A 72,089-nucleotide genomic window follows, 5' to 3' on the forward strand; every position below is an offset into this window, starting at 1 on the left:
TTCTGTACCAACACGATCGGGCTCCCACAGGGCGATGAACTCGGACGGATGTGACCTTTCTGCAGGAGCTCCTGAATCTGCCTCTTGATTTCATCGTTCTCCAGAACGGAGCGCCGATAAATTGGTCCATTGGGTAGCGGCGCACCTGGGGTCAGATCGATGGAGTGCTTGACTTGACAGTGCAGAGGAACCCCTGCCGGGGAGGTGAAGATGTCCTCGTACTCCTCCACAATCTTGTCCATCTGTAGTTGTCGTGCAGAGGGGCCCCGTTTGGAGGCCGCGGCCACTGTCTTCTTCTTTCCTTGAGGGCGTATCATCAGGAAAACAAATTTCCTGGTTTTGGAAATGATCTTACTGCATTGTTTTGCAGTAATCAAAGAGAGGGCGGCAGGTGGTGCTACCTCTGGTATCCTGAACAACTTATTTCCCAATGTAATAATAACAGCACGGGGCCTTGATTCATACACAGCATGTCGCTTCCACAAGTATGGTTGTCCTAGTAATACATCACAAACTTCAAGGGGAGCAATGTCACACAATACCTCATCCGTGAAGGGCTTGATGTTGTATGGAAGGCGACACTGCTGGCTCACGCGAAGATCTCGTCCTTGGTGAAGCCACCCAATGGTGTATGGTTGTGGATGTGCTGTGGTCGGTAAGCCCAACCGCTTCACGACCTCTGCCGAAATGAGGTTCTTTTGACTCCCGCTATCAACAATGAACTGTATCGGGGAGCCCTTTACCCACATCTGGGAGTGGAAGAGACGCTCCTCCTCCTCTGGATCTTCGGGTTCATTTTTCTGGATCTTTGCGGTAGCAACAGTGGCGCTGGGGTCCGCATCAATGATCTGCTTCCCTTTTTCATACCCCTTATCGGGTTCTGACTCAGAGTCGGAACATGCATCTGATTCTGAAACCTTTAGCTCAGCCACCAGTGACTGCTTGGCCCGACACTCACTTGTGTTGTGAGTGGAGCTCTTATGGAACTCGCACCATTTTCCAGTGTCCTTTCTCGGCTTCGCGGCGCTGTTCTTTGCTTGCAGCTTCGGCTGGTTGTCTTGGGCTGTCCCGCCTTGGATTTGTCCTTTGTTCTGTGGTTTAGGGGCACCTTTCCCCTGCTTTGGATTCGCAGATCCAAAGTCTCGCTTCTTTTGTTTAAACTTCTGCTCGACCTTGACGGCATACCGGTATGCTGCGCCGAGCGAGGGGATGTTTAGGAATTGTATTTCTTCCTGGATGTACTTGTGCAGGCAGCCACGGTATTTGAGTATCAAATGTTGCTCCGAATCCTTGATACCCAACTTTGTGCGAAGGGTATGGAAAAGATTGGTGAACTCCGGCACGTCTTGGTCCCTTCCCTGCCGCAGCGTGGTCCACTTTATGTATTCATCCTCATAGCTCCCGACAGGGTAGTACTGCTCCTTGATAGCATCCCGGAACGAATCCCAGGTGGGTGCGGCTGAAAATAGTGAGCCAGTACTTTCATCCTTCTGCTCGCAGTAGGTTTCCCACCAGTCCTTGACGTGGGGGGCTGCTTTGAGGAGAGCAAAAACAATCTTTTCCCGACTCGAAAATTCATGAACAGAAAAATAACCCTCTAGCAGATTTAACCATTTATCTACGGCATCTGCGTCTATCTGACCTTCGAATATGGGGATTTCAAAATTAACTTGTACCTTAAAGGGTGTGGCGTTTCCAGAGTAGCTGCTGGAAGCCGATGCGTTGCTTCTCGGTAGCCGCTGAAGGATCTGGGAAAAACTGTCCATCATCGCGTTCCGTTGTCGCTCGAGGGCTTCTTCGAGCAAGATTTTGATGGGATCTCCTGCCCCCTCGTCTTTCTTCTCGTCCGCCATGGGAGGCCGTCGGGATTTGCGAGGCTGGTCTTGCAAAGGTTCAACCAGTTCAAGCCCTAACTCCTTATATCCCGACCTTGTTGGGGACATGCAAAGAAAAACAGAGAAAAAGCACACCGCTCTGATACCACTGATCCGGATTTAAACAGGAACGCAACAAATTACAGAGATAATCATATACACAAAGATGCAGTGGAAATAATACTTCATTTCATTAATGGAAAATACTCAAATATGCTTACAACAGAAATGGAAATAAACTAGCTAGGGCGATGGTAGCTTATCTCTGAGAAGAGATGTGATGGCTACATGCCTCTGAACTGTCTTACAATGAGGCTTGGAGGCCTATTTATTGTTGAGAAACAATAGAAAACCCTTCACATTCCAAAACCTAACCCTAGAAGATGAAACGCCAAATTGTGGGCCCCGTTTTTGGGTAAGTTGGTACATCAACTTCCCGAGGTCGCGAATTGGTCATACTATCTCCGTTTGACGTGCATGATAGCCCGTTGGAAAGATCTCTCCGAGGACTATGACGGAAAAGACGATTTTTATCAGAAAAATCGCTGACGGTAGATTTCCCAAAAAACGTCGTTTAGGGCCTCAAAACGGCTCCGGAAGTTCAGGACCCGAAAAACTGCTAAAAATAGTAAGTTGTGCTACAATTAAGGAAACTGAAAATGCTGAGAAAGACAATGGTGGGGGTCCAGGTGGACTTGGTAGGTGGCCACCAATATCCACCTGGATCAGTGATAGAATTAAGAATAAATCATGCTGTAATAATTGCTTATGGATAAACTGTAACAAAGCTCTACGCTTTAAATAATTCTATGTAAAAGCATTCTTTTGTAAAGGATAATGGTCGAGAAGGCTTTATCTATTGATTATAAATAAAATGACAGGAGGCTCATAGTTAGGGTGGTGCCCGGAAGTATTATCCTTTGAAGAAACCTCTCTCTGTGTATCTACATTGATAGTTCTCTGTTAATTGATAATTATATGTGTGTATCAGTTCAAGTGCTTCTTCTGAGTTTGAATATGGATGAATTGGTCTTATTTTTCCATGAATGTTTAGTCTGGAGCCTTTAAGATTGTTTTTCCTTCATATCGGCGAGTTCAGGCTCTTAAATCGTTACATAGAGTTCCGCGAGCAAACTCTGTTTTACACAGAGAAATCGTGATATTTCCTTAGGCGAAACATAGTTATGGACTTGAATTTCTATGAGATTTGTTTCATAACCATATCGGGTCCGAACCCTTTATCGCATCGCATAATCGCAAGAGGAGCGGAAAGTGTTGTGGAATTGCGAAGTCCAAAACCCCAATAAGCTTGGACCAAAAACATTATAGGGAAGAGTGGAAAGGGTTGTCGAGTCTGCGAGGAATATCGCATCACAGAGCATCAAGTGGAGCGGAAGACCTTTGGGGACAGTGGAGTTGCGATTGCGATCTCCGATAACACCACGTGTTGTCGCATCGGAGAAGGAGCATTGAAAGGGGCCGATAATGCATATTGTAAGTAATGCGGGACTTTGAATATTACCACACCGATAGTGTAATTCCTTTGGAATTAACACTCAGACTGTTTATAAGCTGCGATAGTGGTTTGCGTAATTCCTTGGGAATTAAAGTCCTGATAAAGGATAAGGCTCTGTGTGAGAAATGTCACCGATAATAAGGGTTGGGGTGATAAGAGGAGAATCCATGAGGCTATCATTAAATGACTGATATGCCAATACAAATATGTGGAGAAATTTGGCCTGATATTGAAGAAATTTCAGACAGATTTGTGAGATTGTCCATATTGCCTGCACCTAGGCCACCACTAGTGGTATCAGAGCAGCTAGCTGACATTGGATTGAATCTTAGAAGGAGGACAAGGAAAGTTACTATGGCTTTCAGATTTGGAAGAGGACAAGGACGAGGACGTGGTGGAAGAGGACGACCTATTGTAAACGTTGAAGTAATGGAAGCTGTGCAACATATGCAAGCTAGATTGGATGCATTAACAACAGACAGGGACATAGATGATGGAGATGTCAGTGAACCAAAGATTGAAGCTACGGAGGAGGAAGCTGTAGCAGTTACTCCTGAGATGAGATTCTTTTCGTCATTTTTGAGATCCACGTCCAGGCCAAAGACCGGGTTCCAATATATGAAGGAGGATTGAATCCTGAAGAATTAATAGACTGGATTGATGGCATGGAGAAATTTTTTGATTATGAAGAAATAGAAGGTGAGAAGAAAGTGAAGTTTGTTGTCACCAAGCTAAAAGGCCATGTAGCGCTTTGGTGGGATGGTGTGAAGGTAGAAAGGAAGAGACTTGGAAAGCAACCAATCAAGAATTGGAGCAGGATTGTAGCAAAGCTAAGAGGTAAGTTTCTACCAAGTAATTATCAGCAATCTTTGTTTACACAAATGCAAAATCTTAGACGGAGATCTTTGATAGTGAAATAATATACATATGAGTTCTATAAGTTAAGCATAAGAGCTGGAGAAGCCCAAGATATAGATGAGAAGGTAGCTAGATATATGAATGGCCTTAGGATGGACATTCAAGATGAAATAAGTCTATTGTCTCCTAAAGCGGTAGAGGAAGCTTATTAGATAACACTGAAAGCTGAAGAAAAACTCATGAGGAAGCAATTTGCCAGAGGGAGAGGCACTTTCTGAGGAAGGGGATGTCAAGGTGGTAGAGGGAGATCTACAGCACCTAAAGATGGAGCTAATAGAAGCTCAACCAAACATGCACCCATAGGAGGTGATGCAAGAGGTAGAGGGAGTTTTTCTAGAGGAAGAGGAGGCAGAGGAAGAGGTAGAGAAATAAGATGTTACAGATGTAACAAACTGGGACACAGAGCTGTTGAATGCCCAGAGAATGCAAAAACAAATCAAAGGAATGCCATCGTTGCTCAAGCTGAGGGAGAAGAAACAACAACAGTAGTGACAAAAGAATAAAATATACCAGAGAGGGGAGAATCTTTGGTATTTAATAAAGTTCTTCTCAATCCAACAAAGGAGGTGGTTGAACCATCACAAAGAAAGACTCTATTCAGGACAGTGTGTAAAGTCCAAGGGAAATGTTGCCAAATGATCATTGAGAGTGGTAGCACTGATAATTTGGTCTCTACAGAAGTGGTGTAGAAATTGAAGCTAAAGATAATGAAACATCCAACACCTTACAAGGTGTCATGGTTGCAAAAGGGACACCAACTGTTGGTAAATGAACAGTGTGAAGTGGACTTTCAAGTGGGCAAGTATAAAGATAAAATCGTATGTGATGTGATGCCAATGGATGTGTGTCACATATTGCTTGGAAGACCTTGGCAATATGACAGAGGAGCCATGCATGATGGGAAAAGAAACTCCTACAAGTTTGGAAAGGATGGTGTCAATCATACATTGCTGCCTCTACAAGAAGAAGATGTACCAGGAAAGAAGACTGATCCAAAAACTCTGTTACTTGGAGGAAAGGAATACTTGAAGTAGATTGAAGAAAATGAGGTAAATTTTGTTGTATTTTGCAAGCCTAAGGTAATAATGAATTCTACTAAAGTTTCTTATTTACCCATTGAAATTCAAGAAATGTTGGAGAAATATTGCGATATTATTGTTGATGATTTGCCTAATGAATTACCACCCATTAGAAGAATCAGCCATCATATAGATTTGATTCCTGGAGAAATTCTACCTAACAAAGTAGCTTATGGAATGACCTCTACAGAAAATGAAGAGGTTAGAAAGTGGGTGCAAGAATTGCTTGACAAAGGGCTAATCAGAGAAAGCTTGAGTCCTTGTGTAGTGCCAACAGTGGTGAGTCCAAAGAAAGATGGAGGCTGGAGAATGTGTACAGATTCAAGAGCCATCAATAAAATCACAATCAGGTACAGATTTCCTTTTCCGAGAATTGAAGATTTAATGGATTTCTTGAGTGGAACAAAGTATTTTTCAAAACTACATCTTAAAAGTGGGTATCATCAGATAAGGATAAGGGAAGGGGATGAGTGGAAAACTGCTTTTAAGACAAATGAGGGATTGTATGAGTGGAGAGTAATGCCTTTTGGGTTGTCAAATGCACCAAGTACATTTATGAGACTCATGAATGAAGTTCTTAAAGAGTTCATTGGTAAGTTTGTAATAGTATATCTGGACGATATATTAGTTTACAATAGGTCTAAGGAGGAGCACGTGAGACATCTAAATTATGTCTTACAAAGGCTGCAGCAGGAGAAATTATTGCTGAATTTGAAGAAGTGTTCATTCATGAAAGAAGAGCTAGTGTACTTGGGTTTTGTTATTTCTGCTGAAGGGCTGAAGATGGATCCAAAGAAGATCAAGGCAATTATGGAGTGGCCTTCACCCAAGAGTGTTTTTGAGGTAAGAAGTTTTCATGGTCTTGCTAGCTTTTATAGAAAATTCATCAAGAATTTTAGTAAGATTAATGCACCTATTATTGAGACCATAAAGAAGGATAAACAACCATTTAGATGGACTACTGAAGCAGAAAAGAATTTTCAGCTGTTAAAGAAGAAAATTACTAAAAAGCCTATTTTGGTTCTACCTGATTTTAACAAACCTTTTCAAGTGAAGTGTGATGCCAATGGAGAAGAAATTGGAGGTGTTTTAAGTCAAGAAGACCAACCAATAGCTTATTTTAGTGAAAAGTTGAATGATTCAAAAAGAAAGTATTCTTCTTATGACAAGGAGTTCTATGCAGTTGTGCAGTGATTGAAGAAATGGAGACATTATCTAATGTCAAAGGAGTTGATCCTTTATTCAGATAACCACGCACTACAGTTTATAATGCAGTAGCCAAAGCTCAGCCAGAAAGATGGTAAATGGGTAGAGTATCTTCAAGGTTTCCATATTTTTTTGAAGCATATAAATGGGCAGTCAAACAAAGTTGCAAATGCCTTAAGTAGGAGGAATTTATTATTTCAAGAGAGTCAAATCCAAGTGTTGGGTTTTGATTTTCTTAAAGAATTATATGAAACAGATTCATATTTTAAAGAGGCATTTGAAGCTTGTAAAAATCCTATTTTGACAGATAGGAGTAGATGGTTGGATTACTTCTTACAAGATGGACTATTGTTTAAGAAAAATGAGTTGTGCATACCAAACTGTTCAATGAGGGAGAATTTAATCAAAGAAAAACATAGTGGAGGACTTGCAGGACATTTTAGCATAGAGAAGACTGATGAACAGCTAAAGAGATTTTATTTCTGGCTGAAAATGAAATCTGAAGTGGAGAAGTATGTGAGAACTTGCAAAGTCTGTCAATATGCAAAGGGAAGGAGCCAAAACACAGGTTTGTATATCCCATTACCAATTCCGAATAGGCCTTGGGATATGGTGAGTATCGATTTCATTTTGGGCTTACCAAAAACTCAAAGAGGTAATGATTCAATTTTTGTTGTAGTGGACAGATTTTCAAAAATGGCACACTTTATTCCATGTTATAAGACTAGTGATGCTTCTCACATTGCTAATTTGTTTCTTAAGGAGGTTGTAATATTGGATGGATTGCCCAAAAATATTGTCTCTGTCAGAGATTCCAAATTTGTTCGACATTTCTGGAGGACATTATGGAGGAAGTTGGGAACTAAATTGAGTTTCACTTCTGCCTATCATCCACAAACTGATGGACAAACTGAAGTGGTGAACAGGAGTTTAGGCAATATTTTAAGGAGCCTTACTGCAGAACATCCAAAGCAATGGGATCAAGTGTTAGCACAAGCTGAATATGCATATAATAACTCACCTAAAATGAGTATAGGACAAGGTCCATTCCATATTGTTTATGGAATGCATCCAAGAGGAGTAGCCGAGTTAAGAAACTTGGGAAAAGAAGAGATGAGAAATGTAGAGGGTGAAGATTTTGCTTCATAAATGCAAGCAATACATGAACAAGTGAAACAATAGCTATAGGACAGCAACATTAAGTACAAAGCTAGAGTAGATATGAGGATAAGATAGGTAAACTTTGAAGTTGGATAACTAGTATTAGCACATCTCAAAAAGGAGAGGTTTCCAAAGATGGAGTATAATAAATTGAAGTTCAAGAAAATTGGACCGTGCAAAGTATTGAGGAAATTCTCTACAAAGGCCTATGAGATTGAGTTACCCCGTGATATTGCAATATCACCAATTTTTAATGTTGCAGACCTGTACAAGTATGAACGTGAACTTGCAGATGATACAACACAAGATCAAGAGACGCAAGAGATTGACTGGGTAAAATAGTTACCCACAGCAAAGAATTTTCAGCTAGAAAGAATTCTGGACAGGAAGGTGTATAAGAAGATAAGGGGATGAGATTACTTCCAGTATTTGGTAAAATGGAAGGGACAGCCAACCGCTGAAGCTACTTGGGTCATAGAGGACATGCTATAGAAACTGGGCAGATCTGTAGATGAACCCATGGACAAGAGCCCATGAAGAATTTTGTCCTTAGGAGTCTGATGCATGAGCATGAGATTTGGTGGAAAAATCTTCAAACTTATTCAAAAAATAAAAAAAAATCTATAGGCAAAGGAATGAGGTCCTTTAGCCAGCAGTTTCCATGCTTTTCTAGTTTAAGATAGGGATAGAATTAAGAATAAATCATGTTGTAATAATTTCTTATGGATAAACTGTAACAAAGCTTTACGCTTTAAATCATTCTATGTAAAAGCATGCTTTTTTAAAGGATAATGGCTGAGAAGGTTTTATATATTGATTATAAATAAAATGACGGGAGGCTCAGAGTTAGGGTGGTGCCTGGAAGTATTATCCTTTGAAGAAACATCTCTCTATGTATCTACATTGATAGTTCTCTGTTAATTGATAATTATATGCATGTATCAGTTCATGTGATTCTTCTGAGTTTGAATATGGATGAATTGGTCTTATTTTTCCATTAATGTTTAGTCTAGAGCCTTTAAGATTGTTTTTCCTTCATATCGGTGAGCGCAGGCTCTTAAATCATTGCATAGAGTTTCATGGGCAAACTCTATTTTACACAGAGAAATCGTGATATTTCCTTAAGCGGAACATAGTTCCTGACTTGAATTTCTATGAGATTTGGTTCATAACTTTATCAGGTCCGAACCCTTTATCGCATCGAATAATCGCAAGAGGAGCTGAAAAGATTGTGGAATTACGAAGTCCGAAACCTCGATAAGCTTGGACCCAAAACATTATAGGGAAGAGTGGAAAGGGTTGTCGGGTCCGCGAGGAATATCACATTGCAAAGCATCAAGTGGAGCTGAAGACCTTTGGGGACAGCGGAGTTGCGATTACAATATTTGATAACACCACGTGTTATCGCATCGAAGAAGGAGCGTTGAAAGGGGCCGACAGTGTATATTGTATGTAACGCGGGACTTTGAATATTACCGCGCCGATAGTGTAATTCCTTTGGAATTAACACTAACACTATTTATAAGCCACGATAGTGGTTTGCGTAATTCCTTGGGAATTACAGTCCCGATAAAGGATAAGGCTCTATGTGAGAAATACCACTGATAACAAGGGTTAGGGCGATCAGACGAGAATCCATGAGGCTGTCAGTAAATGACTAATACGCCAATACAAACAGGTGGAGAAAATTGGCCTAATATTAAAGAAATTTCAGACAGATTTGCGAGATTGTCTATATCGCCTGCACACAAGCCACCACTTTGAACTGGTTGCCCCGCCCTAGTTCGACCTCAGTAAGGAATATCTTCTCAAGCTAAGGCACCTGAGTGTGCTAGCCCACCCAAGATAGCACGTTGTTACACCCTTAAACTAACAAGCCACCCAACACCATAGGCCCAAAATAATGAGAGGAAATTGGGGTAAGAATTTCCCCAAATCTCATTCGAATTTCCATGCAGCACCTCCAGTGCCAACTTGAATGTTCCCAGCAATAGACCACAATTCAATCAAGACACCAAAGGAGGGTGGTCGGTGGTATGGGTTACGAAAGCTCATGTGATCAACAAGGTGGCACAAAGAAAGCCAGAAGATATACAGGAACAGAGGACTTACGACTCCCTCCTGCAGCTAGAAACCACCTCCGACATCATCCAAGGAGCAACAAGTTGCCTTATCCCCCCTCCAAAATTTATCATCATGGCATCACTCTGATTCGCACGCTATGAACTGTCATTGCCAAAGTATCATAACAATTCCCATCGAATTCTATAGACTGCCCATTTTCGGTGGACCTCCATTTAAATGTACACGAGTACGACTAGCTGGGTTTACATGGACCAATTGTTGTGTACCTACCACACATACCTCATGCATGTCATGGCCATGGGAAGTCTGTAGGGAAACTAGGCTCAACCTCCACTATCCTTGATTTTAGCACCCCATCTAGATATTTAATTGTAAAATGATATTATTAAAAATGATATTAAATTATTATGTTTAATGATTTTTGAAAAAGTTTTTATCTTTTACAATTGACTTTTTCTTTTTCTATTAATAAAAATTAAATTAAAACTTCATAGAAAAATAAATTTCTACTTGTAAATAAAATTAATATACATTTATATAAAAAAAATTATAAATTAATAAATAAAAAATATTATAATTAAGAAAACCATGTTGATTAGAATTTAAATACTTTATTTCAAACCCTTCCTTATGTAATTTATGTTATTACTCCCTGCCATAGGCCCGGCTGGGACTATAGTAATCAATATGGTCGATGTTAGTATTAATTGAGTTGTTTGTACGTTCGACAGTTCAGGTATAATCAAAGTTTTTAAGCACATATTAATTTACCATCTTATTTAGCCTCTTCCCGAGGTGGGGAGGTGAAATCATAGATTATTTTTAATTTGTTTCACATTTTCAAACTACTCGTAAATGCTACATAAATTAGTGTTGGAATTAGTCCAAGGCATTAAATGGCAACTGTAGAACATAATTGTACATATAACATATCTCTGATAACGAGCACACCACAGCACATGTCTATCTCACGCCACAACACATGTCTCTCTCTCTCATAACGAGCACGCCACAACACATGTCTCCTTGGCAGCACATGTTGTTGGCCAGACTTGGCAGCACATGTCGCTGGCTAGACCTAGACTACATGGGGTTGCACAACACATGCTGCTAGACCACATGGAGGCTGCATGTACATGCCATGTTGTAGGTAGGGAAGCAAAATCCAGCAGATCCATATCCATATCCATAGCCTGTAGAGAGGCTAGATAAATTGCATGTTATCCTATCTCGGCCTGGATAACTAATCCACCTGCCATCGGTCTCTGGTTGTTATTGATGACCGATGGAGCATCCTTCCCTCAGCATATTGAACTATACCAAATATAGCTAGTCGATGGTAATACCAGATATAGTTGGTTGATGGTAACAATAGAAAACAAAGGATTTCAACCAGTGGGGATTTGTTCAAGGGCGGCAACGATCCGTTCAACCTTTATAACCCTTGCTTCTCCTGCTATTGTACATAGAGTAGCTCGTGCATCCAAAACCATGGTTATACATACCATTCATACAATCCACAGTTTATTTGAAAATGAATGCACAGTTTATGTATTTGAAAAGGAAAATGAGCACGTGATTCCAATAAACATCCATCAGATGAAACTTAATTACAAAAGTATGATGGGGTGGATGAAACAACAATGTATTCACTTGATTGTGAATGAAATTACATAAACAATGTAGGATGGATGAACCGTCTGTTAATCAGACCTAGTCTATGTATCCCCTATGCATAAAAATAATGCTACCCCGTTGAAAATAAATGTGGCCTTTGTCTCCCCTGACAACAGTTTACTAGTGAATCTTGCTACTTCTCCACCTGAAACTACTTTATCTCTTGTTTGGTAACTTAGCATATTCCCTGCGTTTAAGCACACAAACTCTTACGCAAATGCTCAAGTAGGGGCTAGAATCCATATTGCGAGATTTTGTACTGCATTGACATAAACCCTATATTTCACTTTCAATTCAGCTCCAGCCAAGTAACGAATTCACAAGTAAGCTTCTTGCAGGCAAAGTTCATTACTGATCTACAACTTACTGTTTTAATGATTCAGTGTGGAGCATGTGGAGAATATAGGCATGCATTACTCTCAGACCCTGATAGAGTGGAGGAAGAACTTCCATTCAAACCGAAGGCAGAATTCTTGTCACCTACTCAGCAAAACATAAATAAGAATGCAAATAAATGAACGAGCAATTTATTTGGCGTTCACCATTTTATTTCAAACTAAGTTACATGTACTATTTTCTTCATCATGTGTGCAGGGATATATTAAAAATGGGCTTCAACGAGAAGTTTATATGAACATGGGATTAATATTTTGTGTACTGTGCAATGGGATTTAAAACTCTTACCTTAGCGGATTATCAAGTATGCCTCTCTCGCAAAACCAACACACTGTCATTCATTGCCTGCGGAAGCATAATGGCAACATTTCCATAATGTAAAACTTCCCAAACCAAACAAACATAAATAAATTTATAATGATGCCGCAGTTATTTGAATACTTGTAAATTCTAAAATTTGTGCAATCAGGTTTTATCTGTTGTTGTTAATCGAGTGAAGCCAGATTTTATCCATTGTTGCTGACCGAGTGAAGTATAGAAGAAGCATTATTGTTGGCATCAATAAAAGTCTAGTTTATTATTACCATTATAAGTCGAAGCAGCAATCAAAATCTGGTTTATCGTTACTACTGGAAGTCGAAGAAAAATACCGCATACATATCAATAGGTTTTTTAATAGTGGAAGGAAAAAATTACATGATATCTCCATATCCTTGTTTTATATTATATTATTAATTATTTTAATAAGGAATTTTAATAAGTGTGCAATGCAAGTAGGAATAAAGTTAATATGTGTTCAATTCAAAAGTCCACATGTTAATTCAAAAGTCCACACGTTAAGTTGCCTTGAACTTCGAATAAGATTTAATGTTTTAATCTATTAAGTTTTGATAAACCGTAACATTTTCCTTGAACTTCGAATATGATTTTATGTTTTAATTTATTAATTTTTCATAAGTCGTAACATAGGTCTATTGTTCAGAGCAATCCAGGATGCTAGATTGGGATCAACGCTTCGGTATAGCCCTTGGAACTGCAAGGGGCATCACCTACTTGCGCGAACATCCTCCTAGATGATAATTTTAGTGCAAAGGTTTCTGACTTTGGACTCTCCAAGCTCATCGATCACAAAGGTCATCACAAGCATTCATTGACTAGTGTTTGAAATGGGAGGTATTGATGTGATAGTAGCCATACCTAGCAAACATCGCACCAACAAGTCGGAAGTGTTATAGACATTTTTTTGCCTTATAGCATGAAGCATGAAATGTCGATAATCTAAGGGATCCAAAGTCCCTAAACATGTTGTTCCTACCCCTAGAGGAACAAGGTCAGCAAACCACATCACTAAATATCAGTTCTCCACCTGAAAACACTCAAAAACAAGCTAATTCTGGATCATGTCAACTGCTCCACTGAGCATCTGCGCTGAATGTCAAGAGCTACACTGTCTACCTGCGCTGAATGTCAACTGCAAGGAAGGCTACCTGCGCTGGGCGAGTTGGGACAAGTGGCACAGTCATTCTTCAAGGTGTCAATGCCCAGGAAGCTTCCAAAATGACACTTGGATCAGGGAATTCGACTTGTGATGAGTAAGAGGCTCTAGATCTCCAAGTGGAAGCAAGAACCTCCAAGTGGACTCAAGAACTGAAGAATAACTGAAGTGGGAGAGGACACTAGTCAGCTTCATGCCAGCTACAAGCTGACTCATCCTTTCTCCAAATCTCCTATACATAGAGCTCTCTCATGAGGTCTATGGAGGCTGGAATCTTGTGAACGTAAGGAAGTGCTGTTGGTTTGAGTATAGAACTATTGGGTGATTTGCTTGAAGGAGGTGAAGAGGAGATTTCTTTCTGCTGGGAGGTGATGCTGGATTGGGCCTTTTATGGTTGTATCACTTCCTGAACTTTACTTCTTCCATTAATAAAGCATTTGAGGTTCTTCTATGTACATGTGTTTCAATGGTGTATTGTTATATTTGTGTATTCGATTTATCCTAATCCTTGAATCAATTATGGATGTATGCTTCTTGTAGTTTCCCTCTCTTGTTATTTTGTAGGATCTTGGTGTAGCTGGGCCAGTGAAAGAGCAAAGAGCTGGGAGCAAGCAGCAAAGAGAGAAGATTGGATCAATCATTAGCGGAAGACAACGGTTAGTGGATCTCTTTCTCTCCTCTCTTACATCTCATAAAGAAGTAATCTTGAATCGCTTCGCTTTGATTGTTGCTGAGGTACTATCACCCTTAGAGTGGGATAGGATCATTCCGTATTGGATACTTTTCCCAACAACAAATTGGCGACTCCGCTGGGGATCGTATCTTGTTGGTTATTTGTGTTTTTGCTATTCATTTCATAAACACAGGGAGTACCGAATCGAACTGCATATCAAAGTAGAGGGCAGCTACTCTAGCTCAGTTTCTGGGCAAGTTTATGATTTGAAGAGCTGATCCACAAGGACTCTAAATAGCTCTTAGTGATAGCTTTTCAACCTCCTTTTCATCCCTTAGTGTGTACTTGACTGATAGCTTCTGATTTGGCCAAAAACTGTGAATTTTTTAGCAATCTGTGACCCGGAAACTGAGAAAAACGAAAGTTTGTCTCTTCAGTGCAGGCACTGTGAAGGCAGTCTGCATTTCAGCGCAGTTCCCGAAGGGGCTACCTGCACTGAAGGTCAAATTGCCAGTGTACTACCTGCGCTGGACCAGTTTTGCCTAGTGCTACTGGGGTTCCCTCCTGTTTATTGCCCTGTTTTCACCCTTGTTTTTGCAGCCTGTTACCAGTCAATGTACCTATCTGAAACCAACTTTCCTTGCCACTATTCCGCCTCGGTTGTATAAAGAAACTGTGTTTGTTCTTTGTGTATTTCTTATATCATTTGCAGTTTCCCATAACGAAAGTGAACTAGTCTTGCTGTGGCCTCTTAGATCTAGACCTGTGATTAGTGTCGTTTTGATCTTAAGAGTTAGTTTTTTTTGTTGTTCATAGCTGATTGAGCTTTTGCTTTCGTCATATGGTTTGAATTTATATATTTCTAGTGTCGAAACAAGTAAATCTTAAGGTGTCTTTTGATTTTGGACAAGCTTGTTTGCTTTCACTTGAAATTGAATTCGAATTTATACAACAGCTTTCTTTTTGTATTGCACCAACATTAAGAAAGAGAAAAGAAATACCTGCATTGTGCATGTGCATTTTGACAGCTTGTATGATGATTTAGGAAAAAGTGCATTAGTGTGTGCTCTATGATCTGTGTGAAAAGATGTTGTCTTTCTTTTCCCTCAGTAGTTAAGATTTTCAAAGTTGAAAGATTGAAAAGTTTGCTTATCATCTTAGACTGCATTTAGGAGTGTTACTATACATCTCGTGGTGATCCATAAAGGTAAACTGCTAAACAAGATCAACCTTAAAATAAATTGAATTTACAGAACAACGCATTGAAACATAACGCAAACACATAGAGGTCTAAGCTAGAGACGTGTTCCGGCGTCGTTAAACGTGATATCTTAGCATTGAGTGGTTGGGTGATTCCTCCACGGTGAAGCGATAAGTATCAATACGGACTTGTGCTCCCACGTACCATCGCGTATATATTGGGAGACCCCTATAGGAACAAAGCCTTTATCCATAGGAAACCGTGTCGGCCGCCCTACTGATCGCAATGCAGTGAACACAGCATTCACGAAGATTGACCACTCGTACCGTAAAACGTATTCTGTGGTTTTGCGAAAAGTTTGGCACACCCTCTGCCTAGATCTCCAGAGTAGTTTCTTTTGGCCTTTTTCAAACTCTATAACTAAAAAAGTCCATCCGAGCATTTGTCACTTCGGGCTCGTTAAAACATCGAAGGAGACTAGAGTCATCTTTAGCTTTTTCTCGACTCTTAAAAAGTGAAAAAGCAAGTTGTGTCTAAAAGCGTCGTTATAAAATTTATTTTAAACGGAACATAATCACCTCCTATTCCTGCATTGATCTGTAGGTTGAGAACATGGAACGCCCCAACCAAGGAATTCCACATGATGGAAATCCTAGTCCTTTCTCCTCTTGGGGAGAAGTTGGTGCGCCCCACATGGCCACATTGTCGCTTCCAGGACTGACAATTGGCTTGCCAATTTGGCTATTCTCAACCAATGTAGTTCAGAACACCATGGTTCCTGAACAGTCGAGTCAACTGTTAGATCAGTCTAGAGCTGCCCACCAGCCTTCTACTTCCTATAACTCTTCCTCCAATCCTTCATCTTCGCAAGGTAGAGCCGGCAAAAGCCAAGCTCCCATGGAGAAGAAGGAGAAGAAGAAGAGAGAGAAGAAGAAGAGGGAGCCTAAGGCGACTGGGGGCAAGCAAAAGACATCTGACAAAAATCCACACACAGCACAGACCGGGCCTAAATCGCCATGTGTCATATGTAGAGGAGACCACTTCCATAGAGATTGTCCCTGTATTCCCCGGATACTAAGGGACTGGTCCCCTCGGTTGCACAATTCGGGAGCATCAACCTCTGATAGCCATGTTGAATGCTTACCGTCAACCAGCGAAATTGAAGGTTCAAGACAAAGAGGGGGAGCAAGATCCCCCTGCAGACTGTGTGAAGGCGATCACGCCATCCACCGTTGTCCCTTCTTAGACGAAGCGAAGAGATTTTTGGAAGATCGCCCGGTTTCACCGTTGAGACTTCCTCCTGGATACAAAAAACTCGTGCCAAGTCCTTCATTGGTTGAAAATACAGCTGGCCCACTCAAGTGGTCAGCTGAAGCGTCAGTCATTGAGAATGAACCTACTGAATCCAGACCGGACGAAAGTCCAAAGGTCGAAACAGCAGTTGACCCGGTTCTTCCTACAGAGGTTTCATCCTCAAATGACACCGTCACTTAAGATTCATCTTCAAATGACACCCTCACTGAAGAGAATAAGGATGACACCATCCAGATTCTTTTCATCAACACCGACTCTGATGAGCATCAGGGCAATGCGCCCATTCCTTTATCGCAGGAAGGAACATCGTCAGGGTCATATCCGACCGTGTATTCGGTCCCACCACCAAGCAACCTGGTTGTATCCTTTGATTGGAACCAACTAGGCAGACCCCGGTTGCCAGCCAGTATACCATTCAGAATCATAGTCCAAATCTACAGAATGGTAATGGATGGAACTATCATTGATGAAGGGGCATCTGTGAGTATCCTTTCCTCTATTGCTTGGAAAGCACTGGGTTCCCCGGCGCTTTTGCCTGAGATAAGAAATCTCTCGGGTTTTGACAAAGGAACCAGTCGACCATTAGGGATCCTCCCCAATGTACCTGTTACATTGAAAGGGAAGACCGTTCAAATGAACGTGATGGTCGTTCAAGGACCCTTGGATTATAACCTACTCCTTGGACGAGACTATATATATTGCATGGGAGCAATAGTCTCCTCACTCTTTAGAGTAATGTGTTTTCCACACGAAGGAAGAATGGTCAAGCTCGTAGACCAACTTTCATTTCCAGGATCACGCATTGCAAATAGTCAGATACCAACCCTGAATGGTCTATTCACTCAAGAAATGTCTCCACCCCCAGTCCTCCTTCCCGATGAGTGCGAGTGATTCGGAAAGATGGGACTGGAACCCATGGGGCATGCATCCTGGTCTGCTTCGGGCAGAGGAAACATTGGGTATGAGGTAGAATTTCCGCGAAAGAATATGACTAGTCCGTACCCCGTCCGTGGATGGAAGAGGGGTTGTTCTAAAACAGGATTCTTTTGTTAAGGTTACTTTTTTGACAAAGGTCATTCACCATTGTCTACTTTGGTAGACAGTGCCGAGGAAATGTTTTCGTTTGATGGTGTTAACAAAACAATCTTTGGGTAACCAAAAAGAGGCAAGCCTCCCTCAATAACACATATGTTTTGTCTTTGAGTAGTGTTCTTCTCTTGTCACAAGTAGCTGCTCTCTTGTTGCAAGTAGCTGTTCTCTTGCGATCTTGCAAAAGATCTGTCAAAAGTTGGGCTGACGGGAAGACAAGTACCGCATAAGACCCGTTAAAAATAACGAGAAGACAAGTACCGTTAGCATTAGACTGGCAAGACGACAAGTAGCTGTGAACACCCAAAGAAAAGCAGAGGTGGGGGAGAGGAGGGGCAGCCTTGAAATTGTACTTTATACCTGGGGGCATGCAAACCTTTTGGAGTGCAAGCAAAGAGCGGTTATTTATCTGTTTTTTGGATTAATCGTTTCCTAACTTGCATAAAGAAAGGATGAGAAGGAGCATAGCTTCGTGAGATAAAGCTCCATAAAAAATAGCTATCTCACAAGAGACATTCTTATCTTATGACTGGTATATCGAGCAGTTTTACCTCGGAATTTATGCTCGTTAAAAAATAGAAAAGCGAGATCCGAGCAGTTTTAGTACATAGTTCATGCTCGTTAAAAAATAAACATAAGATTGAGCAGTCAAGCTCATTAAAAAATGAACATACCCTGGTAAATAACCATTGTGATCGTAAATTTATTAGCCATAAAAAGCCTTGGTCGTGTTTGCACCTGCCACCTCCATTCCATTTGGCCAATCGTTCACCTCCATATGATTGTTTACCCATTTTGAGGAACAGCTGCGAAGAGTGATTTCACTTAGCCATCCTTGTGACAATGCCGTGATTGGAAAATTCCAACCTGTACCTGGAATCTGCTGTTATCCTTGTTTATCACTCGTTCCTCAAAAGACGAGTCTTCTTTTAGCTCTTTTCATCTGACTCGTAAAATATGAAAAGTTTGTCGAGTTTTGGCCTTCCAGCTCGTTAAAGTGACCGGAAGAGCTATCCCTCCTCTAGATTTTAATCTTTTTGGACCTGAGGGATTATTACACAAAAAGGTCAAGCGCTTGTTTTATTCGGCTCGTTAAAGTTATCGAAAACTCATCCCTTCTGTATTGTTTTATACTTTTTCGGACTTAAGGGATTAGATGACGAAAAAGGAATTTTGGAGTTAACTTTCTGTACCTTTTCAGACTCTCTTAAAATGAAAAGGACCGAGTTTTCCTTGTCGTTAGACTCGTTAAAATGATTAAATAGCGACAAACTTGTCTTTAGACGAGAACGAGTTTCCCTATCGCTAGGCTCGTTAAAACATAGCGATGGGCTTGCCCGAAGGGCAGGTTATAGAACAAGCATATGTTATCCTCCTCAAGCTTGACAAAAATAAAGAGGTACTGGTCAGAAATGACTGGGGAAAAATTGGGAGAACCTCAAAGCTTTAATGGTAGCAAGTCGCTCTTGAACATGACACTTTTCCTCCGTATCACATCGAGTTGGGTTGTTTCATTCGCCGGTCTCATCACCATGGTCTTCGCCAAACCATCCACATTTGGGGTAATGCTACCGATCCATCACATCAGTGTCATTATATGTTCAAGAGATGTTGTTCAGAAAGAGTCAACCGTGTCCCATCCACTGCCATACATTATCCTTCATCCACCCATGATCGCCACCCTGAATCATATTTCACAGATTGTTTCCACCTCCACTAAAATCATTAGCTCCGTTCCGTGTCAATGATGTGGGATTCATTAAGGCCCTCCTTTGACGGATCTCTTCTTGTCGACTTCAGCTCATTATCCAAGAAGTTGATCTAGGAACACCCCCCTCAGTACTTTGAAGCTTGCATGCCTCAATGGCAAGTTTCTCACTTCCGGCGACAGGTATACATCAATGACCTTCGACCAGAAGATTTTGCATGGTGTTCGACGCCAAGTCCTTTATTCACACCACGTGAATTGTACTGCAGTACCTTGAGGGTCATTATCATTATCGGTGATTCCTCTCGCGCTTGTTAACGGTTTACATTATTGACCGGTAATCAAGCGATGTCTTTCCATGTTCGACTTCAGCGCAATTCTCACATGGATCAACTTGTACTTAGAGTGAAGATCGAACGAGTTTGAAGACACCGGATCTAGTTTCATCCATCCGGGCTGCGATATACATTCAGGAAATATAAAGACATTTGACATGTACACCATTGCAGTAGATGATCATCCTACTCAAAGGATGATAATTTCAGCAGAGAATTATCAGTCTACCATCATACGATCGTCTGTTACATGTACCAAAATGAATTTATAAAGCTGAGCATGGGAATGCCCGCTCAACTAGATCATGAAAGCAGAATGAAAAATAATGTATTGTATTGTATTTTATTACAGGTCACCTCTCAGCGATTGAATGAACTTCGGATCCTCCTGATAAAGCATTTCACCCGATAAACGACCTCATACTTTAGGGGGCAACTGTTATAGACATTTTTGTGCCTTACAGCATGAAGCATGAAATGTCGATAATCTAAGGGATCCAAAGTCCCTAAACATGTTGTTCCTACCCCTAGAGGAACAAGGTCAGCAAACCACAGCACTAAATATCAGTTCTCCACCTGAAAACACTCAAAAACAAGCTAATTCTGGATCATGTCAACTGCTCCACTGAGCATCTGCGCTGAATGTCAAGAGCTACACTGTCTACCTGCGCTGAATGTCAACTGCAAGGAAGGCTACCTACGCTGGGCGAGTTGGGACAAGTGGCACAGTCATTCTTCAAGGTGTCAATGCCCAGGAAGCTTCCAAAATGACACTTGGATCAGGGAATTCGACTTGTGATGAGTAAGAGGCTCTAGATCTCCAAGTGGAAGCAAGAACCTCCAAGTGGACTCAAGAACTGAAGAATAACTGAAGTGGGAGAGGACACTAGTCAGCTTCATGCCAGCTACAAGCTGACTCATCCTTTCTCCAAATCTCCTATATATAGAGCTCTCTCATGAGGTCTATGGAGGCTGGAATCTTGTGAATGTAAGGAAGTGTTGTTGGTTTGAGTATAGAACTATTGGGTGATTTGCTTGAAGGAGGTGAAGAGGAGATTTCTTTCTGCTGGGAGGTGATGATGGATTGGGCCTTTTATGGTTGTATCACTTCCTGAACTTTACTTCTTCCATTAATAAAGCATTTGAGGTTCTTCTATATACATGTGTTTCAATGGTGTATTGTTATATTTGTGTATTTGATTTATCCTAATCCTTGAATCAATTATGGATGTATGCTTCTTGTAGTTTCCCTCTCTTGTTATTTTGCAGGATCTTGGTGTAGCTGGGCCAGTGAAAGAGCAAAGAGCTGGTAGCAAGCAGCAAAGAGAGAAGATTGGATCAATCATTAGCGGAAGACAACGGTTAGTGGATCTCTTTCTCTCCTCTCTTACATCTCATAAAGAAGTAATCTCGAATCGCTTTACTTTGATTGTTGCTGAGGTACTATCACCCTTAGAGTGGGATAGGGTCATTCCGTATTGGATAATTTTCCCAACAACAGGAAGGTATTTACTTTATTTTACAATTAGAACAAGCACCTTACCCTGATTTGTTCATATCAGTTCTAACCTCAGTCGGCTTTCAAAACCTATTAGGTCACTACTATTTCCCTTAAATCAAACCTAAGCAGTTTGCTGGGCTTGGATAGTGGAACGATTTCTTGCCCACATCACATGACTCATTCACATCATTGATCAGTTGGTACTCGGTGGACCTGAGTCATAAAGATCTCTTCTATTTCGAATTTAGATGACTAGGAGCCATGATGTGTTGCAAATACTATCTCAGTTCATTATACCAAGAGCTTGTGTCTGTCGGAATATATAATATTTCAGGTGTATACATTGAGATTTATTTCTCCCAGCCTTCTTCCCCAAAATCAATCAGATCTTGTGCTTCTACTGCTAGCTTACACAAACCTTGGCCTCTGACTATAGTCACCAGTTGGATTCATTGTTGTATGTTGTGAAAAGGTGGTAGTTCATTGATGTCTGTTGCGAAAAGGTGGCTTAGATATTATTATCTCTATACAACCAATGAACTTTCTTTTCTACAGAAATGGTGATTTATAACATAACTTACAATTCTTTTTTTGAAAGCTTTCTGATAAAAAACGTAGATTAACCCTATTGCCATGCACAAGATTAACCATTAAAATTGATTGAGTCAAAAACATGTAAGGGGTCATTATATGATATGCCTTGCACTTCCCTACCCAACAACAGGAACATTGTAGAAGAAATTAATGTCATTGAGCTAGAAAACTAGTTAGAAATAACTGGGCTCTCTGTCGGCTAAGATTTTGTGCAAATTCATTCTAGTTTCTCTTCCTCATGGCATGTCAAACTTTGAGTTTTTTTTTATTTAATATTATTTACATCTCTTCGATTTCAGAATTCATTCACCCATGTTCAGGCTGAGTGAAAGCTTCCATATAACATTTTTTTATCTAGTTGAGGATGGTAACACCTTCTGGAAATACGCCCCTACCAGCTTATTCTTTTGTTGTTCAACCCTACCCTAACTAGGAGGCACCGATTAACTCAACTGTAATTCAACTAAATTTTATTGGATGGCCAGTTGGATGGATGCTCTTCCTCATGGCATGTGCAACTTTGAGTTTTACTTGTTCTTTAATATTATTTACATCTCTTGGATTTCAGAATTCAAATGGGCATTCCTACAGTTTACAGATGTATCATAAATATTCCCATGAAGTAAAAAACCTGAACACTTACTTTTCCTTGCTTCAATTGCATAGTCAAACTCTCTAGCATATGGGGGGTTAACTGACTTGGTGCCCTTCCTTGTTGGCTGCCTGAGCTAGAAAACCAGTTAGAAATAACAGGGCTCTCCGTCGGCTTAGATTTTGTGCAAATACGTTCTAATTGCTCTTCCTCATGGCATGTCCAACTATGAGCTTTATTTGTTCTTTAATATTATTTGCATCTCTTGGATTTCAGAATTCAAATGGGAAATCATACAATTTACAGATGTATCATAAATATTCTCATGAAGTTAAAAACTGAATGTCATGGAGACATGGGTTAGTTACATATAGTTAGGGAAGAAATGAGTATTACAATGAAATTTAGCATCATGACTGTGCTCACCATGGTCATAAATTAGCCGACTACCCATCTCTTACATTTTCAAAAGGGAACAAGATGTTGGGATTGTGAGTTCGGCTTCCTTGTCTATTTCCAATTGGTTATGAAATTGACTCACCAATCCTCCTTCCACACTTCTTTCTTATAGATGCTCCTTGCTCTACTTTTTCCGTTGTTTCTGAATAAACCTATGAGGTCAAAATATTTTCTTCATATCATGTGATTATATGTGTTCCCTTGATAATGAAGTTCCTAAACTACTACTCGGCAGGGACTTGTTGCCTATGCAGCCCTCCTTGTTTGAATTTGAAACTTAATGGGCATAAATTAACTAGGATCGTCTCGCAAGAATGTTTGAATATTTTGATACTTCCTTAAATTTATGTAATTTGAATTTTAACATAAACCAACATAAATAACTGGGATAAACTCGCAAGAAAGTTTGAATATTTTGATAAAAAAGAGTTGCCTAATAACTCGGGAGAAGAATCATTTTAATAATAATTATTTCACAAAGTATCTCACACTAAGTGACAACTTAAATTAAGAGATTCCTAATAACTCTGAAGAAGAATCATTTAATAATAATGATTTGATGAAAGTATATCAAATTTTAATAGTAGTTATATGACAAAGTATATCGCACTGAGTGACAACTTAAATCAATATTTTGATAAAGAAGAGTTGCTTAATAACTCCGAAGAAGAATCATTTTAAAATAAATATTTTGCAAAGTATATCATTTTAATAATAATTATTTGACTAAGTATAGTGCACTCAGTGACAACTTGAAATACTTTAAGGTTTGTTTTATTTAAGAGATGCACTCCATTCACATAGATTATGTAAAGCCAAAATTGGATATCAGACGCCCACGTTACCTAACCATTAACAAATTTTGTTCTATATAATGGAAACAAATCTACTGAACATAAATCTCAATTGCAAGTATTGAGAAGGAGAGATCAACCGGTAGCCACTTTGCCATTTGAGAGATGAGCCAGATGAGAAGGAGACTCTTGAGGTTATTGCTACTATGTGTCCCATGGCATCCACCTCATATGAATCTTCCAGCACCAACAACTTTGTCTTTGATATCTTTATTAACCACAAGGGTCCCGACTATAAGAAAACCCTCGCCAAACATCTCTATGACCGCCTTAACAAACACAGACTGCAATTATTTCTCAACGAAGATGAATTGCAAGGAGGAGAGTATATAACTCCTCAAATCTAGAGTGAAATTCGAACAACTTCAGTGCATATCGTTATTTTCTCTCCCTGCTATGCCGACTCAAATTGGTGTCTTGATGAGCTCTTACTCATGTTCGAATCATGGTCAACTATTCTTCCAGTCTTCTATAGTGGTGTCAAGCCTGCAGATCTTCGATGGGGAACGCAGGGCGAAAAAGGAGTCTATGGTCGAGCCCTGCAAACACTCGAAAAGAATAGAACGTTCGATTCTCAACCACACTATGACCCAAGCACCATACAGAAATGGAGGAAAGATCTCATTGATGTTGTAGAAATAAAAGGTTTCGATATGGAGACGTATAATGGGTAAGTAACCCAACTCTCCCTCTTCCTCTTTACCTTCTTCCTCATTGGATCGATAAAGAGTATAATATTGTAGGCATTTCTGACTAGTAATATCATCTTAGCGATGAGCGGCAGCTCCTTGAATAGGTCATGGAAGGAGTGTTGAAATAAGTTAAAAGGACATTACATGTGTCTAGATATCTAACTGGGTTGGATGGGAAAGTTGTAGAATTTGAAGGGGAGATGTTACTCGACTAGCAAAGCAGCTGAGAGAGAGTAGAGTTATAAGAATTGTCGAGCTTGGTGGTACTGGCAAAACGACCCTCACAAAGGAGATGTTCAACCATCAGAGATCAAATTACAAGCAATATTGCTTTCTGTTTGATGTCAAAGAAAACGTAGCCATAAACTCTTTAAAATCCTTGTAGACTAGGATTCTTAGTGACTTTGGTATAAAAGAGAATGTGCAAATAGAAAACACTGATGATGGTATAGAGAAGCTTCACAGGTATATTAAATCTTCTCATGCTTTCCTAATTTTAGATGATGTTGACCATCTTCAGTAGGTGGAAGCATTGCTTTTACCGGTGAAAGATGCACTTCAGCAAAGTAGCTTAATTCTAGTCACATCTCGAAATAAGGATGTACTTACAAGCTCAGGGATTGCAGATTCTTCCATTTTCAAACTAAAAGGACTCGACCAAGATCATTCCCAAGAACTATTTTGTTGGCATGCATTCAACCAGCGATATCAACCTACAAAATTTGAGCAAGTGGGCGAAGGGTTTGTGCATGCTTGCGCCGGATTGCCATTATCCCTTAAATTATTTGGATCTCTTCTTCGTGGAAAACATTTGAAGTATTGGAATGCACAATTGCACGATATCTTCAAAATTATTCACAAAGATATAATGGCTGCACTCAAAATTAGCTATGATGGTCTCGATAAAATAGAGAAGCAGGTTTTCTTAGACATTGTGTTTTTTTATAGGAGAGGATAAAGGTACCGCTATAAGAATCTGGGATGGAACGGAGTGGGGAGGATGGCTTCGTCTTCAGAACTTGGAGAGCAGGTGTCTCGTGGAAGTAGATGATGAACACTGTATAAGAATGCACGACCACCTGAGGGACCTGGGCAGACATATTGCAGAGACTGAACCTCCGGAATGGACACTTTTCCTTTTATGCCCAACCCACGACCTTAAGCTTCTGTCTGATGTATTTTGAAGCTTTTAGACCGATATTCAAAATAGTGTTTTTGTCAAAGTTGTGTCAGTTATGTTTTGAATTCTTGACCTTTATAAGGATGTCCCCTTCTTATCAGAAAGCACAACATAGAACACAAAAACACAGCTTGCTCATTCCATTACCAAGCAAGGATTTTTATACACAGTAGAGAAGTTTCTAGATTCTGGATTCTGGATGCTACCTGAAGTCTCCAGAAGTCTCGAGATCATCTCCTGAACTCTCGAGAAGACTTGTCACCTAACAGAGTTAATGCTAACGGTGGTTGGAATTAATGTTTTTCCAACACTCCCCCTTAATTCCAACCATAAGATAAACACACAAAATACACTATAGTACAATACATAAGACACAAACATACTCTTAATTGACATGCCTGCTGGTCTAAGTCTCAGCTAGGCTTACAACATAGTCTGGATTTTCTACAACACACTACTTGATAACACATCTTCATTTTTGCCTTCTTTCTAAAGGGTCCATGCTTGTTCATTCGCTCATACAATTTCATCTTCACCTTTCTTGCTTTCATTATGAGCTCCTTCAACTGCCCTTTGCTTATGTACTTAACATCAACAACCTCTTCCAAATTGGGATGCAAGGCAACATCCCGAAAAAGGTAATCCAATTCATGCTCTCCAAACTTTCCATGAGAAGGATCCTTGTAAAATATGTGATCAAGTGGCACAAACTGGTCAATTGGAACATCATCCACCAAAATGCACTCATCTTCGAGCATGAGCGGCCTATGAACAACATTCATGGTCGTATCCTCCAATGTCGCAATCAACTTAGAAGTAGATTCAATCAAATTTCTAACAATTAGGTTATGAGAAAAAAAAAATGTTGCTCTAAGTGATTCAAGGATCATGTGGAATAGACTGCTCATCAATAAAACCATCATGTTTATCAAATAATTCTTCAGACTCAAAAATACTACCGGTGCTTCCAAATGGATTTTCTGAAAAAACATTATAAAAAAGATCTCTATCAAACATTATTCCACTGATTTCTCAACTTCCTTAAGCTAGGCAAGAGCAGACATATACTCTTTCAATGACCCTAAGAGCTAACACTCAAACACACCTGAAAATTTCACTATTTTAGGCAGAGGCTAATGGTTTAGTCTCAAAATCTTCCATGAATAAGTTAGCAACTATAGGGGAAAGAGGAGTACCCATTGCTACCCACAGGTTTGTTCAAAGAACTCACCTTGGAAACTGAAATGGGTAGAGGTGAGGCAGAGATCAACTAATTTGTCAGTTTCATTGTCAGTGATCTGATTTATGACATCAATAGCCTCTTCCTTATATATTTACATTTGAAAATACTACATTTGGGTGGTATTTTTTGAAATATATATATATGTGTGTGTGTGTGTGTGTGTGTGTGTGTGTGTGTGTGTATTTTGATTTGGTATTTGTATGGTATTAAGTTGATTTTGACCACTACCACTCTAATTACTTGGATGAAGTGAGTGTCATTTTTAGTGATCTAATTTATGACATCAATGGCCTCTTCCTTATATATTTACATTTGATAATACTACATTTGGGTGGTATTTTTGAAATATATATCTAGATATATATATATATATATATATATATATATATATATATATATATATATATATATATATATATATATATATATATATATATATATATATATATATATATAGATATATATCTATATATATATATATATATATAATTGGATTTTGTATTTTAATGGTATTAAGTTGATTTTGACCATTACCACTCTAATTTCTTGGATGAAGTGAGTTCACTATATCATTAGAGATTTGAACTTACATTTACTTTACACAATACTTTAATAAATAGTGTTGTTTATTAGATTTAGACAATACAATTGGAGCAAGGTTGTGATTTTTGTTATTTAAGAAACATTATTTGAATGAATAAATAAATTCAACTCCCTAAAAAACCACTAAATAATCAAAATTTACTTATTAAACAACTTCAATTTATGATTTTTAAAATTTTCTACCCAATTTTAAATAAAATTTATTTCATTTCAAAAAAAATATGCCAAACATTTAATTGTTATTTAAAAACTCACATTTGAATGAATAAATAAATTCAATTCTCTAAAAACACAGCTAAATTAAAGTCTGCCATATTTTTTATTGGATGTTGTAGACACCCAAACTCACGTAATTTATGGAAAGCAAGAAATGGTATATCATACACGTGCTTTACCTTACCATCGACAAATTGTGTTCTATATACACTCTGCCACGATTTAGGTCGTTTAATAACATAAGTAATTCTCAATTTCAAGTATTGAGAAAGAGAGAACAACAGGTAGCCACTTTGCCGGTTAGGTTTTAAGTGGGAAAAACATCTTCCAATCTATTGCATTAATATAAAGCTAAAACTTCTTTCTCTTTGAATGAGAATTTCTGGCCAATACTTATCCATTTTATGCTTTCACTATCTTTATATTTCCTTGCACAAATATGAGTTAATTGGAGCTCCTGAATAATAGGGAAGGCCCTATTTCCTTGTGCAATTCCCAAGGAATTAATCTCCTGCTTGCATGTATAATTGTACACTCAACTAGTACATTAATGTTTCACTGCCTTGGAATCTCCACCACAACTGAGCAATTCAAATTCCTTGCATGCATTAGTTATTTTGGGTTGATTGATCAGTTAACTGATAGATCTATAAGTTAGATTGTTGTCCCACTATACAATTGATGCTCCACTCACTTTATTAATTGTTAGAGGTCACCTAACTAAGTACAACAGAAAATAATTGAACTAGATTGTTATAAATTAGCAATCAACACACGCATAATTGAACTCCAAGCTTGCTAACTCAAATTTGTTGATCTAACTAAGTGACAAGGTCCATGTCACACAAGTTAATTTCCTCCGAGTTGTTCTACTTATGTGGAATTTCAATTTACTCAATTTGACTAAGGCTAAAGTCAAATTGAGCCTTTCTTGTTGCACTTTCTAACACTCCCTCTTAGCAAGAAATGGATTTTTAACCACCCTTATCCAACACCTATGGAATGTATTGTAGCACCACCTCTCATTTTTGTTTCTTCCAGTGCAACAATTGCAATTGAGAAGCATCCAAAACATTGAATCAACTATGTCTGCAACTGTCTACTGGGAAAATTGTGTTGTTGTTGACTCTACTACTGAGCCTCTTGCTCTGTTTTCGACACTACTCTACACTCCTCAATATTTGACTAACATTGATTCTCCTGCTATTGAATACTTTGGGCCCCTATATTAAGGTAATGATCCATGAGGATGACACCTCAATGGACCCTACCCAAATATCTACAACTCTGGGGCTAAGGCTCTACATTGCCCCACCTCACTCTTGGAGGTATAGTTGCAATTTCTCCCTCTTCCCTTGGCTTGAACTCTTCTTCTACTGGACGGCTTTGACTGGTCATCATCATCATCATCCTATTGGTTAGCCAAACTTCCAACTGGCTGAGGCTCCATCTTGAGATCTCTATATTCCTCCCTCTCAACCACCACATCTCTAATATCTGAGTTTCTCCTCAAAGTTGCAAATGAATCTTACTCTAATGTGTAGAGGCTCTTGATATTGACACCAATCTACTTGATCTGACATGAAGAAAAATTCTTGAGGCATGCCTTCCCATTATTGAAGACTACCTCATACCCTTTGTCTTCAATCCTCAATTTGTTCATCAAACTAAGTTTTATGGTGCCATTGTTATTTTTAAATAGCCTAGTGAGGGTCTTACACATAGCAAAGGGAGTCTCCTTGCCATGTATCTTTTATACTATGTGGTCTCTCACACCCTCCGGGATGATCCTCCCGGCTCTAGCAACATCCTTCTTCCATTGGGCCATTTTTTGTGCATTAGACTACTAGGGTTTTACAATGTCACTTTTAACATATTCTAAAACACTATTATCGTCAATCATTTCTCCATGTGGTCCTTCCAGGCAATGAAATTTGAGCTTCCTTCAAGTGCATACTCTAATCTCAATTCGTTGAAGGCCATTCTCCCAAATCTTAAGAAATCCTGCTACACTGAAGCTGCAAATTCAAACCTCTTGGGGAACAACTTCGAAATATTGGTTCTAATGTGAATCCAACTCTGATACCATGTATAATTTCCACAAAAATTTTATATGCTAAAATGACAAATTTGAAATAATATTTCTTCTCACATAAACACAAAATTTCTCTGTTAGATGCCGTGGAATAGAAATTTTGTGATAGAATTCCAATTTCTTAAGAAATTAAACTAAATCAAGAGACACAATTCTACCCTATTAATCTGCGGAAACGAATTCAAAATTTAAAACAACATGCATAAACATTCAACAATTGAAACCACAAGTACACAATGTTGTCTAGGGGAACCCAAATGGGAAAAACCCCCTTCTGATCTATTGCATTAATATAGAAGAATAGAAAATTTATTACAATTGCATGCTCCAGCTCTGAGCACAACCTACAAAGGTAAAATTGTTCTCCCTTTGAATGAGAACTTCTAGCCAACACTTAGCCCCTTTATGCCCTCACTGGTCTCCTATTTCCTTGCGCAATTCCCAAGTAATTGATCTCTTGCTTGCATGCAACAACTGTACACTCAACTAGTATACAACTAATGTTACACTTCCTTGGAATCTCCACCACATTTGAGTAACTCGAATTCCTTGCATGCATTAGCTATTTGGGTTGATTGATCAGTTAACTCACAGATCTCTGAGTTAGATTGTTTTCCCACTACACCACTGATCCTCTACTGATTCTATTAATTGTTAGAGGTAAATTAACTGAGTACAACTGAAAATAAATGAATTAGATTGCTATAAATTAGCAATCAATGCATGCATAACTAAACTCCAAGCCAGCTAACTCGAATTCACGGATATAACTAAGTGACAAGTTCCACGTTACACAAGTTAACTCCCTCCAAGTTGTTCTACTGATGTGGAATTTTGATTAACTTAATTTGACTAAGACTAAAGTCAAATTGAGCCTTTTATGCTACTCTTTCTAACAAACTATAGATCCAAATTCCTAACAACAAAGGATTTACTTTTTACTTGTTGATATATAATTTTTTTGTAATTCTTATTAGTAAAGGTTTTGGAGACATTACAATAAAGGACAATTTATGACAATATTTATTTTTATCTAATAATAATAAATACATATTTCCCTATTGGGGGTGACGAACTTAGTAAGTACGCCAGAGCGGGGCATTAACCTCCCTCCCATGTGACAACAATGACGATTAAGTGTGTTGAGTACAAAGGGTCTGATGGCCTGTAGGGGAATGTTCTCGAAATCACCTGGGTTATTATTCCAATGACTATGGCATTTGCGAGTAGATGTAGTGACCAGGAGATGCGAGCTTTGATTTTGGCCGGAATTACTAGCTTGATTCATTCAGGGAGCCTCTATGGAGAGCCAAGTTGGGGTCTTGACTGGTGGAGAAGAACGACTATGGTTTTAGACTGACCTTATGAAGTCGCTCTACATGCAGTGGTAGCTCAAATTGTATTATGGAACCCTGAGTCAGCTCGCGCTTGGGAGTTGGATATTTTTGGTAGTCGACCTCATGTCTTTGGCTCAATCGACGAGAGGCTAACCTCGATACCTAGGCATAGTTATGTTGTGGTCATTAGTGAAGGGGATAAAGTTTTCTCTCAGGTAATTCAAATACTCTTGGTTGTTACAATGTTTACATTTTATGTTTTAGTTTTATGGCTTAATGGTCAGTGTGAGTAGTGGTTTCCAGTCCCACTTTCCTTTGGTTGGTAGCCCAAGAGAGTACGTTTTCTTTGTTTCTCTGGCTTTAGTCCCAATTTGGAAGGTAGTCATTTTCAACCAAGAGAGGTTGGGGTACTGGTGCTTTTTAGGCACCCCACATTTCAATTCAATTGTGAATGTTTGGGTGGGGTTTAGGTAGAGTGGTTCACCGAGGCATTTGTGGGCACTACAATTGGACCTTCTTTGTGGACCTAGAGTGGGGATAACTTTGGAGTAGCCAATAATCTAGGCAGGTTGTGGCCACCTCGGGCCCTAGAAGTAGAAGATGGTGGTTCTTCTGGGAAGGGAGTGGAGATCATTGGCTGGGGAGAGGGTGTTTTGCTGATTTGGTGGGGGAGGAGAGACATTTGGTACCCCTCGTAGTGGGCGTGCATGAGAGTCGAGGGTGTAGGAATCTGGGTTTTTACTTGGTGGTGTGGTTCGGTGTTAAGAGGTAATGGGCATGGCCTCCCCATGCAGCATCAGTGAGGCAGGTCGTGACGAGGTGGCAGATAGAGGGGTCAAGAGGACCGTCACTCTGTGGGGTAACAAGCAGACGAGGGTGAGCTGGAACAACCGATTGGCGGTTCTCCTAGATGGATAGACCTAACCCCCCTTTCAATTATTTTGAAGCTCAACTCTGCCTTGTCTAGGTATCAATTGAGGAACAAGCCCCAGATCGACACAAAGACAGGAATGAAATTATTAGTTTTCTCAATGATATTCAACATAACCAGTGGCACATTCTTGACTGACATGAATCACTTCATCATGGCCAAAAGGGGCTCCAAGATCGGATTGGCAACTTCGAGGGCCACATGGCTCATAAGGAATCCAATGTTCATGATGCTTTTCACTGCCTAGCTAAGGAAGGTAATGGTGACCAAGGTCCCGATAATGTTAATGTATAATGAGAAGGGAAGAGAGGGTTGCATTTTGTTTTTTGAACAATTTTGGGCCTTTTGGGCCATTGACATGTGGTCCTATAGCTCTTTTTTTATGATCTCGATGTTCTTTTGTTTGTACTTTATGGCCAACAAATCCAGTAGGAGTGAAGCCTTAATTCTATGGCAGAAGATCTCCTCACAATGTATCATTTTCAAGAATTAATAGGAAAATTTCACGTAAAAATAATAATAATAATACTAACAAATACATATTCACAATTATACAAGTGAGTATCAAGGATTTTTTAAGTTAGGACGATGGCGACCATAGAAATCAACTCCAGCTCTGCAACATTCCACATTGGTTGTAGGAAGTTTGTTTTTGTCTCCATCGCATCATCGATGGTTCGATCTAAGTTTGCTGGATTGCGATGAGTAGATTCAGTGTTTGAAAAGGGTACCAGGCTCTGATTATTTACCCAGGTGTAGAGGAATGTTCAAGCCATTAGAAATGGTTGTCACAAAGTTATTACTATGGCAAGCACTAGGAAGTTCTTCATTGGGGGCAACTGGAAATGTTAGAAAGGATACACGATGGAGGCAAGAAGCAACAGGTTATACAACACTAGTTCTTTTGACACCTCAGAGTTTGCATACACCCATTGTTCTCGGCAAGAATCCCATATCCGATTATGTGCAAAGAGATCGGTTTCAGAGTCTGCGTATACCCTCTATTCTTGCCCAAATCCCCAGATTTGTTTATGGGCAGAGAGATGGGTTGAAGATAATGTGTTTTCTCCTTTGGGACAATTTACGCCCATGCAATAGCAAATCCATGGTTAAGCCATGTTTATGTGTTGCATGCAAAGAAAAAATCCATCATCTACGGGCACAGTTCAATGGAACCCCCTAATCCCATGATGCTTGGATCTGAGACTGAAGGCATTGCAATCGGGGTTGGAGGAACATCGATTAGCATCACCGCCACTGTGACTAATGGCATTGCAAGAGCAAAGGCCAAGAAGAGCAATGCCCCATGCAACTTGGGGTTTTGTTCCCAACCATCAAACAGAGAGAAAATTAGTACTAATTTAAATTGGGAACAAAACTTGAGGGGCGACGACAGAATTGAGGACCCAAATTTAGACGTTTTGTTTCAAATTTTTATCAAAACCACTCTTGGAAAATCGATATTGTTAAGGACCCAGGGAATGGATCTAGTGACAAATCTGAAACAAAAGGCCTAAAATGTTACAGGTATTCCTACTTCATTACAAAGTTTGATTTTTTTTCTAGAAAAGTGCTGCAAGATGAGATCCATTTGAAAGAATATGGTATTCAAAGGAACTCTACCATTATCCAGAATTTAAGACTACAAGGAGGTGCCCCAGAAGCAAGCACACCATCTAGATCATCTTCGACAGACAAGGGTCCAACCTCGTTCAAGGTTGCATTGAGAGGGAAAGTTGCCACAGAGGACAAACAAAATCCAAATCTAACAATCTCAGGCCCGTACATTGTAGATAAGATGGAAAAAGCCCCAGATCTGTCCATAGAATTACCAGAAGTTAGTGGTCTCTTCACTATTTTATAACCAAAAGCTATTATTTGTCGATTTAATGGTTTCTAGCCCAAAGCTAAAGATCTGAATGAGTGGATCTCCCTCAACTGGACCAGAGATTGCGATATTTATCTGTGTGCAAAAGGTTTTTTTGTGGTTCAGTTTGATACTCAAAAATATTTCAATTATGTCATAAATGAAGGACCATGGTTTTGGGGAAGGACGGGTCTCTTTGTAACCCCATGGTTTACTGGTTTTGATGCAAACTCAATGGTGGTTACAAAATGTCGGTTTGGGTAAGGCTACATAACCTTCCACTCCCTTTTTGGCACCACCAGGTCCTAGAAAGCATTGGAAACTCTTTGGGAAGGTTCCTAAAAATGGAACGAGAAAGAATGGACAAAGGGATCTTCACTTTTTCCCGTATTTGTGTGGAGGTGGATTTAAGAAAAGGCCTTCCAGATTTTATTCACCTGACACATCAAGACTTCAAGTGGACATAGTGATTAGCTTTCGAAAGAACTGCCTTTAGATGTCGGGTTTGCCATCAAACATGGTACTTGCAGAGCACATGCAAACAAGAAAAGAAAATAACAAAGAAGAGACCCAAAATAAAAAGGGATGAAAATTCCCATACCTTCCATCATTTGAAATGCATCATTGAAATTTTTATTCCACACACATATCTTTCCGTCAATGAATGCCACCTTGAATCCTTTGTCCTCCATCACTGAGATAGATACTAGGTTCGTATTTAGATCAGGTACATATAGTACTTCTTGTAGATGATTGGTGTTACCTTGATTCAATTGAAGAGTAACATTCCATACTCACTTTACGGGATATGTGGCATTATCTCCAAGGATAATTTCCAAATCTGTATCCTTTTCAATCAGATTTGAAAAAGCTTCCTTATACCCAGTGAAGTGCCTTGGGGCACCACTATCAATCAACCAGTTTCCTAAAGTGTCTGGAGGATATACAGTAGAGAAGGCATATATAAGATAGAATTATTTTTGTTTTTTATCAACAACATTAGATTCATCATAGCTGGTGTTTCTTGATCTCTTGGGAGGGTGACCATTTCCTTTATGAGGAGTGGGAGCATTCCTTTTTCCTTTTGTTGAATCTTCCATTCCTTTGATTGTTGTTGCCACTGAAATTGTTCTTGTTATGGTTGTCATCATCATGAGGTGTATCCCTTCTATTAGGACACTCGCTAGCATAGTGACCAAACTTGTTACAAATGAAGCATCTTCCCTTCTTTCCATTTTTGAAACCCGACCTTCTTTGACGTTGCTTCTTTGAACCTGCATTGTTCTTCCTTTTATCATGAGTGGAGAATGTAGTTGGATCATTCCTATTTGAAGGCATATCTAGTTACATCATCCTTGTTTCTTCTTGAGAACATCTAGTCAGCAATTCTTCAAAACCTAGAATCATGTCGTTGTTAATAGTAGTGTTGAACACGTGCTATTCATGAGGGAGTCCTCCAAGGGCAATGAGAGTAAGCTCCTTATCAGCAATAGCTTCTCCAATTGAAAGAGGATCATTTTTTATCTCAGTAATCCTCATGAAGTAGGATTTTTATCTCAGTAATCCTCATGAAGTACGATTGAATATCTTCATTTCTTCCTTTCTTTATATCCTTCAGTTTGTTCTTGAGGGAAAGAATTTGGTTTTCATTGCTAGATTTGAACATGCCAACCAACTTGTCATATATCTCCTTTGATGTGTTCAAATCGGATATGTAAGAAACTAAATGCTTATGAATAGAATCCCTGATTATCTTCTTAGCTTTGACTTCACCCTTCTTGTACTATGTCTTAGCAGCAGCCGGTGATTTGAAGGAGGTTCTGAAATATTTCCCTGCACATAATCCATAACATCTTGCTCTTCTATTGTCAAATCAAGAGACATCTTCCATGCATGATAATAAGACTTATCATGAAGCTTATCATTAGACTTGAAGTAGGATGTGGAGGCCATTGAATCTTGTCCTTGATCAGTGATTGATCTTCTCACTCTTGCTTGGGTTTTGTCTTCACCTCACCTCTGATACCATGTTAATTTTAGTTAACAATGGTATGTTCTATGCTAAGATTAATTTTACTTCTATTTCTTTATTAGCCCAATATCAATATACAATTTAGCAATTACATCATCATGATAGTAAAATACAGATAGAACATAAACAATAACAGTCAAAGATAAGCCAAGACAAGAGGGCACATGATATGGAACCAGCCAGGAACAAACCCCAATGTGGGGAAAACCTTGATCAATTCTTCTTATAATTCTTCAAAATTTGAGCACAGAGAGAGAGAGTACAATATACAATATTCATTTTCCCAATCACAATGAAATTTTATCAGTCAAACAACATAAATAGAAAGCCCTAACCAAAAAGTCAATGTTGGCCAACAAGGCTTATTTTGACCTCCAAAACAACTTGGTCGAACTCGGTCAGCTTGGCCTCCAACAACAAGTCAAATCAGCCCAAAAATAGTCCGAAATAGTCCAGTCAAATATGGTCAATAGAATTCAACACAACAGTAAGCCCTAGCACAGTCAACGCTGGTTAAATTGCCTCAAATTTCATGACCAGAACTGCGTCCTGCCCAAACAGAAATTCCCCACACAAAACCATAGTCAAAGATGGTCAATGTTGGTTTACGCAGGGACAGCCAAAGAACAATCCCTTCTTCGCACGTGTTGAGAGAGAGAGGCCTTAGAAATTCGTACCCAATCAAGAGAGATTTGTGAGTGGATGAAGTGTCCAAATGAGAAGGAGGAACCATGTATTTGTATGCAAATGTTTGAGGATGAATAGACGTGATTGTTGGGCTTCTGAGCCTACATGCGTTTGCTAGACAACCTTGAAAATCTGTCCATAATCAAAATAAATTCATAATTCCATTTATACATGTAGGAATGGGATGATCCTTAGATCAATCCTACACCTCTCAGAGAGAGGAATACAATAAAAATATCAAGTGCCTCATATGAATTGTCCAAGGTGAATTTTGGCCCTAGTTTCCAAATTTAACACTCCCTCTCAACTAGGGAGAACTTCACCTACCAAACTGTACCATCCTTGTCTTTGCTTTTCTCTTCTCTGCTCTGTTGTATATGAAGAAAGAATATATGATCGAGAATGTATCATATCATTCTCCATTGAACCGAAGTCAATCTCCAATAATATAAAGTACGTCATACCACTCTTAACAGACCCAAAGTTAGTTTCCATTAATTCTAGATCAATATCAACATCCTAGCATAGGGAGTACAGTAGTACATGATGTGTCCATCTGTAGTACTATGGTCACTATACTCATTTCCCTACTCATTGGCTAGATGAGAGGTACTTACCATGAGTCCCAAACTGCATGGGTAGGATGTGCCGGCAAGAGAAGGCGAACCACTCATCCTACTCATATGCCATAGGAGAAGGTGAACCACTCAACCTATGCATATGTCACCATGGGGTATCACAGGGGAAGGTGAACCACTCACACTGTACATCGCGCACCATTAGGAGAAGGTGAACCACTCACCCTATGGTCGCTCATCACTCCAATAAGTACCCCAAGCCCCCCGGAGCTCCTAGAGCTCAACATCCATCTCATACAAGACCCTCATAAGAGGGTCTCTCCACGACTCCAAGTCATGCACATAAGGTTAAGAATTTGACCTTCCCCAAGGGCTTTGCAAGAATATCGGTGACCTGATCATCAGTCCCAATGCGTTGGAGCCTTATTTCTCATCGTTGTACCATATCCTGGATAAAGTGGTACCTGATATCAATATGCTTGGAGTGGTCATGAAACATAGGATTCTCAGAAAGACGAATCCCATTCTGCTTGTCACAGAAGATCATGGTGGTATCCAACACATGTCCAAACAACTCACTAAAGAGCTTCCTCAACCAAAAAACTTCACAAGAGGCCAAATTAGCAACAATGTATTGAAACTCAACAATGCTCGAGGAAATCGACTTCTACTTCCTACTCATCCATGAGATCAAAGTAGAACCTAGAGTGAAGCAACTTCCAGATGTGAAATTACGATCCACCACACTGTCAACCCAATTTGCATCAGAGTAACCATGAAGCCTCACATTCTCGATAATGTATCTCAGTCCATAAGTGATTGTGCCTCGAATATATCTCAAGAGAGTCTTGGCAGCAATCCAATATATGTGATGAGGCTCAACCATAAATTGGCTCAATGTATTCACTGCAAGAAATCTGTCTGGACGAGAGTTCACCAAGAACATCAGGGCCCCCATGAGTTGACAATACTCAGAAGGATTTCCCAAATCCGGCCCAACAGCACTTCTTGATCTGAAATGGGATCCTAAAGGCTTCTTGTTAGCTTACAAGAACCTCTCCCACTCCAAAGCTTATATATATTCCCAATATCTATGCTTATGATTGATAATTTGCGGAAATAAGAACTTGAAATACGTGTATGCTTGTGTTTGCCTTTAACTGCTTAATTGCCTTAAGTTTATTTTCTTAAATTGATATGAAATGCATATAAAAGTAAATAAAGAAGCAAATAAGCAAATCACAGGAGACAACAATATAATATGGAGTTCACCCTGATATCTTGGGCTATGTCCCCTTGAGCACTAATCAACTCGATTAGGCTCTTTGGGATTATGGTAATCCTTCTTTTACAAGTTCCACACTCAACTCCATAGGTTTACAACTATGCCTGTGGGCTTAGAATACCATCTTACCCCTGACTGTCCTTACTCTGCAGACAGATCTAGGCCTCTCTGGACTGGACTCCTTCAATTAGTGCTTTGAGCTATCATGAGCTCTAGCTTGCACCAACTTCCTCATAATTCTGTGAACTATCTCTGGAATTCCTTCTTCTGTCTTCACACTCTTCAAACATCGGCAATAGCTTGATCATTTGATCTCCTTGTTTTTCTCTGGCTCTGTCTCTTGGCTCTGGCTCTCGGCTCTGTCTCTTGGCTCTGGCTCTCAGCTCTGGCTCTTGGCTCTCACGAGATTTTGGTTTCGCTTGACCTCCAAGCGACCCTTTGCTTCTTAGTCACCCAGACTCTGCAGACTACCTCCTCTGGGCTTACACTTAACATTCAAGCATCTCTGAGGCTCTTGGGCTTCTTTGTGCTTCTCCTGAGTATAACTCTGTCTCTCTGTGTTATCAGTGGTTCGCTCGACCTCCAAGTGAATCTCAACAACCTTCAGCTGCCTATCAATTGAGCTGCCTGTTCTTTTTGTAATACATCAATTACAGTTGCCTCCATCATTGAAGAACCTGACTGTTTTATCACAAGAATCCGTTTACAAATGGAAAGGAACCAGCGAGCATGGCCATCCGATCGTTTTTCCTTCCCCTGGCCGAAATAGCCAAATAACGGAAATACATAGGAAAACATACGCAAAATACATCATGAGCCTTTTAGCCGAACTTCAAATAATATTTAATCGCCCATTCAAATTGCGTTAGATCCAGAATGAATAGATCTCTGTAATGAGACTATTTCCAAGAGCATCCTTTGACTTTAATTTTTCCTCTATGAGGAACATTTTTAGACTTAGAAGTCTATGTTAGATCCATTTTGGATCACGCCTTCCCACTAAAAAGATTTTGGACTCCAAAAGACTAATATACTAATTTGAACAGTAAATGAGAGTACCTCACCCTCTTCTTTCAGCCTCCATACACTTGCCTTACATAGTGCCTCTAAACCAAAGCCTTTGAACACTTCCTTCCTGGATGTGTTTGTCCTCCTGGGAAGAACTATCTTCCTCCTTGATTTCCTGCAGAAATCCTATTGAGAATGTCACAGAAGGTAGTTTGAACTTTTCTGCCTTGATCATTGATCCAAGGTGGCTAAAACCAATGTGAAGTTACGTCTGCTTCACAAAATTTTCATTTGTACCTATTTGACATACTATCAAAAACAACTTTGAACAACAAAAGGATTACAGACAACAATTGGATGGCCTAAACTCCTACTTCAACAAAAGAAACAAATTTCACATCTTGCGAACACCTCCATGTATTTACATCTGCATACAAATGATTGACTAGATAACAAGCCAACAAAACATGCCTTTAAAACAATTGACCCTTCAAGTCAAGCATGTAGAAAAAGAAATTTAGGATTCTTTTTCAAAGATGAAACACTTCATCACTATCTCCATCTTGGAGACCAAATCAAATTTTCCCAAGTCAATATTACATTGCATGCATGTTTAAAAACAAAGCAATCAACCCTTCAAGTTAATTACAAATACATGTTCAAATACAAGGAAATCATCAACATCCCTGTGTTCATGCACATCATTCTCATGCATGCATTTCATCCTTTCAAATTTCGCTTAAGCACACTATACTTTCGAAGCTGAAATGAATATAATATTGCAGCAATAAAGTGAGTCCCCTACTCAACTTTTCCATTCACCTTCTTGGTAAAACCCTGCGACTTGCATCCCATTAACAAAGAAATGCATTCTCAAAAAGACATGCAACCTTAATTGGATAAGAACTCTAACCATTTCTTACCAATCCATTTCAAAGGTGCTACCTTTGTCTACACATCAGCATCAACATGTGAATCATCCTGAAACACATCAGTCATGGAATCTTTCTTTCCATTTCTGCCATTTTCTCTTTCCACCTTCTTCAAATTTTGTGGAAGCATTGTTGGATTCAGAGTCCAACATTTTGCAGCAATATGTCCTTGCTTATGGCAGTAAGTGCAACACATGTGCATCTTCTTGACAGCATGATTTGCCTTGTCCAATGGACCTTTGGCTTCTTGCTTCCTTTCCTTCAAAAGTTTCCTATATGTGGCCATTCTCTTCCAACATCTAGAAACATTATGGTTATCCAAACCAGAAAAGGAACATGCAATTCTTTTCCCACGCTTATATGTAAATTTATCATGCTTTACATAATAAAAAGGAATATGATTAGAACCATATTTATACCTTTCTTTTTCAGCTTTATTGCCTTAAGGAGGAGGTGAATTGAATGAAGAAGTAGCTCCCCTTGGAACACCATCAATCTCTTCAAGGTTGTCAGAGTTTCCGCAACTCTCTGGTTCAAGTGCATGCTTATGAACACCTGCATCTTGTAAATGATGTTTCAAGATATTGTATTCTCCATGAATACAATCTTTACACTCTTGAGGTAGAAGACCTGAAATGAAACTCCTTCTTGAAACTGTTTCAATTGTCTTCATGGCAACTTTGGAACTTTCTCCATAAGACTGTCCATAGCCAAGACCCAAATACTTAGGCCTTTCCTCAACCATTATTGGCTCAACAATACCCTGTGCATGTTTGCCCAAGCCTTTTCCTTCATAGCCCATCTTGGACATTAACTTGGAACCTATGCCTCTGGTATGTTTTTCAAAAGAACCAACATAAACATTCTTAGAGGAAATTGAAGACAAACTGGAATTATTTACCTCTTCTTCACACTGATATTTGACTAAGGCTTGTTTGGAAACAAAGAGATGTGTCTCCAACTCATGCATCCTTTCTAGATCCATATTTGCAATATGAAGTTGTCTCTCCATTTCCTGCAATTTGTCAGAAAGCAACTACTTCTCTTCCTTCATGGAATTCAACTGCTCTCGAAGGGTGATGCTCTTCCTTCCATCCTCATACATTTCTCTCACCATATCCATCATGATGAACAAGTCTTGCTTCATGTCTTCATCAAAGAATCTTGTGATGAAGGAGGAATTTGAGGATTCACTTGTAGAAGTTGTCATTATGCAAATGAACAAAAGAACTTCAAACAAGATTAACAAAGAGCTTATTCAAGCAACCTTTTGCAACAAACCTCTTGTACTTCAAGGATTTCTTTGAGGTCCTTTGGGATAAGAAGAATGCCTTCAATCCTTCTTCCTTCTTGTCCTCTCCTGGACTTAGGTATCAATAGCTTTCCCTTCACCTCTGCAAACTCACACAATAGTCAGTTTACAAACAATAAAACAATCAATCCTTGACTATTTAAACACCTTTCAAGTTAAACAAGCAAATAGATTGCTCTGTCAATCAAGCATTTTGATCTGATATCACTTGCATCATGATACAACTTGCTCTATTATAACTTACTCTGATATAACCAGCTCTGATACGACTTGATCTAAAATGGGGACCTAAAGGATCCTTGTCAGCTTACAAGAACCTCTCCCACTCCAAAGCTTATATATATTCCCAAGATCTATGCTTATGATTGATAATTTGCGGAAATAAGCACTTGAACTAGGTGTATGCTTGTGTTTGCCTTTAACTTCTTAATTGCCTTAAGTTTATTTTCTTAAACTGATATGAAATACATATAACAGTAAATAAAGTAGAAAATAAGCAAACCACGGGAGACAACAATATAATATGGAGTTCACCCTAATATCTTGGGCTACATCTCCTTGAGCACTAATCAACACGATTAGGCTATTTGGGATTATGGTAATGCTTCTTTCACAAGTTCCACACTCAACTCCATAGGTTTACAACTGTGCCTATGGGCCTAGAATACAGTCTTACCCCTGGATTTCCTTACTTTGCAGACATATCTAGACCTCTTTGGACTGGACTCCTTCAATTAGTGCTCTGAGCTATCTTGAGCTCTAGCTTGCACCAACTCCCTCAAAATTCTGTGAACTGTCTCTGGAATTCCTTCTTCTGTCTTCAGCACACTTCGAACATCAGTAATAACTTGATCATTTGATCTCTTTGCTGTTCTCTGGCTTTGTCTCTTGGCTTTGGCTCTCGTCTCTCGCTCTTGGCTCTGGCTCTCGGCTCTAGCTCTTGGCTCTCACGAGCTTTTGGTTTCGCTTGACCTCCAAGCAACCCTCTGCTTCTAAGTCACCCCGACTCCGTAGACTGCCTCCTCTGGGCTTACACTCAACATTCAAGCATCTTTGAGCCTCTTATGCTTCTCTTCGCTTCTCCTGAGCATAACTCTGCCTCTATGTGTTATCAACGGTTCGCTCGACCTCTAAGCGAATCTCAGCAACCTTCAGCTGCCCTGTCAAATTGAGCTCCATATGCTTTTTGTAATACATCAGTTACAGTCGCCTCCATCATTGAAGAACCTATCTGTTTCGTCACAAGAATCCATTTACAATGGAAAGGAACCGGTAGGCATGGCCATCCGATCGTTTTGCCTTCCCTTGGCCGAAATAGCCTAATAACATAAATACACATGAAAACGCACACAAAACACATCATGAGCCTTTTAGCTAGACTTCAAATAATATGCAATCACCCCTATAATCCTCTCGGGTCCGTCATTCAATTGCATATCGCAATCGCATTGCGTATGGAAAAAACCCCAAATACACAGAAAATACAAAGAAAATCCACAAATCCGGATTTCAAATACTATGAAATCGTGTCCATAACCTTATCGGGTCCAGCCTTTATCGCATGTAGCAATCGCATGTTGCATTAGCATGGCTCCTTTGTGTCAATTGTCGATCGCATATCGCAATCGCATGTAGCAAGTTGCAATGACCCTTGTATCAGGGATTCGCTGATCACCGATCGCTCTATCGACACTATCACATCAGCGTATGTCATATGTAATGGCCCCCTTGATATTTGCACAACCAGATCGTTGATCGCCGATATCACAATCGCTAATCGCATATGTAAACGACCCGAGGTTTTGATATCGCATGAGGCCTTCCTCTGATGGGATATATCGGAGATCATTGATCGGAGAGTCCTTCCACCTTTGCTTAAGTCCTCATTTTGAACTCTTTCCAATGCAACATTTCCTTAAGGAACGCATATTCTCCATTAAGTCCCATTTATAAGAAATTGCCTCCTTTTCTAAGGACATTGGGCAATTTTCGTTTTTACGATAACTTCTTCATCCAAAGTCCGTTTTCTCCCATTCAAATTGCATTAGATCCAGAATGAAGAGATCTTTGCAATGAGACTATTTCCAAAAGAATCCTTTAACTTTCATTTTTTCCTCTGTGAGGAACATTTTTAGACTTAAAAGTCTATGTTAGATCCATTTTGGGATCACTTCCACATAACTTCGTGAAGTTAAGTTCCATCAGAGTAGTCATGGATTTGCAATCGACCACCCCAAATCTTTCAAGTACCTTTACAATGTATTTTCCTTGAGAAAGGAAAATCTCACCTGGCTTTTGTCAGGCCTCCAACCCTAGGAAGTAATGCATCAATCCTAGGTCCTTCATCTCGAATTTAGAAGCCAACTCCCTCTTACATTGATTGGTAAGAGGGTCTGCACCTATCAAAAAGAGATTGTCCACATAGAGTACCAAGATGAGAGGTCTATCATTCTCAACCTTAAAGTAAAGATTTGGATCAACTTCAATTCTCGTAAATCCCAACTTCATTATATAGATATCGATCCTCTCATACCAAGCTCGGGGTGCTTTCTTCAACCCATAGAGTGCTTTGTTCAACCTGCATACATGTGTTTGACGATCTTGAACTTCGAACCCTTCAGGTTGTTTTATATAGACTTCCTCCTTAAGTGAACCATGCAAGAAGGCAGTCTTGACATCCATCTGGTGTAGATTCCATCAGGCTTGCAAGGCAACAAGGGCAATGGTCGAACAAGTGGTGTAGTAGGAAACTGGTGAAAATATCTCATCATAATATACACCTTCCTTTTGAGAGAATCCTCGAGCAATGAATCTGGCCTTGAACTTTTCAACACTTCTATCAGCTCCATGCTTGATCTTGTAGAGCCATTTGGAGGTGACAACATATTTTTTCTTGGGTCTAGGAACCACATCCTAGACATCATTCTTCATAATCGACTCATACTCTTCGTTCATTGCATCCTTCCAAACTTGGTGTTTGGCAGCTTCTTCGAATGTGCAAGGCTCAAATTGAATAATGTTTCTCATTTTAGTTAAGTACCCTTGGTACCTATTCGACTTCTTGGTTTCACAAAAGTCCCACTAGGTGCAACTTATCTCTCAGCATCTTCGAGAGTTTCCCTAAGCCATGAGGGCCTTCTTTTCGAGGAGGAGGGCTCATGAGGGGGTGGATCAATGGTATCCATTGGTTCTTCAACATCAGACATTTTCTCATCTTGTGATTCTCCCTACTTTCCTGAATCTTCTTCTTTGTCCTTCCTTGGAAGAGGAAGGTTACTGACCTTCCCAAGGGCAGCATCGTCATCGAAGGTGACATCATGACTTATCTCCACTTCTCTTTGACTAGGCACATAGATTCTATATGCCTTAGAAGTTTCACTGTATCCCACAAATGTTCCTTTCTTCCCATAAGAATCCAATTTGCTTCTCTTTTCTTTTGGCACATGAAAATATATGGGACTACCAAAAATTCTAAAGTGAGAAACATCAAGTTTCTTACCGATGAAAACTTCTTCAGGAGTTTTGGAGTCCAACGCTTGATGAGGGAATCTATTTTGAACATACACAGTGGTGTTTGCAGCTTCGACCCATAAGAACTTTGGAAGGCTTTGATCATGAAGAATGGCACGAGTGGCTTCTACGATAGAACAATTCTTCCTTTCAGCAACACCATTTTTCTCAAGAGTATATGCGGTAGTAGTCTCCCTCTTAATTCTAGCTTCTCTACAATAATTTTTGAACTCATTTGATTCATATTCAGTTCCATTATCGGTCCTCAATATTTTGATATTCTTCCCAGTGTGAATTTCAACCAAATCTTTGAAAGAACAGAACCATGAGAATACTTTGTCCTTCTTCTTCAAGAAATATATCCAAGTCTTGCGAGAGAAATAATCCATAAAGATATCATAATATAGATATCCTACTAATGAATTAACGGGCATTGCACCAGATATATTAGAATGAATCAATTGCAATATGTCAGTAGTCTTGCTATCACTTGAGGGGAATGGTCCCCTTGTATGCTTTCCTTCGGCACACGCCTGACAAACACCTTCATGTTCTACTTTAAATTCGAGCATATCTATCAACATCTTCCTCACATTGGGTAGAGCCTTATAATGTAGATGAGAAAACCTCTGGTGTCATAATTCAGATTGAAGTGATGTGTTGCAAGACATATCTGCCAATGGGCTTCCTCCAACTTGATATAGGCTATCAACCCTAAAGCCAGGTGTAAATGCGTCATTGAAATTTTTATTCCACACACATACCTTTCCCTCGATGAATGCCACCTTGAATCCTTTGTCCTCCATCGTTGAGATAGATACCAAGTTCTTATTTAGATCGGGTACATATATTACTTCTTGTATATGAATGGTGTTACCTTGATTCAATTGAAGAGTAACATTCCCAACTCACTTTACAGGATAGGTGGAATTATCTCCAAGGATAATTTCCAATTTTGTATCATTTTCAATCAGATTTGAAAGAGCATCCTTATACCCGGTGAAGTGCCTTGAGGCACCACTATCAATCAACTAGTTTCCTAAAGTGTCTAGAGGATATGTAGTAGAGAGGGCATATATAAGATAGAATTATTTTTGCTTGTTATAAACAACATTAGATTCATCATATCTGGGGTTTCTTGATCTCTTGGGAGGGTGACCATTTCCTTTATGAGGAGCGAGAGCATTCCTTTTTCCTTGGTTGTTGAATCTTCCATTCCTTTGATTTTTGTTACCCCTGAAATTGTTTTTGTTCTGGTTGTCATCATCATGAGGTGTATCCCTTCTATTAGGACACTCGCTAGCATAGTGACCAAACTTGTTGCAAATGAAGCATCTTCCCTTCCTTCCATTTTTGAAACCCGACCTTCCTTGACATTGCTTCTTTGAACCTGCATTGTTCTTCCTTTTAGCATGAGCGGAGAATGCAGTAGGATCATTCCTATTTAAAGGCATATCTTGTTCCATCATCCTTGTTTCTTCTTGAGAACATCTAGTCAGCAATTCTTCAAAACCTAGAATCATGTCGTTGTTAATAGTAGTGTTGAACACGTGCTATTCACGAGGGATTCCTCCAAGGGAAATGAGAGTAAGCTCCTTATCAGCAATAGCTTCTCCAATTGAAAGAAGATAATTTTTTATCTTAGTAATCCTCATGAAGTAGGATTGTTATCTGAGTAATCCTCATGAAGTACGATTGAATATCTTCATTTCTTCCTTTCTTTATATCCTGCAGCTTGTTCTTGAGGAAAAGAATTTGGTTTTCATTACTAGATTTGAACATGCCAACCAACCTGTCATATATCTCCTTTGATGTGTTCAAATCAAAGATGTAAGCAACTAAATGCTTATGAATAGAATCCCTAATGATCTTCTTGGCTTTGACTTCACCCTTCTTGTACTTTGTCTTAGCAGCAGCCGGTGATTTGAAGGAGGTTCTGAAATCTTTCCCTGCACATAATCCATAACGTCTTACTCTTCTATTGTCAAATCAAGAGACATATTCCATGCATGATAATCAGACTTATCATGAATCTTATCATCAGACTTGAAGTAGGATGTGGAGGCCATTGAATCTTGTCCTTGATGAGTGATTAATCCTCTTAGTGATTGTTCTTCTCACTATTGCTTGGGCTTTGTCTTCACCTCACCTCTGATACCATGTTAATTTTAGTTAACAATGGTATGTTCGATGCTAAGAGTAATTTTACTTTTATTTCTTTATTAGCCCAATATCAATATATACAGTTTAGAAATCACATCATCAGGATAGCAAAATGCAGATAGAACATAAACAATAATAGTAGAAGACAAGCCAAGACAAGAGGACACATGATATGACACCAGCCATGGACAAATGCCAATGTGCGGAAACCCTTGATCAATTCTTATAATTGTTCAAAAGTTTAGCATAGAGAGAGAGTACAATATACAATATTCACTTGCCCAATCACAATGAAATCTGATTAGTCAAACAAGATAAATAGAAAGCCATAACCAGAAAGTCAACGTTGGTCAACAAGGCATATTTTGACCTCCAAAACAACTTGGTCAAACTTGGTCAACTCAGCCTCCAACAGCATGTCAAATTAGCCCAAAAATAGTCCAAAAAAGTCTAGTCAACAAATGTCAATGCAGCAACAAGCTCTAGTATAGTCAACAATGGTCAAACAGACTTGGATTTTGTGCCTAGAACTGTGGTCTGCCCAAACAGAAATTCCCCACACAAAACTGTAGTCAAAGATGGTCATTGTTGTTAAACGCATGGACAACAAAAGAACAGTGGCTTCTTCACACGTGTGGAGAGAGAGAGGCCTTAGAAAGCCATACCCAATCAAGAGAGATGTGTGAGTGAATAAGTGTCCAAATGAGGAGGAGGCACCCTGTCTTTATATGCAATGTTGAGGATGAATAGACGTGACTGTTGGGCCTCTGAGCCTACATGAGTTTGCTTGCCGACCTTGACAATTTGTCCATAATCAAAATAAATTCATAATTCCATTTGTACATGTAAGAATGGGATGATCTTTAGATCAATCCTACACCTCTCGGAGAGAGGAATCCAATAAAAATATCAGCTACCTCATATGAGTTGTCCAAGATGAAGTTTGGCCCTAGTTGCCAAATTTAACATATTTTTCTTGGAAAAAAAGTGATACAAAAAAATTATATAAAGATAATGTATAATAATTTTAAGAAAACAAATTTATAACTATTTTTCATATTTATGGAAAAGAATGAATAATAAAATGGTTTAAAAATGAAATAAATACATATTTTAAAAAATGAACATTAAATTAATCCAAAAACTCCTTGTATATTAAATTTGTTGGAATTTAATTCCACATATATTAAGTAAGTTTTTTATATATTTGCATTTGATAATTATATGCGATATATTAAATTTGTTGAAATTTTAGTCACAAATTTGTGTTTAAGTAAGTTTTTAATTTTTTTTTATATATTTTCATTTGATAATTATATATGTGTGTTTAGATGAGTCTATAACATGGTTTTGTACTATCCAGAGGGCAATTTTTATTGTTACCACTATAATTGTTTAGGTGAACAATCTTGGGCCCCGATATATGTTTAGAAATTTGAACATAAAAAATATTATTAGTTTTATTTTATATTTTTACAATACCAAATAAACTAATGTTTAATAATAAAAATATTAGTTTAAATTAATTAATAAAATTATTTAAATTTTAAAATATTTATTAATTATTTTTAAATAATATTATAATTTTTTAATGATATTATTTATTTATAGTTTTTTGTTTCTGTTTTTTTTTTGTTTTTCTTTTTTTTTGCGCGTGGTTCACAGACACCTTCGGTCAACGGGTGGCGCTACGTCCACTGGAAAAATCTGGGCTTGACGCCCCGCGGCCTACTGTAAGACCTGACCCCAAGAGCTTTCGGGAATTGATCCTGTGACCTCCCATCTAGAGAGGCCCCATCTTGACAGATTGGGCTAACCCTTGGGGCTATATTATTTATTTATAGTTAATAGCATAGATTTTTAATAATATTTTTTTTTTAATATTTTGAAATTAAATATTTTAATGGATAAACAATATATACAAACATTTAAATTATAAGAATATATAATGATGGGCTTGGGGTATGCGCTAAATGCTTGGTTAAGAGTTCATTTTCTTTGGACTTAAGGAAACAAGTTAATGGCTTAAGATCTAGAGGCATCTGGCAAGATGAAAGAATGCCCCCTAACAAACCGCAAGTGAGTTATTTTAGGTGGCGAAATGGTTTTCCTTGAATAAATAAGAGTGATTAGTCAGCCTACATTCACATAGAACAACTAAAAATAAATAATACATAATAATATTTTAGATTATATTTATAAAAAAATTACATAATGATATATAAATAAAATAATGCCTTGTCACTGAGGAGGATAAGTGTTGACAGTTGTTCCACACGTTGTAAAATGAATTTCCAGTTTGTGAGCAGGAGGTACGACCGACCTACAATGTCTAAAATATATTTTTGATTGGATGTTGTACACCCCCAATTCCTTATCTTTTCACGCGTGATTTGCCATCCCTATATTCCACACGGATTTGACTAACCCTATACCACCTCACTCATTTCACTGAATCTACTTTGCAATGTTTTACCGGCTGCAACAGTTTTGGAGGCTTTGGATACCAGTTGTAGACAGTGCACAACTGGCACTTTCCTGCCTCTATTGTCACCACATCTGTCAATTTCCATGTCTTTTCTACTATTACTAACTCTGAATTGGCGGTGCCACAATCAAATTTTACCTCAGTTCTTGCCAACTTCCTTCCATTCTCATTTAAATTATTATTAGATTATTATGTTAATGGGATAAATCATATTTTATATATTTCAATATATTTATAAGAAGTACATTATCTATTAATATGGTGTATATATATTAAGAAATAATAATAATAATAATAATAAAGTATTTGATGATGATGGTGGTGGTGGTTAATGTCCACTGAGACCAAACATTAGTCTATAGAACTTAAAGAAACAAATTATTTATTTTAATTTAAGATTTTATTCCTATGCTAGAAAATATTGTAGAGAAGCCTCCCGAGCTCACTATAATTTTGACATTGTAAAAGGCTAGGAAGGTTAGTATTGTAACAAAGATTGTGAAACTAAGATCTAATGTGGTTGTACGCGGGGCACTCTAAGAGGAAGTGGTTTTCATCCTCGATGTTCCTATTCTCACATATATGGCAGATCCTTTCCATCCATGGTGTTTTAGGAACTGCCCAACAACCTGTTTCACTATGGAGCTCATGAGAATTCGTTCTAATCTTTGCTATATTAATTTTCTTCTTTGAGCTAGTTAAAAGAGAGAGATATTTTTGATCTTCTAAGGTGGAGTTGATGACCTTCTTATAATAACTTAATTTTTTTTTAGCCGCTAAATCTTTCTCACACCACACTTTTTCTTTGAACTTAGAAGTAACAATATCTTTAATGTTATTAATATTTTGCAATGCATCATTCTTGTTGATCTCCCAATAGTTTAATCAGGCCCTTGTGTCTTTATGCCACCCCCGATTGAGCCTTGGGTGGTTTTGGGTGGTTTTGGTTTTAGCTTAGGAAGTCTATGATCGTCTATGTTATTGAGTTTGTGCTTGATAAGCAGAAACCTAATCATAGCTAGGCTCTCAATTAATAATAATAATAATAATAATAATATATTTTATGAAAATGTATTATTAATAATATTTTTAAATTAGAAATATTATTTAATTAAAATAATAATAATAATATAATTATAAACTTACAATCAAGTTAGATTTTAAAATAGTACATAGTTTTATTGGTAAGAAAAATATATTTTCTCAAAAAAATATTACGTGTATATTTAGAAGTTTAAATATTTTTACCATTAGAATAATTATATAATTTAAATGATTGGTAAAAACTGATAGAAATCAATCTATAACAAGTATTAAAATACATACATCTCATTTTAAATATTAAAATACTTACATTTACTATATGATTTTTTTCACTTTGTCAAAATTTAAAAATTCTAAAAAACTAACTAAATTATTTTAAATTACTATTAATACTACAAAATAATAACAAGTGTTACATTGTAGCCAATTTTTTCCACTTAGTTTCAATAGAGCAGTAAAATATTGAATTCAAGTGTGTTAAGGTTTATAATTTGGTAATTTAAGTTTTACTGATTGAGGCATTTTCTTAACTATAATTATGTATTGTGGCTATGGAGAATATAATCCTAAGCAACCACAATAATAATGTTTTATTATAATGACAATGTTTTTGTTGAGAAGCTTATCTATAATGTTTTACATTTTCTGTGTAAAGTGTAGATAAATATATTTGAAAGGGTACTTGTTCTTGCCAAATATATCTGTAAAAAATAAGTTTTCCTTTTAAAAAATATAAATACGAGAAATGAAGTTGTTTTTTAGTTAATTATTTGTTGTTTTAATTGGTAACCATTTTAATTTATTATTCAATTTTTTTTTTTATTTCTTATTATATTAAATAAAATTATATAATTGTTTCACTATAATTTAATTAAATTGTTAAAATTCATTTCATTTTCATGAGCTTAAACTAAAATTTGTAATAACCAATCAATATTAGATAATATATATATTTGTTTTTTATTTTTAAAATAATTATATAATAATTAAATAAATATATGTTATTTCTTTAATATATATTAAATAAATATTTATGATTTGAATCAATTTTCATTTAATTATTAATGAGTTTATCCTATTGTATAGACTACGTTGTCCACATTAAATGTTTCTTTTGGTTATAAATATATTTTTAAGCATATATGAATATTACTTAAAATATTTTATTGATGACTCACATTGAAACTTTTTTATTATTATGAATATTTTTAAATGTCACATTAATATTAAGAATTAAATAAATTACACTTCTCCCTCTTATTATTGTAGCTTTCTTTTGACACAACAATACAATTTTGATGAATATCGAGAAGGAACAAGATATAATGATTATGTTCCTGCCAGCAGTTATTCTATCTCTGTTTGGTCGACTAAATCCAAATAGAAAGAAGAGAATATTGCACGTTCCGAGGTCCGTCCGGGCGTAAGGAACCCCAACTCCCTCAATCCATGTTGTAACAATATCATAGACCATGGAAATTTTCGATTGGAATTAGCTGTTTGCAAAGGATATCAATCACTATCAATAAAACTCATCCAGAATATTATACTTTTACTTCCTTTTTCATTCCGACATGACATTATGCCCGTGTAGATGAACCCAGTAATTCAAATTGTACGGGGATCATTGGTACTACCCAGATGTATGTTGCTTTTCCAATAGTATTCGGCATAGATGGAGTTATGCCAGAGACTTATTATATAATACCTTATTATTGTTATTAGGAAGTTTTTGATATTTTTATTTTTATTTTTAATTTTCAATTACTTAATTTTTTTTGTACATTTAATATTTATTATATACAACGTTAAAATATTTTCTTCTAACATTAAATTAATTGACATAGATTTTCAGTGCGTTGAAATATTTTTGAAAAATATAAGGTTTAAACATCTTATTCACACTTTGATTTTGTATTTCCAATTACTTTATTTCCTTTTAAAGTTGATATAATATTATATTATTTCATGTGCTCATCAATTATATATATTTTTTGCATTATTAACATTTTTTATGAGAAATTGTGAGCTCTAAAATGGGCATCCTAAGTAATATTATAAAATAATAGTGGAAATAATAAAATAAGATTAGATTACATCATTAAATCTTAAGGGAAAAAATAAAAAACTACTTTTCCAACTTATCTTCCTACGGTTTTACTCAAATTTTCAGTGGGAGCATTCATTGTATGCAGAATTTAACTCCTCATCCAAAGAATACCCATGTTACATACTTTCGATGGACCATGCTACATGAAAAATGAGAAATACGAGAGAGAAAAACATGATTGCAATCACATTTTGCATATATTTCCCATTTTTCACATAGCAGGTTTCATCGAAAGTATGCAACATGTGTACTCTTTGGATGAGGAATTAAATAATGCATCCAATGAGTGTCTTTGCTTGAAATTTGAGTAAAACTCTAGGGAGATAAGTTGAAAATATGAGTGAAAAAATAATTTTTTTATTTTTAATTTTTAATCTTTTTAATTTTTTACTCCAAAAATGGTGAATCATCCCCATGGTACATCATCATCTTGAATTCTATTGGTTTTTATAAATTTGATTTTGTTTTTACATTTTGAATTTTATTGGTTCTTATAAATTTGATTTTCATTGTACATTTTTTATTTGAGGTCCATTTTAGCCCTCAAAATTTCACTATTGTAAATATAATATTGAAAGTAATATTTTAGAAAAATAACTAAATAATTTTTCTATGAATATATAATAATTTTTAGTTTTTATGTAAATGTATTTTTATGTGATAAATGTATTATTTGATGAGAGTTTTGATGCTATATTAAAATTTCCTTTTGGATGTTTATTCAGGGAATATATTTTTATGTTAATAATATACATGAGTAAGAGTTGGATGAAATCTAATAACAATTATAAGATTAATATAAATAACAAATATGATATGTTGTTCATCTTTGAAATGGAAGGCATCTTATTCTTTTTATATAATATTAAAAAATAATTTTATCATATTCAATAAAAACCCTGATTGGTTTGTAGGTGACCTAACATATTTTCGGAGGTCTTTGAATTCAAAAGTATTAATAGTTTGTAAATTTTTGTGGATATTCTATTAGACAATTTTTCATAATAAATATGAAAAAATCATGCTTAAAATCCGAAATTCTGAAAGTTTATCTCTACTTGGATTTTATAGACCTGTTAAGTATTGTTAATTGCATATGTATGAAAACTATAACTATACAAAAATTAGAGAAAAGCAAAATAAAAACACACAAATCACAAACACGTACCTGGGAAAATCTTACCAGTCCCTAATATGCACATTGTAAAATGTTTGGCAATATTTTTGTAAAAACATCATCACTAATCAGCAATATACTTGGATATGAGTTTTCTTTCTAGTTCTTTTTGCAAGTATTGATTGGTCCCCAATTTGGTGAGTTCCTCTCGAACCCTCCTGAAGTGTCCTTGCATGTATACATAATGTGCATCTACATTCAAACCCCCTTCTGACCTCATACATTAGGGGGCATTTATGATAGAATCATTTGCCTCACCTATCACTAGATACACTTGTTGGGCCGGGCAACATCTACTTTTCCCTATGCAGCTGTTATCACTCAGATTTTCCTTGAAGTTGTCAGAAGAAGGAAAGGGGTCCGAGGTAACCACAAACCCACTTTCAAGTACAGAATCTAGCCAATCTATACTCAGAGAGGGCTCTCTCTTTAATATTTAGCTTTGTTTATGAGATATTAGGCTAGTTATGAAAGCTTGGGGGGTTTTGATTTTATTTGTTAGTGGAATTCAGGAGTAGATGGATAGAACAAGGTATTTCAAGCCATTGGGCTATGGAGCCAACTGAAGATGGCTTAACTGGATCAGGTTGATTCGACAAAGGAGGGCTTCACAGGGCAAGACAGCTAAACAAGATACAAATTATAGTTTAAAAGGGTGAGATGGTCTTGAAAAGGAGAAATGGCAGTTAAGAATCCTTCAACAAAGTTCAAGATGAGGGACAGTGGATGATCATTAACAAAGAGAAATTAAGAATTATTTGTTAAATAGCCAAAATGATAAACTAAGAAGCAAGGAGCAATTAAGAATTCCCTACCTATGATAGCTTGGAAGAAAACATTAAGAATATAAACGATTTTAAAGATAGAATGTAGTAAAGCTCTTTCTGAAATATACTTTTCCGTTTATCATTTAGATATGAAACACATGTGAAATATTTAAACAAGAAAACTGTAAAAACATAAGATATAGAATACTTATCTGCTTCTCGTTTGACACATGAAACTTGCAAAACTTCTTTGCTTTATTAATTTGTCCAGCCAGCCATACAATAGTTGTTCAACATCACTTCTATTCCAAAATAAAGAGTCTATAGAAATGTTTAAGAATCCACACCCAGTACTTCGAATGAGGAAGTACTTATACAAAATTTACAATAAAATATCTTCTAAGTGAGGGAGCTATATTCTAGGAAAACTAACTATATTTTACATAAATATAGAGACAGATGGTCTCGAAGATAGAAACTAAAAGTGAGTTGCTAGCTTGTTGTCCCTGTTTTTGTTGAAGGAGCTGGAGGTAGGCCCTATGATTGTGCATCTTGTTGTCTTACTCGTAATTCTGTGCTGGCTTATTGTTTTCATCTTTTCATTGATACTCTTTTACCTCTAGCTGATACTCTTTACCTTCTTTACCTGCTTTACCATCATTCATCTTCTTTTACCAAAATTGACTATGGTAAATACTTCAATTTACTTTTTACCAAGGTAAATCATAAAATTTCTATCATATTTGTCCACCAATCATCCCTTGGTATCCTGGTCCTTGTTAGCTTTCTACCGATTTCATCTGCTTCTGTGTATTTTACAAAATTTGGCTGTACTGCAAACAAGTGTTTCAATTCATGCTCAACATAAAAAAGGTTCTCCAAAATGTCATAGAGAACTCTTCCTGTGGGTAATGCTTTAGGTGCAGATGAACTAGCAGAGGAACTGGCTTGGTTGTTTGCATACTGATCCAATTTGTCGATATAATCCTCATGCCTCATTAACTTATGATTGATGATGGAAGTCCTTTACTCTGTAAGATGCCAAACATTTCCATAAATTCATCTATGTCTTCTTGCATGTTCTAACATTTTCTTTCCAGGTTCTGCATCAGAGTCCTTTCGGTTAAGACTTGCTTGATTTCTAGGATGGTTCCAGTTCTATCCTCAATATTCAGTTGTTCCAATTGATGCTTGTTTCTGTTGTTTAAAAAGTTTATTAACCTGATAGCTTCTTCAAGCTTCCCTCCTAGCTCTACCTTAGTTTTTTCAATCTCTTGAAGAACAACTTTGACTAAGTCTATCAGTTCAAAAATGATCTAAACTGATGACCAAAAATCATTGATTGATTGGGTGATGTTGGTTCATAATATTTTCTTGATATCTGTTAAAGGCTTTTCAAATGTGAGATCCTTTTCCAGTGTTTTTACTTGTTGAGCCAAGCCTTTATTTTTCCTCACTTCTTCAGCAAAACTGATTTTTGACACATCATACTTATGCTCTAAGGTAATGAATTTCTCCTTTACCTTTTGAAATTCAAAAACTTGGAGTTTCATTTCCTCCATGGACTTGATTAATTCTTCTGTGCTTTGACTGGAAGTTCCTACCTGTGTTGTACCTGTACCTGTTCCTGTAATAGTTTCAGTTCTGGCCAAAGGGACATTTGGTGCTAGAGTAGTTGCCAATGTTGAAGGGATTGCTGTAGAAACTACTGGTACTACATTTTGAGGTTGAGAGGTCGACTCACTTTGCCTGCTTTGTAGTGTTTTTTCTAATTCCTGCTCTATCTCCCTTAATTGTTGATTTAGCTTGAGGACTAAGTCCATAACCTCTTTTTTATTCTTTTTTTCAATTACTTCAATAGTCTTTGGATGCATAAGGGGTGGCAATTTCAACTGCTTTCTCAGGGTAGCTATATCTTCATTTTTCTTTTTTATTAGGGTCTCTGCAGCTTTGAAATCCTTTGGGTTATGACCCAGTCCAATAATCAAATCCTCCAATGATTTGATTTTGTTGTCCTTAGCTTGTGAGGAGGCTCTTTCTAACTGCAATTGAGCAGTGGTGTTATTCAGTCAATTCTCCAATCTATGTGCCATCATGGCCTTGCTTGTCAATGTTGAATAGACTATTTACCCTCTCTTCTTATGCAATTCTATTTGATCTATGGGGTGAATGTCTTTGGCCAAGACCTCAAAATTAGTTTTGAGGTAGTCTGCAAGTTACTTAGGCTGTTGTATTGTAGGCTTTAGAAAACTCAACTTCTTTTTACCTTCTTTGATGTCATAAGCTGACATCAACCTAGTTTGATTGGTAGGAGCCACCTTCAACTATTGAGTGTAAGCTTGGGCCTTTAGCTGTTCATTTTTTGCCTTTATCTCCTTGAATTTTTCTTTGATGTCTAAGGTCTTGTCAGATGAAGACCTGAAAGATGAAACTTCCATAATTTGATGTCTTTCAAGCTCCTGCCTTTGTTAGTTGGAAGGTGTCCCACCCATTTGGGATGTATGCAGACTGTCTCCTCCTTCTTTCCTCAAACTCCCTGTTGTTTCTTCAAAAAACTCTTCTTCTGAATGTGGATTTAGCCTGTGCCTCTTAGCACCAGGCTGTTCTGAAGGACCACTAGCAGGGGTAGCTACTTCCCTGTCTCTTTTTAAGCTTTTTTCCTCATTCAGAGGAGTTTGCAAAACTGGGGGGTCTCCCACATTAACCTGAGCTGGATGGGACTGTGGTGGAGCCTGTACTTCAGAGTTTTGAGGCTGCTTTGACATGTCTGATTGTCCTGATGCTGGAGTACTGGTTCCTTGTTCTTTTCCCTATGATGGTTCTGCAAGGGGTGCACTAGTTTCCTGTGAGTGCCTTTGAGAAGTATCTGTTATAGAGGCACTAGTTCCTGGTGTTGGCTTCTGAGAAGTCCCAACTGGTACCTGTTCAAAAGAGTCCAGGTCAAGTCTCTTTTCTAGGTCTTTCATCACATTATCTACATTGACCTGATCACTATCCATCTCAACTAGAGTCCCTTCCCTCCATTCATCCATATTATCATATTCTCTATTCCAGGGATTCTGTGATGAAAATATGGTGACAACTTATTTTTCATTCTCCTATCACAAATGAAACTGTGTGGGTCATATCTCCAACCAAAACTTTTATAATTCTCATGTGTTCTAGGATTTCTTCTGTCGCTTTTCCTACTTCTCTATTGTTGCAGACAAATGGGCCTAAGTGATCTTTAATTCTCAACTGTGCTTTCTTCTTGGCCCTGGTGAAGTGAATCTCATTTGATTTTATCATTTGTCTATAATATTCCAATGCAAACAACCTCATTGGAATATATTTTGGTAGTTTGAATGCAAGAAGTTCACAACCATATATTTTGATCTCTCTATGATTCTGGTACAAGTACCAATCACCTGCCTTGTACTGTTTGGATAGCTGAAAGATTCTCTTGATTTCATCACTAATCCTAGGAGGAGGATTTCCTGTCAGCATGGTGGTTACTAGGTGGACAAACTGGTCAATGAACTCATTGTATGAATAAGGACAAGCAAACGAATGGTGGAAGATAGAAGTCCAAAAAATGACTGATCTGGGATTACCCTTTGTATCAAGTTTATTTATAGAGAATGGGAACTTGTCAGACTGATAGTAAAGGATAAGGTGATATATGAATGTGGAATACTTGAAAACTTTTTCATTTTCCAGCCTCATGAATTGGTCATGGATTTTCTCAGCAATAAATGCAGCATAGTTGTACTTGATTGCAGGAGGCTAACCAAGGGTAAAAATGGACATCAAAACTAGCGTCAAATCATCCACAAACTCACTAGTATTGAATCTCATGACTACAACTATCATATCAATTATAGTTTTGCCTGTATCTGTGAAAAAAATTGACAAATAAGGAGGGGGATTTTTGGGTTGATGTTGCTTATCCATGAAAGTCTAGCAAAGGTGACTGAGTTCAAACTGGGACAATTTGGATGATTTTTCTAGCAAATCTCCAAGGGAAATGGGGGTGACGTTTTGACTGGGCTGAAACTGAAGCATCTCATTGATTGAGTTTGCAGTAATTGTGAAGAGAACAGTTTGATTAGGGGACATTACTGCTCTGAGGTTGGGATCATAATTGGCATGACACTGATGGATAATATTAGGGAAAATGAAAATAGAGGGGAGAAAGTACATTGGGAGATTTGATTCCCAAAGACCTATGGTATCATAGTCGTTCATGTAATTGTCCCGGCATTGGAAAAACACTTTCAGGTGGTCTTTATCAGTATCTAGGTCTTTTATTTGAAAATCTTTATCTGCCAGGGGCAGATAATCCAAATCACGGTGAGGGGTAGTAATAGGTGCTACGTTGAGGACTACGGGGGTTTCCATTCTGGTTCTTGTGGATTCAGATAGGAAACTAGGGTTTTTATGTGAAATTGGTGAAATAGAGGGTCTTGGTAAACTTGAATTGTGAATGCAAATTTTGGTGAAATTTGTGTTTTTTTCCAATTAATTGCAGAGAAAGCAAGTATTTACAGGGTTCTTGGGCAGAAACTAGTAAATACCTGTTTTTAGTGACGGGCAATGGAGTACAGTTTCACTGGGTGCAAATGGCGAACTTGGAGCGGCGTCGACTGCAATTTTGAGGGTGTCTAACGGTTGGGTGCATGAACTGCTTGACCTTCAATGTTCAGGTTGCTGCATGCATGCGTTTTTTGGAAGTAAGAATGAAAAACTGATTATCTTTGTTTTTTTATGCAAAGTCAACTTTTGGCGGGTTCTCGATTTGGACAGATGGCGTCAGCGAGAAAATGATTTGACGTTTTGTCAATAGCGGGACGCGGTAAGTGGTTTTCATCGCACCGCTAGTGGAGGGGAGGCGGTATTTGGGAGCGACAACACGATTCCATACAATGAGTGACACGTAGCAAGGGCACTATTCAGAAAACCGCTCTCCATCGCGCGCTAAAGTTCGATCGCGAAGGGCCGTGTGATATGCACGACAACCGTCGGATCTGAGGGATCCAATCGGATGGCTATTAAGGAGGTGAGGTGGTGGAAGGTTAATGGAGGGCGGGCCCAACATAATTAAAGGTTTTTAATTACATCGGGGGCGATGTGATTGGTTGGAGAATTTATTAATTAAGCATGGGGTTTAATTAATCCTTTTATTAACATGGCGCGGATCGGGCTCTTAATTAACTATGGATTAGTTAATTAATCTCGTTTATAGACACTCTTATGGTTATATTTAATCGAGGGGCGGGATATATAAGAATTTGGGGTTTTTGTGTATTTATAATAATACGGAAATAGGTAATATTTATATAGGGGAATTATATAGTAATATAAATTAATGGTTAATATGATTTCGTGAAAGTGAAATGCATGCTAAGTTAAAAACATATTCATGTGTATATTTAAAACTTAGGCTAAGTGAACATGAGGGTTTATATGGAAAGTGTTTTTTTTTCCCTAAGTAAAATGGGATTTTACTTAGGAAAAGGTTTATTAGGGAAATGAATGACTTGTGAAGGGGCGTGATTATTGATGAATGGGCTTAAGTACTTAAGGTATTATAAATTATTGGACCGAGGGTCCAGTCCCTCCAAAAGTCAGAGAAATGCTCTAAGCCCCTCTAATTTTATAGATAGCTTGGCACTTAAGGGAAATTAGAGAAAATTTAGGGGGAATGAGTAGGGAAGTTAATTATTTTTTACTTTACTTGCTTGATGTGCCTTCCATGTGATACATGCCTTTTCTTTGTGATGAAAGTAAAATATTTACACATTTAGATTTATCATTCACCACATATTATTCTGCAACCATCATCTACTTACCCTACCTACTTAACCTAACATTTTCACTTCTTTATTATGGTGCAATTAGACTGGCAAACCCTTATCAAACTTTATTTTCTTTTACATGGTGATGCCTATCTAAGTCTACACTTATTACATCCAAGGGCTCAGATTAAACTGTTGAGCACCTTTTTCACTCTACCTGTCTACTTATCTAGCAAAGATTAAACTGTTTGGTCAGATCTTTATTCTCTATTTCTACAACATGAAATTGAAAAATGAACTAGCCAAGCTTAAACTATTTTACTATTCATGAGTTTTGGCATAGGTGACAAGCTGCACACAATTGTTTATTATACAAAAGTAAAAAGTAGTGGCATTTAGACTTGCACACTTTCCTGGTCTTTTCTTTTTTGGGGGGTTCATTTTCTTTCATTTTTTAACCTCCTTTATTTCTTTTCACCCTTTGATTTTTCTTTTAGGGTATACCCTCTTTACATTTTTTAAATTTTTTGATTTTTTACAAATATAGAAAATCTTTGCAACAAGTAAAGGAATGAAAATATTACAAAGCTAAACAAAGTCAATCATGATATATGGCACCTATTGGTATAGGGGCATAACAGTGGCTCCACTTGGGGATGGCTTTCCCTGGTGGAAAGGAAAGAACATTAGATCAATGGCCTCTTAATGACTTTGATTGTGCTCTACAATCTTCTTTTCCCTTTTGCTTTATTGTATGTATGACAATGATACTTCTGAAGCTTAGGGCCTTCTCTTCGGGCTTCAACTCCACAATCTTACTGTCCAATCAACACTATGACATTACAATGGATATAATATGTACAGTGAAGAACATGGTAGCATTAGTAAGTAGGATCAAAGTAATGCTTTAACATCCGACCATTGACTGGTCCTTCTTCTGCTTTTGTACCATCTAACTCTTTAAGAAAGTATGCATTGTTTCCTTTGAGAGCATAGAGGATGTATGGTCCTTTCCATAGGAATTCAAACTTCCCATATTTCCCCTTATCCTCTCTTCTGGAATCCCATATTAACACTTTATCTCCAAGGTAGAAATCTTCTGCCTTGGTTCTTTTGTCAAATATCTCCTTAAGTTTCTCCTGTAACACTTGCGATCTTTGGTACACCTCCTCCCTAGTCTGTTGCAAATTGATAGTTTGGTTTATCCTTCTTTGAATATCATTAGGTTCCACTTGAGCTTCTTGGAGTATTTTCATGACAGGAACCCCTAGTGATGAAGGAAAAACAGCTTCCATGCCATATACTAACTCATAAGGACTGGTTCCAATGGATTTTTTGGTTGTAACCCTGTCTGCCCACAAAACATTGATCAGTTTTTTGTTCCAAATTTTCTTATTTTCTTCCAACAGTTTTTTGATGATATTAATTAGACTCTTGTTGGAAGATTCTGCCAGTCCATTCCCTTGAGGGTAGTAGGCTGTGGAATGGCCCAGTGTAATGTGATACTTGTTACAGAAACTAATCATTTTCTTTGATTTGAAGGCTGCAGCATTATCAATAATGATTTTAGTGGGATAACCGAATCAGGATAAAATATTGGTCTCTAGGAAACCTATAATCATTGTGTCATTGGCCTATCTGGAAGGAATGGCCTCTATCCATTTAGTAAAATAGTCAGTGGTAGTGAGTATCCATTTGTGTTGGCCAGAGGAGGGTGGATGGATTTCTCCAATGAAGTCAAGACCCCATTGTTGAAAAGGTTTCTCAGTGGAAATGGGTTTTAAGGGTAAAGGTAACAACTTTCTTTTGCCTTCAAAGATTTGACATTTATGGCAAGAAGTTACAAATTTCTTCACATCTGTAAAGAAGGTTGGCCAATAGAATCCAGCCCTTAGGATTTTATCTGCAGTTGACTTCCAGTAGAGATGTCCACCACAGTCTCCTGCATGAAATTCTTAGAGAGCCTTGTCAGCTTCATCTTTTAATAAACAATTTAATAAAATTCCTTCATGATTTTTCCAAAAACGAGTATTATCTAATATACAAAACTTTTAACATTTCATTTTTAAAAACTTGTTCTTGGTTCTGGACAACCCTGGAGGAGCCTGCAAGTTTTGTAAAACATAAACTACATCAGCATACCAAGGTGAGTCTGAAAAGGCCTCGCTGATTTGTGGAGTCACCATCTCCTATTCGTTATCCAGTTCATTTATGTCTAGGGCTTGACAATTAGTTTCTGCCATGAGTTTGGCCAATCCCTGACCTTTTATTAGCTTGGTAGGTTTTATCTCTATATCATACTCTAAGATGGTAGCTATCCATTTACCTCGTTTACCATCAATTCCATCCTAAGTTAGGATGTCTTTGACAACTGCATTAGGAACATAAGCTATCACATGAGAGTATAATATGTAGGCTCTGAAGTCTTTAATGGCTTTTACCAGTGCAAAAGCTTGTTTCTCCATTATTTTGTATTTTAGTGATGCAACTCTGAGTGCTTTACTAAAAAATGCTATAGGTTTTTCACATCCCTGATCATCCTTTTGTGATAAAACTACAGATACGGTGTGTTCTGATGCAAAAGAAAAATCGATGAAGTCTCTATCAAATTGACGGCTGGTGAAGACTGGTGTTCTGGTTAAGACCATTTTGATTTCTTCAAATGATTGCTTGGCCTCTACTATCCATTTGATACTTGAATCCTTTTTTAGCATGTTATTTAACAATCTAACGAGTTCAGCTAAGTTACAAATGAATAATCTTAAAAAAATTATCTTCCCTAGGAAAGCTTGAAGTTCTTTAATACTTCTTGGATGAGGTATCTGTAGAATAAATTCGGTCCTAGAAGGGTCAATTCGAATGCCATCTTTGGAAATGATGTGACCTAAAAGTTTACCCTCCTCCATACCGAACAAGGACTTCTTTGGATTCAACGAAATGACATATTTTCTTCATTTTAAAAAGACTTGAGAGAGACCTTATTTACATTTCTCAGATCAACACATAATCTTATTTCCCTAGTTTTCTTCCTAGTAGGTACCAAGTTAGACACCCACTCTGAAAATCTAATAGGGGCAATAATCCCTGCTTCATACATGCGTTTGATTTCTTTCTCAATTAATGGTAATAACACAGGGTTAATTCTTCTGAGTTTTTGTTTAAAGGACTTTTTATTTTCTTTCAGAGGTATAGTGTGTTGAATAATAGAGATGTCATAGGATTTCAAATCTAAATAACTCCAGGCAAAGAAATCCTGGAATTCTCTCATAAGTTCAACATCCTTTAGCTTCTGGTCAAGAGGTAAAGACTTTGACAATTTTATCATTTTTGGATTATCCTGAGTTCCTAAGTTGTATTCTTCAATATCTATTTTTAATGGTTCTATTTAGGTTTCTTGGGAATGTCATTGGGGTCAAACAGATCTTCTAGAGGGGTCAATCCTTTGGGTAAATGATTGTCCTTTAGGTTGATAACCTCTGTTTCCTGTTCAATTATTTCATCTAGGTCCATTTGTTTCAGATCTTGAATTTCTTTTTGTGTGAATTTTGTAGGATGAAGCAAATTTGTTGAACTTTCCTCAGAAATATTGATTTCTACCTCATCTATTTCATTAGAACCAATAACTGTATCAACATCTATATTACTATTAGAAAACTCCTCATCTAAAGTTAAAAAGTTATTGATCTGCTCATCACTATCAAAAACCTACCAGTTCTTCAAATTATCAGGTATGGCTAGTCTATGCCTAATTTCAATAGTAAACTGATGATTAGGTTGAAAAGGTAATTTGCAGGTGCTGGAAAACATGGCCAGGTTGTGGGCTTGCAAGTTGTGTTTTCTAGGGATTGTAGCAAGCTGAGTTTCTAGAAAAGTGTTGAGAATTTCTATGACTGTTCCTCTATAATATCCTAATCTAGGATCCCTAGTTAAGTATTTTCCTTTAATCTGTTTAATTATTAATTCTGAATCTCCTATGACAGACACCCTGATTGCTCCTAATCTTTTAACAAGTTTAAGACCCAACAAGAGAGCCTCATATTCTGCCATATTATTGGTGCACTTGAAATTTAATCTGTAGGCATGGCCTTCAACATGATCACCTTATAAATTGTAAACCCAAACTCCTACTCCTGCCCCTAGTTTATTGACTGAGCCATCAAATTCTAAATGCCAAAGAATTTCATGCTCATAATTGGTGTCTGGGGTAGTAGGAACTTGTTTAGCAGTGGGATCTGGTTTTTCGTTCTCATCTGATTTTTCTTTGTTATCTGATATATCTTGAATATGAACACTTGCTTTTTTAATTTCTTTTGGTTCTGCTGTTAAAACCTCTAAAGTATTGGTAGGACTGGTTTCTGCATTGTAAAGAATGAATGAGTTCATATCAGAGTGTACTGAGTAGATGGGGAAATTTTGGGGTCTTTCCTGACTACTTACTACATATTTCATCATTGTTTCTCTATATAGTTTCTTTGGTTGTCCAAAAACTGATATACTATCATATGACATATCCAATTGAAGTGATCCCTGAAGCTTAGCACACCAGGATCTGGACAATAACATGCCATATTTAGGCAGTATATCTGCTACCACTATGTCCATTAAAATTGTCTTTGCAGGGTATTGAACCAATGAGACACGCAAGTCATTTATCAATCCTAAACATCTCACCTGACTAGAATCAAACGAAAACAAGTCTTTATATGGTCTAGTGATGTCTAGGTCTAGCTTTTCCATTATATACTTGGGCATGAGATTATGAGATGCCCCAGAGTCAAACATGGCATTGTGAAGAATCTTATCATGTATGTTTAAGCTCGCATAGAAGGGAGGAATTCCTCCTTCCAATGGTTCTCCATTCACTTCTCGGCCAAAGATTAATTCGAGCTGGTCATCAAAAAGATTAACGGAGTCTTTAGTTCCAGTAATCTTTAGTGATCTATTGATTTGGGTTTAGTAGGTCTCATGTTTAGCTAATTCAGATAATGGGATTGCAATTTTCATCTTACCTACTTCAGTTTCTAGATTAAAGGGTTTTTCTATTTGGGCCTTTGGATTTCGAATAGCAATGTTCTCTCTGTTTTCTGTGTTTTTCTCCTTTTCAGGAGTGGAATCATGATTTGTTGATTCTCCTAGATCAACCTCTGGAGGTTCTTCCACAGTTCCTTTAGAAGGAAGGGAAGTGGAGGGCTATTTGTTGTTTGGTTGGTTGTCAGAGACATCTTCAATTATGGGGTTAGAAGGATTAGTATTTGATCTAGAAAGAATATGTACATGTGTGGTTACTGTCTTACCTCTTGTGGGCTAATTTGGAACCTTTTGCTTGTTTGTTTCAGGAGCATCAATTCTCCTACTTCTTAAGTTGTATTGCTTATGCACCTCAAAGATGGTTGTGTCATATCCTTCTCTAAAGTCGAATGATTCCCCTAATTCAGTTTGGAACTGTTTAAGAATGTGGGCCTCTTGATCTTCTTGGGTCAAGAAAACTTCTCCTTCATTACTAAGCCCCATCAAATTGATTTGAGTATCTTCTTCTGGACCTTCTGAGTTGGAAGCTTCTGCATAACTCTCTTGGAAAGGGGGTTTAATATTTTAGGCAGGACCATTCTTTCCAATGTTTGGGTTTTGATTTTTCCTTAAATTAGGATTTCTCCTTGTGTTGGTTTGTTGACCATCCCAAGGAGCTTTCCTTTCAATTGTCTCTACTCTATCTCCTAGTCTATCCATTTCTTTAATTATGGCATCTAACTTTTGTTCAGAGGGTGAGCTTTCTTCCTTTAATGGTATCCTCCTTTCACTCCTAGCCTTGGCTCTTTTAGATATCAGGTTGGCTTCAACACTGACTGCTATGCTTTGCATATCTTCCAAAGTAGGGGGGTTTCGTTCTCTCAGCTGGAAAGCCATGTCAGAATCAAATCCATCTGGGAATTTGATTAAGGCTAAACCAGGTGGGGGTCTAAGATTTTGAGGGATGGAATTATACACACTATTGAATCTAGTGCAATAATCCTACACAGTTTCTTGTGTTCCTCTTTTTAGGTTTTCATATTCAAATAGAATCTAAAGAGGGTCTTTCTTTTTCTCCCATCTGTTCAGGAATTGTCGATAGAGAGTTGCTAGGCTGTCTATACTATTTGCTGCTAAACCTCTGAACCAGGTTCTAACTTCCCCAGATAAACTCTGAATGAATATTCTCATTTGCACATCATCAGTATCTATTTCATAAATTTCAAAATAATCAGTCATCTTCTTGGTGTGTTTCTGGGCTGTATAGGTACTGGTTCCATCAAAAGTAGTGATCTTACTTTGGTAATCCTGGGGCATGGCACCTAAGTTTGCTGGTAGTACCAAGGGGGCATATCTGTTTGCCATTGTTGTAGGTAATGGTGAAACAAAAGCTAGGGTTGGGACAAGAGTGGATGTTTGAGATGTGGATGGAGAGCTATGGGGGGATGGTCTGAGGTGAAGTGGTTTGAGGTTGAGATTTATGAGGAAATGGTGATGAGCTTGCAGAAACATAAGTGATTACAGAGGGATTGGGGGTTCCTTTAGTAGTAAGATCAGATTGTGGTGAGTTCTACAAATATCTATCAATTGACAAATTGACTGCTTGGAGCTCTAATTCTCGGATGAACTCTGGGTCTTGGACTAGGTCAACTAATTTAGACTTGGATGGAGTCCCAAACAAAGATGTTTTAGAGTATTCGTCAAAGGATTGGTCTTCAAGGTAAATCCACCTAACAAGACAGGATGAAGATCTGAAGGTGGGTAGAGGACTAACAGAACTTTCTTGTCTTCTAAGAATTCTAGGGATCAAATTGGTGTTCTCAAACACTTGTGGTGGATTGGGATTAGGATTAGCTCTAGTGTAACGAGTCCTTTCTGAAGCCAGATCTTGTTTTTGGTTTTCTTAATTGATATCAAAACAACTTCTATAATTCTTTTAAGATGCTTTTAGATTTAGGTTTCAAATGTTCTTAAATATTTATTTTGACTAAGGAATTGTCTTCCCCAGTATGGTCGCCACTATGTTATCACTCAAATTTTCCTTGAAGTTGTCAGAAGAAGGAAAGGGGTCCGAGGTAACCACAAACAAACTTTTAAGTACAAAATCTAGCCAATCTATACTCAGAGAGGGCTCTCTCTTTAATATTTAGCTTTGTTTATGAGATATTAGGCTAGTTATGAAAGCTTGGGGGGTTTTGATTTTATTTGTTGGTGGAATTTAGGAGCTGATGGATAGAACAAGGCATTTCAGTCTATTGGGCTATGGAGTCAACTGAAGATGGCTTAACTGGATTAGGTTGATTCAACAAAGGAGGACTTCATAGTGCAAGACAGCTAAACAAGATACAAATGATAGCTTAAAAGGGCGAGATGGTCTTGAAAAGGAGGAAGGGTAGTTAAGAATCCTTCAACAAAGTTCAAGATGAGGGACAGTGGATGATCATTAACAAAGAGCAATTAAGAATTCTTTGTTAAATGGCCAAAACGATAAACTAAGAAGTAGGGGGCAATTAAGAATTCCCTACCTATGATAGCTTGGAAGAAAACATTAATAATATAAACGATTTTAAAGACAGAATGTGGTAAAGCTCTTTCTGAAATATACTTTTTCATTTATCATTCAGATATGAAACACATGTGAAATATTTAAACAAGAAAACTGTAAAAACATAAGATATAGAATACTTATTTGTTTCTCGTTTAACACATGAATCCTGTAAAAGTCCTTTGCTTTATTACTTTGTCCAGCTAGCCATACAATAGTTGTTCAACAACACTTCTATTCCAAAATAAAGAGTCTATAGAAATGTTTAAGAATCCACACTCAGTACTTCGAATGAGGAAGTACTTATACAAAATTTACAATAAAATATCTCCTAACTAAGGGAGATATATTCTAGGAAAACTAACTATATTTTACATAAATATAGAGACAGATGGTCTCGAAGATAGAAACTGAAAGTGAGCTGCTGGCTTGTTGTCCCTGTTTTTGTTGAAGGAGCTGGAGGTAGGCCCTATGATTGTGCATCTTGTTGTCTTGCTCGTAATTCTGTGTTTGCTGATTGTTTTCATCTTTTCACTGATACTCTTTTACCTATGACTGATACTCTTTACCTTCTTTACCTACTTTACCATCATTCATCTTCTCTTACCAAAATTGACTCTCGTAAATACTTCAATTTACTTTTTACCAAGGTAAATCATAAAATGTCTGTCATATCTGTCCACCAATCATCCCTTGGTATCCTGGTCCTTGTTAGCTTTCTGTAGATTTCATCAGCTTCTATGTATTTTACAAAATTTGGCTGTACTGGAAACAAGTGTTTCAATTCATGCTCAACATAAAAGAGGTTCTCCAAACTGTCATAGAGAACTCTTCCTGTGGGTAATGCTTTAGGTGCAGATGAACTAGCAGAGGAACTAGCTTGGTTGTTTGCATACTGATCCAATTTGTCGATATAATCCTCATGCCTCATTAACTTATCATTGATGACTAAAGGACTTGGAAGTCCTTTACTCTATAAGATGCCAAACTTTTCCATAAATTCATCTATGTCTTCTTGCATGTTCTGACATTTTCTTTCCAGGTTCTGCATCAGAGTCCTTTTGGTTAAGACTTTCTTGATTTCTAGGATGGTTCCAGTTCTATCCTCAATATTCAACTGTTCCAGTTGATGCTTGTTTCTGCTGTTTAAAAAATTTATTAACTTGATAGCTTCTTCAGGCTTCCCTCCTAGCTCTTCCTTAGTTTTTTCAATCTCTTGAAGAGCAACTTTGACTAAGTCTATCCGTTCAAAAATGATCTGAATTGATGACCAAACATCATTGATTGATTGGGTGATGTAGGTCCATAATATTCTCTTGATATATGTTAAAGGCTTTTCAAAGGTGAGATCCTTTTTGAGTGTTTTTACTTGTTGAGCCAAGCTTTTGCTTTTCCTCACTTCTTCAAAAAAATTTATTTTTGACACATCATACTTATGCGCTAAGGTAATGAATTTCTCCTTTACCTTTTGCAATTCAAAAACTTGGAGTTTCATTTCCTCCATGGACTTGATTAATTCTTCTGTGCTTTCACTGGAAGTTCCTACCTATGTTGTACCTGTACCTGTTCCTGTAATAGTTTCAGTTGTGGCCAAAGGGACATTTGGTGCTAGAGCAGTTGCCAATGTTGAAGGGACTGTTGTAGAAACTACTGGTACTACATTTTGAGGCTGAGAGGTCGACTCACTCTGCCTGCTTCGTAGTGTTTTTTCTAATTCTTGCTCTGTCTCCCTTAATTGCTCATTTAGCTTGAGGACTAAGTCCATAATCTCTTCTTCATTCTTATTTTCAATTACTTCAATAGTCTGTGGATGCATAAAGGGTGGAAATTTCAACTCCTTTCCCAGGGGAGCTATATCTTCATTTTTCTTTTTTATTAGGGTCTCTGCAGCTTTGAAATCCTTTGGGTTATGACCCAATCCAATAATCAAATCCTCCAATGATTTGATTCTGTTGTCCTTAGCTTGTGAGGAGGCTCTTTCTAATTGCAATTGAGCCGTGGTGTTATTCAGTGAATTCTCCAATCTATGTGCCATCATGGCCTTGCTTGTCAATGTTGAATAGACCATTTCCCCTGTTTTCTTATGCAATTCTATTTGATATATGGGGTGAATGTCTTTGGCCAAGACCTCAAAATCAATTTTGAGGTAGTCTGCAAGTGACTTAGGTTGTTGTATTGTAGGCTTTAGAAAACTCATCTTCATTTTGCCTTCTTTGATGTCATAAGCTGACATCAACCTGGTTTGATTGGTAGGAGCCATCTTCAAGTATTGAGTGTAAGCTTGGGCCTTTAGCTGTTCATTTTTGGCCTTTATCTCCTTGAATTTTTCTTTGATGTCTAAGGTCTTGTCAGATGAAGACCTGAAAGATGAAACTTCAGTACTTTGCTGTCTTTCAAGCTCCTGTCTTTGTGAACTGGAAGGTGTCCCACCCATTTTGGATGTATGCAGATTGTCTCCTCCTTCCTTCCTCAAACTCCCTGTTGTTTCTTCAAAAAACTCTTCTTCTGAATGTGGATTTAGCCTATGCCTCTTAACACCATGCAGGTCTGAAGGACCACTAGCAGGGGTAGCTACTTCCCTATCTCTTTTTAAGCTTTTTCCATCATTCAGAGGAGTTTGAAAAACTGGGGGGTCTCCCACATTAACCTGAGCTGGATGGGACTGTGGTGGAACCTGTACTTCAGAGTTTTGATGCTGCTTTGACATGTTTGATTGTCCTGATGCTGGAGTACTAGTTCCTTGTTCTTTTCCTTGTGATGGTTCTGCAAGGGATGCACTAGTTTCCTGTGAGTGCCTTTGAGAAGTATCTGCTGTAGAGGCACTAGTTCCTAGTATTGGATTCTGAGAAGTCCCAACTGGTACCTGTTCAAAAGAGTCCAGGTCAAGTCTCTTTTCTAGGTCTTTCATCACATTATCTACATTGACCTGATCATTGTCCATCTCAACTAGATTCCCTTCCCTCCATTCATCCATATTTTCATATTGCTCTATTTCATGGATTCTGTGATGAAAATATGGTGACAACTTATTTTTCATTCTCCTATCACAAATGAAACTATGTGGGTCATATCTCCAACCAAAAATTTTATTTAATCTCATGTGCTCTAGGATTTCTTCTGCCGCTTTGCCTGCTTCTCTATTGTTGCAGACAAATGGGCCTAAGTGATATTTAATTCTCAACTGTGCTTTCTTCTTGGTCCTGGTGAAGTGAATCTGATATGAGTTTATCATTTGTCTATAATATTCCAATGCAAACAACCTCATTGGAACGTATTTTGGTAGTTTGAATGGAGGAAGTTCACAGCCATATATTCTGATCTCTCTGTGATTCTGGTACAAGTACTAGTCACCTACCTTGTACTGTTTGGATAGCTGAAGGATTCTTTTGATTTCATCTCTAATCCTAGGAGGAGGATTTCCTGTCAGCATGGTGGTTACTAGGTGGACAAACTGGTCAATGAACTCATTGTATGAATAAGGACAAGAAAACGAATGTTGGAAGATAGAAGTCCAAAAAATGACTGATTTGGGATTACCCTTTGTATCAAGTTTATTTACAGAAAATGGGAACTTGTTAGACTGATAGTAAATGATAAGGTGATATATGAATGTGGAATACTTGAAAATTTTTTCATTTTCCAGCCTCATGAACTGGTCATGGATTTTCTCAGCAATAAATGCAGCATAGTTGTACTTGACAACAGGAGGCTGACCTGGGGTAAAAATGGACATCAAAGCTAGGGTCAAATCATCCACAAACTCACTAGTATTGAAT

This window comes from Pinus tabuliformis, chromosome 2_2, assembly GCF_031772625.1.
Source record: "Pinus tabuliformis cultivar Carrire ecotype Pingquan chromosome 2_2, CPIR1, whole genome shotgun sequence".
NCBI classification, from domain to species: Eukaryota; Viridiplantae; Streptophyta; class Pinopsida; order Pinales; family Pinaceae; genus Pinus; species Pinus tabuliformis.